Source organism: Lucilia sericata, unplaced genomic scaffold (genome assembly GCF_015586225.1).
Source record: "Lucilia sericata isolate MDLA Ls3-8-SP2 unplaced genomic scaffold, ASM1558622v1 Contig002173F_arrow, whole genome shotgun sequence".
Lineage (NCBI taxonomy): Eukaryota > Metazoa > Arthropoda > Insecta > Diptera > Calliphoridae > Lucilia > Lucilia sericata.
In genome coordinates this window covers 1-67,866 of record NW_023996012.1, presented here as the reverse complement: position 1 = coordinate 67,866, position 67,866 = coordinate 1, and the positions used below count along the sequence as shown (strand labels likewise).

Genomic DNA, 67,866 nt, shown 5'->3' with positions numbered 1-67,866 from the left:
GTTTTGTGTACTTTCAGCTTTACTAAATCCAGCTTTAATAAAATTGTTCCCAATCAAAAAAACCCACTTTAAATGCTGCAGGCTCTCTGTTTACTTACTAAAAAAAAAAACACAAAACTGCAATACGGGAACAGACATAATATCCCAGCAAAAAAAAGAACTTCCAAAAGCGAAAAAGAAGTAGAATTACTCCATGGAAGTACTGAAAAGACCTGAAGAAGTGATGATTTTAACACAGCTTGTCATAGGAGGGATGTCCTTTTTATTTGATTCCAAAATCACTACTTCTGAAGTCATTCTCAAGAAGTACTTTTATGTTCTTTTTTTGGAAGTTATTTGAAAGTGAAATTGTGGTATTATAGAATACAACTAATTTGCTTAAATAATATTAACAAAAATAAAGGAATTACACACATTTAACATAAAACCCCAAATGACATTTTTTAACTAAAAAAAAATCTCGGTACAAAAAAATATAATATTAACAAAAATAAAGGAATTACAACATTTAACATAAAACCCCAAAACATGACATTATTTAACTAAAAAAAATCTCGGTACAAAAATAATCTCAGTTTTGAAAAAATAGAATTATTTTCGCTTGTTGGAAGTCATTAAACATCACTTCGACAGATGCTAAAAAATTCACTTAGTGCTACTTTTGAAGTGGTGATAAATGTAAATCTTTTGGAAGTACTTCGATTTTTTTTTTGCTGGGATGTTTTCTCATTTTAATTTTTATTTTTATTTCATTTAATATCCTCCATTAAATAACACATGGTGAAAAATGCGCATTATAACAACCCTGTTTTTGCAATTTTGCAAGATTTTAGCAAAATATTACGAACATATGGCAACGCTACAACATAAATAAGAGCAAGGCGAATTCACATAAGGTGGTGTATTCATCAGCTGATTATTTTTCTTCACTTGACTGGTACGCACTGATGTCAGAGTTTGTTATGTTTCACATTTTTAATTTAAAATTTCCGTTGAAACGGAGAAAAACTTCGTTAGTATTTTGAATAATTTAGTACAAAAATCTGAAAATACCAAGCATTTGTAATAATATTTTTATATATAAATAATGAATAATTGATACGATGTACCAACTTAATATAACAATAATATTTTTTCTATTAAATGTTAACAAATAAACAATATGTAAAGCGATTAATAAAAAAAAATCTGTTCCGGAACACTTTATATAAAAAAACCCACATGAAGTATTTACCCGACGGCGGCAGCTGTCTTTTACGTTATTTTTTTATATTTACAACCGTATATATGTGAATAACTAACAAATTCTATTCCGGAACACCCGTCCGGCGGCAGCTGACTACACACGTGTAAATCTTAAAAATTACTCCGCCGGAGTAAAATTTTCCATTTACAACAAAGATCTTCATGCAGTATATAATTTTTCCATAAATTTTTACATTTTATGTTTATTTTTCACAAAAAAATTTTTTACTAATTTAGGCACAACTTACGTTTTGCAAATTAATCTGCCGGAGTAGATTTTCATTGGAACAAACATTATTCCATTCAGGGTATATTATCTTCACAAATTTTAATATTTTTATGTGTATTTTTTATAAAATATAAAAATTCCACAAAATATTTTTCATTAAATGAATTCGCGCAAATTATTGTTTTTGACATCAGTGCGTACCAAATGCAAAAACAAATTACATGGAAAATTTTGTTGTTGCCGAACTGTCACCACCTTATCTGAATTCGCCTTGAATAAGAGAATCGATGAGAGGATCGCCAGAGAGCGCAATAAAAATAGAATAGAATCTATCTCAACCACAATGTCGCCAACCACAGGACGATATTTTGCTCTCCATTGTTACGAGACTCTTTCGTTATTTGGGGGTGTTTCGATGCCGCCTCGACCAGCTCTACAATCGGCGTGGGAACCCAACCCGCATCCACACCACCAAGAGACTGTACCAACAAAAAAAATATATATATAAAAAAAAAAACTACACCAACACAGAACATCGTATCGTGGATCAGGTGTTGAATCCATGTGCGTTGCCCACCCTACCATAGTCATTTGGTTCTTAATGACCCCTACACATTATCAATCCATCAACTCACCATATCATCACTCTCTCTCCTTTCGGCCCACTGTACCTGGAACTTTTAGACACAATTAGTCACACATATTCTTCAACATTTTAATTTCAAGTCATATTTATTTTCTAAAACACTTAAACTACACAATAATTAAATTAAAACTAAAATTTATTTCTGATTGTTAATCTGTTGTTTTCTTATAGTATAGCAAAAAGGTTTCAATAATTTTTTTAAATTTCTTATAAACGTTATTTTATTCTATTCACAAATCTTGTTTATTGCTACTTTTATTATATTTTCATATAAACAAAATTGTTTTTATCCTTAAGATATAATCGAACGGTTTCTCAACCAATTTGTCAAACTTTAAATCTTTCTATTTGATATTCTCATGACTTTTAAAATTTTAGATTCTTTTTCTTTTCTCACTTATCTTTCAAGATAGTGAAAATTCCAACACAATAAATATTTGGCTATCCAGAAACAACTATAATAATATTGTGGGTTTTCATTAAAATTTTTCTCTTCCGTATATATAAAAACTAAGCTATTACGCAAACTATACATATTCTAAATTATATAAACAAAAAAAAAAAAAAAAAAAAAAAAACAAATATACTTAACTAATACAATTAACACATATTCCTATCTAAGGATCAACTAAAAAAAAAAAACAAAAGAGTTCCAAATCACTACTCGCAATTAAATCGTTTTTTCTTTTCTTCAGTCCCTAAAGAAGCTCCCTGAAGGATGTAGTTTGAGGTTCTATATTTTCTAATTCTTGCCTTCTTTTCCGGTAAAATACTAAATTTCTTTAGTCTGATCCCTTTACAAATTCAAGAAAACTAGTTATACATAAATTTCTTAAGAACTAATGAACTAACTTATCCTAAAAAAAATGTAATAACTTAGCCTACCCTATACAGAACTACCCTAATGCCTTTTTGCTATAAAATGAAATTTCACCTTTTCTTTCGGTTTTGATCCTGAATAAAGGTTCTGGTCTTTGGGGGACTAATATCAATTTTCACTTTTTCACAAGTAGGTGGCGTACTTTTTCTTTATATTATGACAAAGTTTAATGTGAACCGTATTACCTTCTGTTTATTTTAAATTTTGTTGGATATATTTTTCCAAATATTTATATGTCCTAAAGGATAGTTTTACAGGAATCGCCGCAGTCTGTGAATTTTCCACTTCAACGTGAGGCTTCCTACTCCTCTGGCACAATATCTATTTCATTGAAAACAATAGCAAAATGTTCTAATTGAATACATTTTTCCTTTGAAAGCATTTTCACTTTAATACTCACAGGTTTTCTTTTATATTCAAACTAAACAATTTCAAAGAGTTTTCAAACTTTCTTTACTAAAGTCACTGTTCACTTGTAAGTATTATTTCTTATTTATTAACCTCCGATTATAACTTTTTAACGCTCTTTTAAGATGTTTATTTAAAAGCTTCAGATTGTAGACTGTGCATTATTACATACTTCTGATGTCCAACTACTGACATTTTTTTTATTTCACATAAGAAAAGTAACTGAAAAAAACATACCAACAAATAATTTAACAAAAAAAATATAACGTATAGTCATAACATAGTGGACATCAGCACCGTTTGGTTCAATGTACTTTTAGCCTTGGCCGTGAAAATTGTCTTTATTTAAGAGAAAATTTTTGTTGCTTTTTTATACTGTTCATATTTCTCTTCCTTCTCTTTTCTATCACTTGGTAACCCTATTGTCGTAGTAATAATCTATTATCCGAATCACCCTGTAAACATTTTGACATTTACCTTTTTTAACAATAGTAAACATTTATAACAATCAAAATAAACAAAAAGGAAAACAACATTTTAAAAGAAAAATCAACATAGTGCCAAATAAACCAAACACAAAAAAATTTAAAACCCACTCCACTACAAGACACACAACCATCACAAAGAAAATCAAACAAGAAAACAAGGACACACAATTGAGAAACCACTATACAAACACTATCAACATCAAACGCCGGCGAAACCACGAAATATTCGGCCACATGGACACCAATTATGGATACAGCCTGCTACCTCAACAAAACTCTGGCGTATCTAGACAGGGTCGCCGAGACGACAGTGTGAGGTAAAACTTTAAAACCTTTCCTCGACAGATTCCATCTACAGCGCCCAACGTAGGCTACACCCACGACACTACATTCAAAGAGTTAGCCGGCAACCACACAAAAGAACACGGACAAAAGTTATTCTTAGGGAAGGGTTCCATTTCATTTTTACATTATAAAGAGTACTTTGCTTAAGTTTCCTAATATTTGCAGGTATCATGGGCTTCACTTAAGATACTAAACACTGGACGAGCAATACTATTTGTATAATTAAGGAGGGAATAATCAACACATCAAGGACAACAACACGAATCTTAACCTAGGATTGCACGTAAAAATATTGCACTTGTAAGTTTTTTTTTTTTTTTTTCATTTTAGTTATTATTTATTGAATCTTTCTTACATAGAAATTTACAATAAGTATTGAAATCTTAACCTAAACTATAACTAAACGTCGTTATTGCCACTGCAATTTCAAACAAAAGTTCTCGATAATTTGATTATCTGGCAAAATCCAATGTTTCCGTTCTTCTCAGTCGTCTGTGACCCTCAAATGACAGCAACTCCCTGGCAAGGGGATTTGGTGATCCATTAGTTTCGACAGGTAAGTTAAACAAGAGAGTTTGATCTCCTCGCGTATTATGGGGACATTGAGATCCCTATGAATATTACTATTGCGAATGTACCACGGGGCACCTGTTATTGACCTTAACAGTGCTGACTGCTTTCTTTGTAATTTTTCAACATTTGATGAGGAGGCTGTTCCCACAGTTGAATGCCGTATAGCCATATCGGTTTTATAACTGTTTTGTACAAAAGCACTTTGTACTCCAAGTCTAGAGCAGACCGTGGTCCAATTAGCCAGTACAATTGAGCTGACTTTAATTTTATTTGTGTAACCTTGGCTTCAATGTGGTGAGTCCATGTTAAGCGGCGATCAAGGTGGATACCAAGATATCTCACATGGCTTTGTACAGGAATTTTTATATTGTTTATCTGCACGGGAGGACAATCTTCCCTTCTTAAAGTAAATGTAACGTGAGTACATTTTGTAGCATTGACTTTTATTTTCCATTTGTCCAGCCATTTTTCCAATTCGCCGATGTGAAACTGGAGTTGTTCAGAAGCTATTGAAGGGTTTGCATGCATGCTTACAAAAGCGGTATCATCCGCAAATGTAGATGTGTGAGTCAGTGCGCTCGTTGGCATATCTGCAGTATATAAAATATATAGGAGCGGACCTAGAATACTCCCCTGGGGTACTCCAGCAGATATTTTTCGACGTGAAGAGATCACAATCTTTAGATCTTGATTTGAAAAGATCTTTCATATATGTAATTTTTAAGCAGTTTGTGAACATTCGCAGGTAGTAATGTGATAATTTTGTGTATAAGTCCATCGTGCCAGACTTTATCAAAGCTTGAGAAATATCTATGAATAATGCAGAGCAATATTGCTTGCTCTCGAAGGCCTTCCGAATAAGAGTTGTTATTCGATGTACCTGTTCGATAGTGCTGTGCTTTCTTCTGAAAACCAAACTGATGGCCAGGAATAATGCAATTATCGTTAAAGTGTACTAAAAGGCTTTCAAAGCAATAACTTTTCAAAAAGTTTTGAGAATAAAGACAACAGGCTAATGGGACGGTATGATGTCACTTGAGTGACATCTTTCCCCGGTTTTGGTATCATAACAATCTCGGATACTTTCCATGAGTTAGGGAAGTATCCAATACGTAGCATCGAGTTAAAGATGAACAAAATAATTCTCAGTGCTGAATTGGGCAGGTTACTTATCATCGTGGTAGTAATTTTATCTATACCAGGTGATTTTCCTGCCTTTAGACCTTTGATTGTCATCTTCACGGTAGAGAACCGGAATTTTATTGGGTGTGGAACCACATTATTTATAATGTTAGCACTAATAGAAGAATCTGTATCATTTTGAGTAAACACATTCTCCAAGTGATTGGCGAATGCTTCAATTTTTTCTGACGTATTTCTTGCCCATTGACCATTCTGAAGGCGTATAGGTGACTCATATGCAATAGGGCACTGCATATTTTTAACAGCTTTCCAGAGACTATATTCTGTTTTCTTAGTAGGGTCTAAGTTTTTGAGATAATTTCTCAGATTAGATTCCTTATTATCCTTTAAAGCGATGTGAAGTCTTCTTTGGCACTGATTAAGTTTAACCTTTATGTTTGGAGATCGTGATTGTTGCCATTGACGTCTGAGTGCTCTCTTTTCTTTAATAAGAGACTCAATGTTCCTAGGACATTTCGATTTTTTGAAGTCTCCCAAGGTGACTGGGGGTGTAGACACTTTGACAGCATCTTGTAAGATATCCGTAAATATATCGACAGCGAATTGTATTTCATGGTCATTCTTCAATGAAATGTTTTGTGGCAGGTGTGAGCTAACATACATTTTATACTTTAACCAGTTCGTTTTTCTTGTTAGGGAAACAAGAACAATAGTTTTCCAATTTATTTGGGGTTTCTAATAACGTTAAAATTGTAGGGCGAGTGGTCTGACGAGAGGTCCAATGAAGGGATCACTGAAATAAATTCTCGTTTTATATTTTTTGATTACAGCAAAGTCAATTAGATCGGGAATCTTATTGAGGTCTGTAGGCCAATAGGTAGGTTGGCCACTAGATATGGCATCTAGTCTGTTGTACGATATTGCTTCTAGCAATTTGTCTGCCTTTGGGAGTAATGAGGCGAGAGCCCCAAAATGTATGTTTTGCATTATAATCACCAGCTGCTATGAATCTTGGGCCAAGAGTTTTAAAGTATTCGAGAAACTGCTCTCGATTAACATTATACCTAGGAGGACAATATATTGAAGATATTGTAACTCGACTATCAGGTATATTTATAGAGGTGGCCTGGATATGGTCCTTTTTGTATTCTGCATTGGGAAATGTCTAATATTTTTTCTCACTAAAATGGCTGTTCCACCACAGGCTCTGCCACTTGGATGTTTTGTATCGTAAGTGTAGTATCCATTAATTCTGAAACAATTCTTTAGGGTAAAGTGTGTTTCAGAGACGAGTAGTACGTCAATTTCCTGAAGTAGCAGGAATTGTTCTACTTCATTCTTGTGTTGGCTAAGGCCGTTAGCATTCCAAAACAAATTCTTAGAGAATTCATTTTTTATTTAGCAGGATCTGCATGAGCATGCTTTGATTCTGCATTAATTGTTGAAACATATTTTGCATATTTGCCATGAAACTGTTCATGGTTTGAATTAGATTCTCAATAGAGCTTTGAGAATTTGTTTCGGGTGCAGCACACCCTCTGTTTAATGCATGTGCATATGAAAAATAATGGGGCATTATTTTCATTGTTGATTGCAAATTCTCATTATTCTTATTTGTAAGACTTCTATATTGGGCACTAGAAGTTTGATTTGCATTCATTTGGGTAACGGAACCCTCTTTTGTCGTATGGGCATACGATTTATTCTGATTGCTTTTATTTGTGATACTTCTATATTGAGCACTAGAAATATTAGGAAGGCTTGGGAAGTTAGAAGCTTTATATTGAGCATATAAAGGTCTTCTGGCCTTAGTTGATTGTTGGATGTGTAGATATACTGGACATCCGCGATAGTTAGCAGTGTGATTTTGACCACAGTTACTGCATTTTCTTTTATTGTTATCTGTTTTTGGGGTAAGGACATCTTGACTCTTATGGATGTCTCCGCATCTCACACAAACAGATGGTAATTTGCAGAAAGTTCTGGTGTGACCGAACTCTTGGCAATTTAGGCATTGAGGAGGACCTCTGCGCTTAATGGGTTCCTCTACAGTTATTTTACGATTGAGAAGATATCTTAAACTGTATATTGGATGAGTATCACCCTTTTTTTTCAATTGTGAAGAGTTAAAAGTAATTTCAACTCTAAACATTGGTTGGGGAATTTTGTCCTTGTTAAATATATTGTGAATGGACTTCACTTCATAACCTTCAGACTCTAGCGCCTTTTTAATGTCATCAGTTGGTACAGAGCTGTCTACACCTTTGATAACTACTGTCAAACCCTTTGCACTTTTTAGTTGATACGTGTAATAATTTCTTTTCTCAGAATCAAAACTATCAACTATTGTTCTAAAAGACTTTTCTGAATAAGTCTGTATTTTTGTTTCCTGAATATTTCCTTTCCGTAGAGAGACTACATGGAAATTTTCTTTGCCTACAAGTTGGGACAACTTATTTACCAATAGATTGGTGGTAGGTTCGCGCAAATAGAGGGGAGGTGGCTTTTGGTCTTTTAAAGTCATAGATGGTACTTTTTCACTTTCTTGGTTATCAAGCAGTGCAAAACGATTTTGACTTACGGAATTTGTTTTCGCTTGTTTTGGATTTGGTTCCAATTTTGAAGTCCTAGGGCTGGACTTACGTTTTGCATAAGTGACATAACGGTCCATTCCCGTTTGGATCTTTTGCGTTTTATGCGAGCTCAATAAATTTGGAGTATTTTTTGGTATGGCACCAGTATTCTTTGACATTGGGCTTGAGTGACCCTCCTTATCATTAATGGTTTTCACAGTGTTAATATTGTTATTGGTACTATTTGTGATATTGTTCACATTAGCATTACTATTTACATCAACCATTGAATCAGTTGTTTGATTATCTATTTTTTCTTTTGCTTTGTCTTCCACACAATTGTCTTGTTTTGGCGCACTTGAGAGAGGAGATCTCTCGTTTGTTGTTGTTTTTGAATCTGTTGTTTGTTTATTTATTTTTTCTTTTGCGCTATTATCTACACAGTTGTTCTGTTTTGGCGCACTTGAGAGAGGAGATCTCTCGTTTGTTGTTGTTCTTACACTTAAATAGTTTTTATGATTTTTTGGATCATAATTATTGTTGTTGTTGCATGGAGAGCTTATAACAAAGTATGCATTTTTTCCATTGCTACTGAGCCTCCTTTCACTTGTTGGAGAGTTAGAGAAACTCATGCACAATAACACACACTACACTCTATTTAAGGTTTTGTTGTTATTTTTTTCTTTTTGTATACTTTTTGCTTTTTTATAAATTGTTTTGTTAATAATTGCATTAACAAAAACGACAATTTATTTAATTTAAATGTATTTTTAATATTAAAAATGAATAAGTATGTATTTAATTAGCGTCCATTCGCTGTTACTTATCTTTTTTTATATTTTTATTAAGAATTTATATTCACAATGTTATTTTCCTGTGAGAGCGATTTAAAACACGTCTATCCACTCTTGTAAGTTAAAATTATATTATTTATCATTGAAAATATTGCACATTCGATCCTTAAAACTATATTGCACATTATTTAATTGTTTAATATTGTTTAAAATTTATTTACCACGCCAAAGATATTGTTTAATATCTTTGGCGTGGTAAATTCCCAACGGTCTGCCAGATAAGCTTTCCAACTCGTACATATTGTTCCCTATGACCCTTAAAATTCTACATTTTGAAATTTTTTTACAAAATTTAGCGTTAATATTATTCTTGAAATCGCTAAGAATAAAATTCCTTTTATATACTTCTTGTCCTGGGACAAATTTTACTATTCTTGCTCCGCGATTATATCTCAAAGCACTCTTTTCATACGCGTTACTCAAATTTTCCTTAATTCTATCCCTTATCAGTTTTATTCTATCCGAATTTTCGATCATGATTTCATTATCATCCAGAGCTTTTAATTGTCTGGCTAACTTGTAGTCCGAGCCGCAGGTAAACATATTTTGTCCAAATAACGCGAAAAAAGGACTACATCCTGTCGCAGAATGCCAAGAAGTTCGCAAGGATAATTCAATGTTTGATAAATTCATATCCCATTCTCTATGATCATTTTGAAGATATGCTCTGATGGCAGAAAGAACACTTTGGTTCACTCTCCTCCGATGCATTTGACTGCGGAGAGTGAACAGCTGTTTTCATGTGTGTGATCTGGAAAGTTTCGATCATTTTCTCAAACTCTTTTGAAGTGAACTGTTTTCATTGTCTGAATGGATAATTTCCGGGACACCAAACACATAAAAAACTTGTTCTTTTAAAAACTTCACTACATTCGCAGTCGTAGCTTCTTTCATGGCTTTTAGAAAGTCGAATTTGGTCATATGATCTACTACTATAAAAATGTATGCATTCCCAGTTTTCGATCTTGGGTATTTGCCCAGAAAATCAATATAAAGTTTCTGAAAAGGTCTTTCTGTTATTACCCGTTTTCCTATTTCCGGTTTTAATATCATATTTGTTGGTTTAGTTTCCTTGCATATCGTACAATTTCTTACAAAGTTTCTGATTTGAGATACCATATTAGGCCAATAGCATTTAGTTCGTACTCGTTGTAACGTTTTGTTAATACCCCCATGTGCTTTATCTTCTGGTTCATGAGCTTCCCTAATCAACACGTGCGTTAACGAACTTGGAATCCATAACTTCCATCTGAATTCTTCCTGTATTTCCGAATCACTTATATTCCTCTTAAAAACTAAACCGTTTACGACTTTAATATCTGGCAATTTGCTATTATTCATCCTAACTACTTCTACTAAATCTTTATATTCTTCTGACTCGAATTCCAAAGTTTCAAAACCTAGTATTTTCTCTTTATCTATTTCTATTGCTTCTATTAATGTAGATAATGTGTCCGCTACAATGTTTTCTGCGCCTTTGCAGTGTTCTATTTGAAAATCGTAACTTTGTAACTGCAAAGCCCATCTAGCTAACCTTCCATACAAATCTTTGAGAGACATCAGCCACTTCAAACTCGCATGATCTGTTATAACTGTGAACGGCATAAGTTCTATGTATGGTCTGAATCTTTTAATTGCTAAGACTGCAGCCAAACATTCCTTTTCTGTTACACTATAGTTTTTTTGTGCTTCAATTAGCTTTTGAGAAAAGAATGAAATAGGTTTTTCATTTCCTAATTCATCTTTTTGGAACAATACAGCTCCAACAGCATAATCTGAAGCATCGCATTGAACAAAAAATCGTTCTCGAAAGTTTGGGTGTGCCAAAACCGGTGCCGTCGTCAATGCTTTTTTCAGTTCATTAAAACTTTCCATGGCCTTTTCCGTCATTTTAAATTTTTCTCCTTTCTTTATCAGGTCTGACAGTGGTGCAGTTAATGAGGAGAAATTGCGTATAAAACGGCGGTACCAGCCCGCTGTACCCAAAAAACTGCGAACTTCTCTAACAGACTTAGGCAAAGGTATATTACGAATTGCCTCTATCTTTTTGGGATCTGTTTTCATGACACCACCTCCAACAATAAACCCTAAGTAGTTAAGCTCTTTAAAACAAAATTTTGATTTTTTTAAGCCTATAGTTAAGTTTGCCTTGTTTAAACAATCTGCAACTTTTCTTAACAGTTTTAAGTGTTGATTGAAATCGGCGGATATGATCAATAGATCGTCTAGATAAGTAAATACATTTTGTTTTAACTCCTGCGGAATTACCTTATCCATCAACCTACACAGTCTCTGCGCCGCGTTGCATAATCCAAACGGCATAACAACGTATTGGTAAAGAGGTCTGCCTGGAATAGTAAAAGCCGTATACGATCTAAATTTCTTTTCCAGCTCGATTTGCCAGAAGGCATATTTCAAATCGACGCTGCTAATATAATATGTTTCGTCCAGTCGACTGAGAATTCCCTCTATATTTTGCATTGGATACGCGTCCTTTATTGTTCTATCATTTAATTTTCTCGCATCTAGACATAGTCGATTTTTTTCAGGCTTTCGTACTAGCGTGCATCTGTTGCTCCAAGGACTGTTAGTTTCCTCTATAATCCCTAACTTTAACATGTTGTCCACCACGGCATATATTAGATTCTGGACTGCAGGTGACACTGGATAATATCTATCCTTAACTGGTGTTGTGTTTTCTAACAATTCAATGGTATGAACTTCTAAATTAGTTCTTCCCAAACCATTCCTTTCAAACGTACGAAATTTATCTATAACTTTTCCTAATTCGTTTTTTTGCTGTTCATTTAAATCATGTTGTTCTATATTTTCTAACTCAAGAGGATAATTATCCGCCAAGTTTTCGGGTTTTATTTCAGATATATCGAATAATCCTGGAGCAATATCGAATTTCTTCCAAAAATCGATTCCTAAATATGCTTCCTGAATCAGATTCGGACATAAATAAAATTCAATATTATGCTTTTGTCCTTTATAATGCACCATCACATCAATCTTTCTAAAATTTGATAATGCTTTCCCCCTGCCGTTTGAATATCAGAAAAAAACTGGTTTTATTTCACTGTTTAAAATGTCTACTATCTTTTCGCAATCTTTTCCTAGTAGACTTATTGATGCTCCACTGTCCAGAAGACCTTTTACTTTTATATTATCCAGTCTTACCTCTATAAAATCTCTGGGATCTATCCTGGTGTTATCAATTTCATCACATTTTCGGACAAATTTACCTATCTCTTGAGCCATCAACTTTTTTCTCCGAAATCTGTTTCTAGTTCTCTTAATCTTTTCCAGTTTCGTATTATTATCCTCATTAAATATCCTATTTCTAGTTATCATATATCTTTTTAAACGCTCTTCATAAGACCCTAATACTCTCCTATCGTTGCACTTATCCTGTTCTATTTCAATCTATCTATCATATTTTTTTGCTAAAACTAATTTGCTATCATTGGTTTTGTCTTTTATAGATTCATCATAAACATATTGAATGCCTACATCTCTTGTTGTTAGGCAGTTGTTTGCGTGGAGCGTGATTCCGCCGTTTTTATCACACCCCTTCTCTTGTTTCCCGAACAATTGGGACAAACCGGAGTAACAACACCTATGAGTCCACATCTATAACAGAACAAATTTCTCTGAATACTCGGGCAATCAGTAAATAAGTGACCTGGCAATCTGCAGTTCCAGCAAAGAATTCTCTCTGTAGTCACCGTATTTGATTTCTTGTAAGTATTGTCCGCTTTATACTTTATTTCCTCAACTACTTCCATTTCCTTTTCCCTATCAATCTCTACTTCGACATCCTCCACTTGTCTTCTAGGTGGTACATATCGGGTTTGTGGGATATTGAAAGATTGTTTACGGAAATAATTCCTTTCTACTTCCTTACAAGTATCTCGCAAATGTTCCACAGAAAACACTTGCACAGAGTAAACTATTTGCGAAATATTTTGCCGTAAGTTTCGTTTTATTATCCTTATTATCTCATATTCTGGTAAAGGATTTCTTAACCTGGCCCTTAATCTTCGCATAGCTAAGAAATAGTCATCGATAGATTCCCCCTGTTGTTGTCTTCGTTCCTCAAAATCTCTTAATAGTTCATATTACGACCTTATTGAACCATATTGAACCCTAAGTGATCTTTTCAGCTCATCCCAAGATTCGATGGGTCTTTGCTGGACTAGTAACCAATACCAATCATTTGCATCTCCCTTTAAAAGTTTGTGAAATTCTCCCTTCAAATCTTGCCATGAATAACTATGATACTTTAACATATATTCGATGCGAAATATGAAATCATCAATATATAATTTTTCTATATTTCCATCGAAACTAATATCCCATTTGTCCACGCTGATGGGGTTTTTAATTGGTCTACTAGTTGGGTAAAAACTCTGAGGTGATCCGTTTTCAAGTGGGGTATTAGAATTCGATTCCCTAAAATCTAACCTTCTTTGTGGAAATGGTTGGTTTTCCGCTTCCTCTTTGTAGGTGCCATTTGAGTTGGTTTTTCAACCTCCTCACTATCTAACGATTCTATACCATCACTTATTTTGCTAGTTACACTCATTTTTTGAATTTCGCTGATCATTTTTGCAAAACCTTCCTCTAAACTTTCCTGAATTTTCTTGTCTAACTTTCTTCCAATTCTGATCTATATCCTTTTACATTTTCAGCTATAAGCTCGCGGATAAGACCAGCATAAGCCCTAGGGCTATTGCCCGATGAAAAACCCTTTTGATCGTGTGGGATCTTTGGAGGTGGAAAATTAAAGGTTTTAGGAGGAGCAAAAGTTTTTGGAATTGCTCCGGTTGGTTCACTTGGGAGTACCGTCGGTGTTTCTGACAGTGGATTACTAGTATGGTGAGTATCCGGTGTTATAATACTCCCTGACATGTCTATAAATGTCCCTGTTTCCCTATCGGCATTCATCGGAGTTCTCCCTACTGGCATTTTTTTAAAATCTTAATTTATGGAATTTAATATATCTATATTGGCAAATTATATTTTTGATGTTGTTAAAAAAAAACAGCCTTAAACATAAAATAAACAAATACGCTACTATTACATAAAATACACACATACAACATTTTTTTTTACTATTACAGATTTAAACATAAATAAACGTTACAAATTTTGAATTTACTTGAATTACAAACATACAATAAGGTTTTCTAAAACAATATTTCACCACATAAAAACACAAAATATAACATAAAATTTGTCAAGACAAAATGTTTATAACATATAGGATACAATAATCTTTAATTAAAAACAATTCACTTAAAAAGTTACAGGAACAGTGGTATTCCGTCTGAACAAGAGAGTAATGATGGTTGTTGATATTCTAACGCTTTCCTTTTACGACGCGATATTCTGATATATACCTGGTCGTTTTCCTTCTACATAATTCACAAATCTGCAAACTAAACTTTTCTAAATTATATTTTAGGACAGTTTATGATTTATGTTTCCGGTTTACTCAAATGAATATCCGCAAACTAGGTTTGTTACTTTACAACCTAGGACATATATTATTGTATTATTAATATTATTTCCAGTACTCGCAAGCTCAACTATTCTCTTGAGGACGATTCTGAATATATATATTTTTACTTTTCTACTAATTTTAACTGATAAGAATCCATACTAATTTGAAAATGCGCAAACTAACCTATTCTTTCTGTTAGGACGATTTCAATTTAGTACTCGAATCCTATTCCTAATTCTATTCCACACGTTTAGCTGTTGTACGCGGCCTACTTTTCCACACTAGAGTACATATTCGCGGATGTGAAAATGCATTCTAGGTTGTCTCTTTTCTACATTGGGCGCCATTTATTGTTACGAGACTCTTTCGTTATTTTGGGGTGTTTCGATGCCGCCTCGACCAGCTCTACAATCGGCGTGTGAACCCAACCCGCATCCACACCACCAAGAGACTGTACCAACAAAAAAAAATATATATAAAAAAAAAAACTACACCAACACAGAACATCGTATCGTGGATCAGGTGTTGAATCTATGTGCGTTGCCCACCCTACCATAGTCATTTGGTATCTTAATGACCCCTACACATTATCAATCCATCAACTCACCATATCATCACTCTCTCTCCTTTTCGGCCCACTGTACCTGGAACTTTTAGACACAATTAGTCACACATATTCTTCAACATTTTAATTTCAAGTCATATTTATTTTCTAAAACACTTAAACTACACAATAATTAAATTAAAACTAAAATTTATTTCTGATTGTTAATCTGTTGTTTTCTTATCGTATAGCAAAAAGGTTTCAATAATTTTTTTAAATTTCTTATAAACGTTATTATATTCTATTCACAAATCTTGTTTATTGCTACTTTCATTATATTTTCATATAAACAAAATTGTTTTTATCCTTAAGATTTAATCGAACGGTTTCTCAACCAATTTGTCAAACTTTAAATCTTTTCTATTTGATATTCTCAATGACTTTTTAAAATTTTAGATTCTTTTTCTTTTCTCACTTATCTTTCAAGATAGTGAAAATTCCAACACAATAAATATTTGGCTATCCAGAAACAACTATAATAATATTGTGGGTTTTCATTAAAATTTTTCTCTTCCGTATATATAAAACTAAGCTATTACGCAAACTATACTTATTCTAAATTTATATAAACAAAAAAAAAAAACAAATATACTTAACTAATACAATTAACACATATTCCTATCTAAGGATCAACTAAAAAAAAAACAAAAGAGTTCCAAATCACTACTCGCAATTAAATCGTTTTTTCTTTTCTTCAGTCCCTAAAGGAGCTCCCTGAAGGATGTAGTTTGAGGTTCTATATTTTCTAATTCTTGCCTTCTTTTCCGGTAAAATACTAAATTTCTTTAGTCTGATCCCTTTACAAATTCATAAATTTCTTAAGAACTAATGAACTAACTTATCCTAAAAAAAATGTAATAACTTAGCCTACTTTTTCTTTTGTTGTTCAATTACGGGGTCAACCATATATTATGACAAAGTTTAATGTGAACCGTATTACCTTCTGTTTATTTTAAATTTTGTTGAATATATTTTTCCAAATATTTATATGTCCTAAAGGATAGTTTTACAAGAATCGCCGCAGTCTGTGAATTTTTCACTTCAACGTGAGGCTTCCTACTCCTCTGGCACAATATCTATTTCATTGAAAACAATAGCAAAATGTTCTAATTGAATACATTTTTCCTTTGAAAGCATTTTCACTTTAATACTCACAGGTTTTCTTTTATATTCAATCTAAACAATTTCAAAGAGTTTTCAAACTTTCTTTACTAAAGTCACTGTTCACTATGTATTATTTCTTATTTATTAAACTCCGATTATAACTTTTTAACGCTCTTTTAAGATGTTTATTTAAAAGCTTCAGATTGTAGACTGTGCATTATTACATACTTCTGATGTCCAACTACTGACATTTTTTTTTTATTTCACATAAGAAAAGTAACTGAAAAAAACATACCAACAAATAACTTAACAAAAAAAATATAACGTATAGTCATAACATAGTGGACATCAGCACCGTTTGGTTCAATGTACTTTTAGCCTTGGCCTTGAAAATTGTCTCTTATTTAAGAGAAAATTTTTGTTGCTTTTTTATACTGTTCATATTTCTCTTCCTTCTCTTTTCTATCACTTGGTAACCCTATTGTCGTAGTAATAAATCTATTATCCGAATCACCCTGTAAACATTTTGACATTTACCTTTTTTAACAATAGTAAACATTTATAACAATCAAAATAAACAAAAAGGAAAACAACATTTTAAAAGAAAAATCAACATAGGGCCAAATAAAACCAAACACAAAAAAAATTTAAACCCACTCCACTACCCAGCTAGCATTTTCTTTCAAAAAAGGATCTTCCGCGATTGGAGGTGGCGATTAAATTAATCTTCCACGATATCGTATTCCAATTACGAAAGTTCAACGCAACGGGAGTAACTGTGTCACAGCCGCGACTCTTCTCTATGAATCGTCTACGATGTGTTAAAAAGAGTCTTGACACAATCGTCTTAATGAATCTTCTACGATGCGATAAACAGAATCTTTACACAATCGTCTTAATGAATCTTCTACGATGCGATAAACAGAATCTTTACAAAATCGTCTTAATGAATCTTCTACGATGCGATAAAAAGAATTATAGAAGAGTCTTGGAACGATCGTAAAGAAGATTTTAATTGATCCTAAAATGCCTAAAAATATGCTAAAAATAAAAAGTATTGATATTCGTTTTATACTGTTTATTGCATTGGCATTTTTTGTCAACTTTAAATAAAAAAAAAAAAATTAAATATAAATTTGAATTCAATTATGAAAATAAATACATACATATGAATAATGGAAATAATTATGCAATAGAAAAATTATTAAAAAATAAAGTTATTTTTATAAATTTGAATTCAATTATGAAAATAAATACATACATATGAATAATGGAAATAATTATGCAATAGAAAAATTATTAAAAAATAAAGTTATTTTTCAGCCAAATCGTCAATTTTCTTGGCTTCATCAATCTTTTTGGTTCGGTCACTCTTTCTGAGACGGTCACCAGCATGAACAAAATGTTGTTGTAATACCTTATTTATACCTGCATCATCAGCTTTCGGAAATTTTGAATGGCAGACACCTTTAAAAAGAAAATAATTAGAATTCAGTAAAATCATGTTATAAAAAATACTTACTTGTTATAATTTTCGTTATATTGAATTCCTGAATACTGGGCTTACTGTTCGTTCCACGCCAACTCAATTTTGCAGCCACATCATCGCTCAGCATTTTTTTAATTGCATTCCTGACAAACGAGTTGGAGCTGTCGCCACCCACTTTACCAATAACGTATTTCTGTAAAAATTTTGATATGAATATATGTATATATGTATGTTTATATTAAAAAATATGTATATAGACCAGTGGTGGCCAGCGAGAGAGTGCTTAAAACGCATATGTTGTAGTGAAAACATAAAAGAGTACACAAATGAAAATACGTGTGATTTGCACTGAAACAAATTATTTGTTTGTATTTATTTTGTGTTATTCATATAACATATTTGTATTTTAATGAATAACGGAAGGTATGTATTTATGCGATGATTAAGTATTATTGAATGTCTTGATGCATGCGTTCATGTATTTATGTATGTATGTGTTAATATATTGATGTCCATATGTGTTTATGTATGTAATGATGTATTTGTTGATGTAAGTACGTACTGAGGTATATATGTATTGAGGTATGAGTTCATGTAAGTATGTATGATGTATGTATGTATGTATGTATGTATGTATGTATGATGTATGTATGTATGTATGTATGTATGTATGTATGTATGTATGTATGTATGTATGTAGTATGTATGTATGTATGTATGTATGTATGTATGTATGTATGTATGTTATGTATGTATGTATGTATGTATGTATGTATGTATGTATGTATCGTATGTATGTATGTAGTATGTATGTATGTATGTATGTATGTATGTATGTATGTATGTATGTATGTATGTATGTATGTATGTATGTATGTATGTATTGTATGTATGTATGTATGTATGTATGTATGTATCTGTCATGTACTGTCTGTATGTATGTATGTATGTATGGATTGATGTATGGCTGCATTGATGTACGGACTTGATGTCAGTATGTGTTGATGTATGTATGGCATTGATGTATGGATTGATGTCAGTATGTATGCATGTTATAGTATGTATTGATAATGTTTGATGTAAAATATGTACCGATATATGTGGATGAAGTAAGTGTGTATTGAAGTAATGTGTTGAATGTAAATATGTACATAAATGTAAGTGTTGATGTAATATGTACCAGATGTATGTGATGAATGTAAGTGTGTATTGAAGTATGTGTATTGATGTAAGTATGTATTAATGTATGTGTTGATGTAAATATGTACCGATGTATGTATTGGTGTATGTATTGATATATGTGTTGATATTAAAATTGAATTGAAAAAAGTCGTTCATTATACTAATTGCTTAATAATTCCATTGTACTTTGCTTCGAAATCAGATTTTAATTTTGAAATCAATTGATTTCTCGCAATTCCGACTACTTCATGTAAATTGGAATGACAACTGTCATAATGACGCTTAAGTGTACTTGGATGGGTTTTTTTTAACTTTTGACCACATACAATTCACTCAGCTTCCTTAAATATATTTAAACAGAATAAAAAATCCTTCTCCCACTCAATATTCCACATATTTAGTTTTTTATAATATAGTAAAACCTGAAATAAACATTTATTTGTAACGGCTACTGAAAAATATTCGCCGTGTATCATAACATCAAGCGACATAGACCTTCTTTGTTGAATGCAGACAAGCAACTGAATAAACTTGTTTTTGTTTTGTGTTTACTTTGTGTTTTTACTCACAGTATTCGTATTGCGTATGTATTAGTGAGAATAACATAACTACCCCGGGGTAGTGTTTGGCCACCAACGCTATAAAGTATATATATTCTTATAGATAGCGGAGTCGATTTAGCCATGTCCGTCTGTCTGTCCGTCTGTCTGTCCGTCTGTCTGTCTGTTGAAATCAGTTTTTAGAGGACCCCAGATATCGGCGAGATCCGAATCTTCAATAATTCTATTAGACATGCTTTCGAGAAGATCGCTATTTAAAATCAGCAAAATCGATCCATAAATGACGGAGATATAAGCAAAAATCCGAGACAACCTGAAAATTTCATTAAAAAGACAACACTGCTTATTCATTGAGTATTTCGTTTCACATGTTTGGATGGCTGTGTGTTTCATTGGCATGTGTATATTGTTTTTGTTTCTTGGTGTATTCAGTTTCGTATGTTTGGATGTCTGTTGGTTCGATTGCGTTGTGTATTTTGTTTTTTTTTTCTAGTATTTCGTTTCGTATGTTTGGATGGGTGTGTGTTTCAGTGCCTTGTGTATATTGTTTTTGTTTCTTGGTGTATTCAGTTTTGTATGTTTGGATGGCTGTGTGTTTCATTGCCTTGTGTATATTGTTTTTGTTTGTTGGTGTACAGTTTCGTATGTTTGATGTCTGTTGGTTTTACTGCCTTGTGTATTTTGTTTTTTGAGTGTTTATTTCGTTTAGCGTTGTTGTTGTTCCTCTTGTTTTGCTATTGCTATAATAATGATATAATCGGGAAAATTAAATAGGTACATAAATTTAAATTTTATAAAATTTATATTTTTTAAATACACCATGGTGAAGGGTATATAAGATTCGGCACAGCCGAATATAGCACTCTTACTTGTTTTTACATAAATTCAGTATGTTGTGTAACAGTGGGTTAGGTGTTACATTTCATAGCATACTTTAAGGCATTATTAAAATGTATTGAATTGTAAGAAAATTTTAATATTAACGAGTTTTTAAATTTGAATTAATCTACATTTTTAATTTGATAATTTATACAATTATTTAAAGGTGGAGGTTATTTAAGATTCGGCAAAGATGATATAGCATTCTAACTTGTCATTTAACAAGTTACACACTGTAGTTTGTAACGCGTCTGCCGCGAAATGTTCAGCAACTATTGACGCGTCGGCAGCTGTCCAGGGTTGTATTTTATTTTGTGTAGAATAAAAATAAATTAAAATAAAATATATATTGCCAACAAAGAAAGAAAAATATATCAAAAAAAAAAAAATACAAAAACTTAAAATTTTGATCTTTAAAACAGTAGTACGCCTCAAAAACATTGAAAATAAAAACGAAATGACGCGTGGTGTGTAACTTGCAACTTATAGGCGCGAAAAGTTTGAAAAGCGTGAAACGCGTTGTCGTCTTACCGCGTTTTGTGTACTTTCAGCTTTACTAAATCCAGCTTTAATAAAATTGTTCCCAATCAAAAAACCCACTTTAAATGCTGCAGGCATCTCTGTTTACTTACTAAAAAAAACAACAAAACTGCAAATACGGGAACAGACATAATATCCCAGCAAAAAAAAGAACTTCCAAAGAAGCGAAAAAGAAGTAGAATTTACTCCATGGAAGTACTGAAAAAGACCTGAAGAAGTGATGATTTTAACACAGGCTTGTCATAGGAGGGATGTCCTTTTTATTTGATTCCAAAATCACTACTTCTGAAGTCATTCTCAAGAAGTACTATTTATGTTCTTTTTTTGGAAGTTATTTGAAAGTGAAATTGTGGTATTATAGAATACAACTAATTTGACTTAAATAATATTAACAAAAATAAAGGAATTACACACATTTAACATAAAACCCCAAAATGACATTTTTTAACTAAAAAAAATCTCGGTACAAAAAAATATAATATTAACAAAAATAAAGGAATTACACACATTTAACATAAAACCCCAAAATGACATTATTTAACTAAAAAAAATCTCGGTACAAAAAATATATCTTCAGTTTTGAAAAAATAGAATTATTTTCGCTTCGTTGGAAGTCATTAAACATCACTTCGACAGATGCTAAAAAAAATTCACTTAGTGCTACTTTTGAAGTGGTGATAAATGTAAATCTTTTGGAAGTACTTCGATTTTTTTTGCTGGGATGTTTTCTCATTTTAATTTTTTTTTATTTCATTTAATATCCTCCATTAATAATAACACATGGTGAAAAATGCGCATTATAACAACCCTGTTTTTGCAATTTTGCAAGATTTTTAGCAAAATATTACGAACATATGGCAACGCTACAACATAAAAATAAGAGCAAGGCGAATTCACATAAGGTGGTGTTATTCAATCAGCTGATTATTTTTTTCTTCACTTGACTGGTACGCACTGATGTCAGAGTTTGTTATTGTTTACATTTTTATATTTAAAAATTTCCGTTGAAACGGAGAAAAACTTCGTTAGTATTTTGAATAATTTATGTAAAAAATCTGAAAATACCAAGCATTTTGTAAATAAATTTTTTATTTATATAAATAATGAATAATTGATACGCATGTACCAACTTAATATAACAATAATATTTTTTCTATTAAATGTTAACAAATTAAACAATATGTAAAGCGATTAACTAAAAAAAATCTGTTCCGGAACACTTTATATAAAAAACCCACATGAAGTATTTACCCGACCGGCGGCAGCTGTCTTTTACGTTATGAATTTTGAGATCTAAAAAAATTAATAAATTGTTTTATATTTACACCGTATATATAATGTGAATAACTAACAAAATTCTATTCCGGAACACCCGTCCGGCGGCAGCTGACTACAACGTGTAAATCTTAAAAATTACTCCGCCGGAGTAAAATTTTCCATTTACAACAAAGATTCTTTCATTCAGTATATAATTTTTCCATAAATTTTTACATTTTTATGTTTATTTTTCACAAAAATTTTGCATAATTTTAGGCACAAACTTACGTTTTGCAAATTAATCTGCCGGAGTAGATTTTTTCATTTGGAACAAACATTATTCCATTCAGGGTATATTATCTTCACAAATTTTAATATTTTTATGTGTATTTTTTATAAAATATAAAAATTCCACAAAATATTTTCATTAAATGAATTCGCAGCAATTATTGTTTTTGACATCAGTGCGTACCAAATGCAAAAACAAATTACATGGAAAATTTTGTTGTTGCCGAACTGTCACCACCTTATCTGAATTCGCCTTGAATAAGAGAATCAATGAGAGGATCGCCAGAGAGCGCAATAAAAATAGAATAGAATCTATCTCAACCACAATATCGCCAACCACAGGACGATATTTTGCTCTCCATTGTTACGAGACTCTTTCGTTATTTTGGGGTGTTTCGATGCCGCCTCGACCAGCTCTACAATCGGCGTGGGAACCCAACCCGCATCCACACCACCAAGAGACTGCACCAACAAAAAAAAAAATATATATATAAAAAAAAAACTACACCAACATATCGTGGATCATGTGTTGAATCCATGTGCGTTGCCCACCCTACCATAGTCATTTGGTATCTTAATGACCCCTACACATTATCAATCCATCAACTCACCATATCATCACTCTCTTCCTCCTTTTCGGCCCACTGTACCTGGAACTTTTAGACACAATTAGTCACACATATTCTTCAACATTTTAATTTCAAGTCATATTTATTTTCTAAAACACTTAAACTACACAATAATTAAATTAAAACTAAAATTTATTTCTGATTGTTAATCTGTTGTTTTCTATTCACAAATTTGGTTTATTGCTACTTTTATTATATTTTCATATAAACAAAATTGTTTTTATCCTTAAGATTTAATCGAACGCTTTCTCAACCAATTTGTCAAACTTTAAAACTTTTCTATTTGATATTCTCAATGACTTTTTAAAATTTTAGATTCTTTTTCTTTTCTCACTTATCTTTCAAGATAGTGAAAATTCCAACACAATAAATATTTGGCTATCCAGAAACAACTATAATAATATTGTGGGTTTTCATTAAAAATGTTCTCTTCTGTATATATAAAACTAAGCTATAACGCAAACTATACTTATTCTAAATTTATATAAACAAAAAAAGTATCCTTAACTAATACAATTAACACATATTCCTATCTAAGGATCAACTAAAAAAAAAACAAAAGAGTTCCAAATCACTACTCGCAATTAAATCGTTTTTTCTTTTCTTCAGTCCCTAAAGGAGCTCCCTGAAGGATGTAGTTTGAGGTTCTATATTTTCTAATTCTTGCCTTCTTTTCCGGTAAAATATTAAATTTCTTTAGTCTGATCCCTTTACAAATTCAAGAAACTAGTTATACATAAATTTCTTAAGAACTAATGAACTAACTTATCCTAAAAAAAATGTAATAACTTTCCTCCCCTATACAGAACTACCCTAATGCCTTTTTGCTATAAAATCAAATTTCACCTTTTCTTTCGGTTTTGATCCTGAATAAATGTTCTGGTCTTTGGGGGACTAATATCAATTCTCACTTTTTCACAAGTAGGTGGCGTACTTTTTCTCTTGTTGTTCAATTACGGGGTCAACCATATATTATAACAAAGTTTAAAGTGAACCGTATTACCTTCTGTTTATTTTAAATTTGTTGAATATATTTTTCCAAATATTTATATGTCCTAAAGGATAGTTTTACAGGAATCGCCGCAGTCTGTGAATTTTCCACTTCAACGTGAGGCTTCCTACTCCTCTGGCACAATATCTATTTCATTGAAAACAATAGCAAAATGTTCTAATTGAATACATTTTTCCTTTGAAAGCATTTTCACTTTAATACTCACAGGTTTTCTTTTATATTCAAACTAAACAATTTCAAAGAGTTTTCAAACTTTCTTTACTAAAGTCACTGTTCACTATGTAAGTATTATTTCTTATTTATTAACCTCCGATTATAACTTTTTAACGCTCTTTTAAGATGTTTATTTAAAAGCTTCAGATTGTAGACTGTGCATTATTACATACTTCTGATGTCCAACTACTGACATTTTTTTTTTATTTCACATAAGAAAAGTAACTGAAAAAAACATACCAACAAATAACTTAACAAAAAAAATATAACGTATAGTCATAACATAGTGGACATCAGCACCGTTTGGTTCAATGTACTTTTAGCCTTGGCCTTGAAAATTGTCTTTTATTTAAGAGAAAATTTTTGTTGCTTTTTTATACTGTTCATATTTCTCTTCCTTCTCTGTTCTATCTCTTGTCGTAGTAATAAATGTATTATCCGAATCACCCTGTAAACATTTTGACATTTACCTTTTTTAACAATAGTAAACATTTATAACAATCATGACAATCAAATAAACAAAAAGGAAAACAACATTTTAAAAGAAAAATCAACATAGTGCCAAATAAAACCAAACAAAAAAAATTTCAAACCACTCCACTACAAGACACACAACCATCACAAAGAAAACCAAACAAGAAAACAAGGACACACAATTGAGAAACCACTATACAAACACTATCAACATCAAACGCCGGCGAAACAACGAAATATTCGGCCACATGGACACTGAATTATGGATACAGCCTGCTACCTCAACAAAACTCTGGCTTATCTAGACAGGTCGCAGAGACGACAGTGTGAGGTAAAAATTTAAAACCTTTCGTCGAAAGATTCCAACTACAGCGCCCAACGTAGGCTACACCCACGACACTACATGCCCGGCTAAGGGCAACCACACAAAAGAACAAGGACAAAAGTTATTCTTAGGGAAGGGTTCCATTTCATTTTTACATTATAAAGGGTACTTTGCTTAAGTTTCCTAATGTTTGCAGGTATCATGGGCTTCACTTAAGATACTAAACAGTGGACGAGCAATACTATTTGTATAATTAAGGAGGGAATAATCAACACATCAAGGACAACAACACGAATCTTAACCTAGGATTGCACGTAAAAATATTGCACTTGTAAGTTAAAATTGTATTATTTATCATTGAAAATATTGCACATTCGATCCTTAAAACTATATTGCACATTATCGGTTTTATTGTTTAATATCTTTGGCGTGGTAAATTCCCAACGGTCTGCCAGATAAGCTTTCCAACTCGTACATATTGTTCCCTATGACCCTTAAAATTCTACATTTTGAAATTTTTTACAAAATTTAGCGTAATTATTGTTCTTGAAATCGCTAAGGATAATTACTTTATATACTTCTTGTCCTGGGACAAATTTTACTATTCTTGCTCCGCGATTATATCTCAAAGCACTCTTTTCATACGCGTTACTCAAATTTTCCTTAATTCTATCCCTTATCAGTTTTATTCTATCCGAATTTTCGATCATGATTTCATTATCATCCAGAGCTTTTAATTGTCTGGCTAACTTGTAGTCCGAGCCGCAGGTAAACATATTTTGTCCAAATAACGCGAAAAAAGGACTACATCCTGTCGCAGAATGCCAAGAAGTTCGCAAGGATAATTCAATGTTTGATAAATTCATATCCCATTCTCTATGATCATTTTGAAGATATGCTCTGATGGCAGAAAGAACACTTTGGTTCACTCTCTCCGATGCATTTGACTGCGGAGAGTGAACAGCTGTTTTCATGTGTGTGATCTGGAAAGTTTCGATCATTTTCTCAAACTCTTTTGAAGTGAACTGTTTTCATTGTCTGAATGGATAATTTCCGGGACACCAAACACATAAAAAACTTGTTCTTTTAAAAACTTCACTACATTCGCAGTCGTAGCTTCTTTCATGGCTTTTAGAAAGACGAATTTGGTCATATGATCTACTACTATAAAAATGTATGCATTCCCAGTTTTCGATCTTGGGTATTTGCCCAGAAAATCAATATAAAGTTTTCTGAAAAGGTCTTTCTGTTATTACCCGTTTTCCTATTTCCGGTTTTAATATCATATTTGTTGGTTTAGTTTCCTTGCATATCGTACAATTTCTTACAAAGTTTCTGATTTGAGATACCATATTAGGCCAATAGTATTTAGTTCGTACTCGTTGTAACGTTTTGTTAATACCCCCATGTGCTTTATCTTCTGGTTCATGAGCTTCCCTAATCAACACGTGCGTTAACGAACTTGGAATCCATAATTTCCATCTGAATTCTTCCTGTATTTCCGAATCACTTATATTCCTCTTAAAAACTAAACCGTTTACGACTTTAATATCCGGCAATTTGCTATTATTCATCCTAACTACTTCTACTAAATCTTTATATTCTTCTGACTTGAATTCCAAAGTTTCAAAACCTAGTATTTTCTCTTTATCTATTTCTATTGCTTCTATTAATCTAGATAATGTGTCTGCTACAATGTTTTCTGCGCCTTTGCAGTGTTCTATTTGAAAATCGTAACTTTGTAACTGCAAAGCCCATCTAGCTAACCTTCCATTCAAATCTTTGAGAGACATCAGCCACTTCAAACTCGCATGATCTGTTATAACTGTGAACGGCATAAGTTCTATGTATGGTCTGAATCTTTTAATTGCTAAGACAGCAGCCAAACATTCCTTTTCTGTTACACTATAGTTTTTTGTGCTTCAATTAGCTTTTGAGAAAAGAATGAAATAGGTTTTTCATTTCCTAATTCATCTTTTTGGAACAATACAGCTCCAACAGCATAATCTGAAGCATCGCATTGAACAAAAAATCGTTCTCGAAAGTTTGGGTGTGCCAAAACCGGTGCCGTCGTCAATGCTTTTTTCAGTTCATTAAAACTTTCCATGGCCTTTTCCGTCATTTTAAATTTTTCTCCTTTCTTTATCAGGTCTGACAGTGGTGCAGTTAATGAGGAGAAATTGCGTATAAAACGGCGGTACCAGCCCGCTGTACCCAAAAAACTGCGAACTTCTCTAACAGACTTAGGCAAAGGTATATTACGAATTGCCTCTATCTTTTTGGGATCTGTTTTCATGACACCACCTCCAACAATAAACCCTAAGTAGTTAAGCTCTTTAAAACAAAATTTTGATTTTTTTAAGCCTATAGTTAAGTTTGCCTTGTTTAAACAATCTGCAACTTTTCCTAACAGTTTTAAGTGATGATTGAAATCGGCGGATATGATCAATAGATCGTCTAGATAAGTAAATACATTTTGTTTTAACTCCTGCGGAATTACCTTATCCATCAACCTACACAGTCTCTGCGCCGCGTTGCATAATCCAAACGGCATAACAACGTATTGGTAAAGAGGTCTGCCTGGAATAGTAAAAGCCGTATACGATCTAGATTTCTTTTCCAGCTCGATTTGCCAGAAGGCATATTTCAAATCGACGCTGCTAATATAATATGTTTCGTCCAGTCGACTGAGAATTCCCTCTATATTTTGTATTGGATACGCGTCCTTTATTGTTCTATCATTTAATTTTCTCGCATCTAGACATAGTCGATTTTTTTCAGGCTTTCGTACTAGCGTGCATCTGTTGCTCCAAGGACTGTTAGTTTCCTCTATAATCCCTAACTTTAACATGTTGTCCACCTCGGCATATATTAGATTCTGGACTGCAGGTGACACTGGATAATATCTATCCTTAACTGGTGTTGTGTTTTCTAACAATTCAATGGTATGAACTTCTAAATTAGTTCTTCCCAAACCATTCCTTTCAAACGTACGAAATTTATCTATAACTTTTCCTAATTCGTTTTTTTGCTGTTCATTTAAATCATGTTGTTCTATATTTTCTAACTCAAGAGGATAATTATCCGCCAAGTTTTCGGGTTTTATTTCAGATATATCGAATAATCCTGGAGCAATATCGAATTTCATTCCAAAAATCGATTCCTAAATATGCTTCCTGAATCAGATTCGGACATAAATAAAATTCAATATTATGCTTTTGTCCTTTATAATGCACCATCACATCAATCTTTCCTAAAATTTGATAATGCTTTCCCCCTGCCGTTTGAATATCAGAAAAAACTGGTTTTATTTCACTGTTTAAAATGTCTACTATCTTTTCGCAATCTTTTCCTAGTAGACTTATTGATGCTCCACTGTCCAGAAGACCTTTTACTTTTATATTATCCAGTCTTACCTCTATAAAATCTCTGGGATCTATCCTGGTGTTATCAATTTCATCACATTTTCGGACAAATTTACCTATCTCTTGAGCTATCAACTTTTTTCTCCGAAATCTGTTTCTAGTTCTCATAATCTTTTCCAGTTTCGTATTATTATCCTCATTAAATATCCTATTTCTAGTTATCATATATCTTTTTAAACGCTCTTCATAAGACCCTAATACTCTCCTATCGTTGCACTTATCCTGTTCTATTTCAATCTTTCTATCATATTTTTTTGCTAAAACTAATTTGCTATCATTGGTTTTGTCTTTTATAGATTCATCATAAACATATTGAATGCCTACATCTCTTGTTGTTAGGCAGTTGTTTGCGTGGAGCGTGATTCCGCCGTTTTTATCACACCCCTTCTCTTGTTTCCCGAACAATTGGGACAAACCGGAGTAACAACACCTATGAGTCCACATCTATAACAGAACAAATTTCTCTGAATACTCGGGCAATCAGTAAATAAGTGACCTGGCAATCTGCAGTTCCAGCAAAGAATTCTCTCTGTAGTCACCGTATTTGATTTCTTGTAAGTATTGTCCGCTTTATACTTTATTTCCTCAACTACTTCCATTTCCTTTTCCCTATCAATCTCTACTTCGACTTCCTCCACTTGTCTTCTAGGTGGTACATATCGGGTTTGTGGGATATTGAAAGATTGTTTACGGAAATAATTCCTTTCTACTTCCTTACAAGTATCTCGCAATGTTCCACAGAAAACACTTGCACAGAGTAAACTATTTGCGAAATATTTTGCCGTAAGTTTCGTTTTATTATCCTTATTATCTCATATTCTGGTAAAGGATTTCTTAATCCTGGCCCTTAATCTTCGCATAGCTAAGAAATAGTCATCGATAGACTTCCCCCTGTTGTTGTCTTCGTTCCTCAAAATCTCTTAATAGTTCATATTACGACCTTATTGAACCATATTGAACCCTAAGTGATCTTTTCAGCTCATCCCAAGATTCGATGGGTCTTTGCTGGACTAGTAACCAATACCAATCCTTTGCATCTCCCTTTAAAAGTTTGTGAAATTCTCCCTTCAAATCTTGCCATGAATAACTATGATACTTTAACATATATTCGATGCGAAATATGAAATCATCAATATATAATTTTTCTATATTTCCATCGAAACTAATATCCCATTTGTCCACGCTGATGGGGTTTTTAATTGGTCTACTAGTTGGGTAAAAACTCTGAGGTGATCCGTTTTCAAGTGGAGTATTAGAATTCGATTCCCTAAAATCTAACCTTCTTTGTGGAAATGGTTGGTTTTCCGGCTTCCTCTTTGTAGGTGCCTATTTGAGTTGGTTTTTCAACCTCCTCACTATCTAACGATTCTATACCATAACTTATTTTGCTAGTTACACTCATTTTTTGAATTTCGCTGATCATTTTTGCAAAACCTTCCTCTAAACTTTCCTGAATTTTCTTGTCTAACTTTCTTCCAATTCTGATCTATATCCTTTTACATTTTCAGCTATAAGCTCGCGTATAAGACCAGCATAAGCCCTAGGGCTATTGCCCGATGAAAAACCCTTTTGATCGTGTGGGACCTTTGGAGGTGGAAAATTAAAGGTTTTAGGAGGAGCAAAAGTTTTCGGAATTGCTCCGGTTGGTTCACTTGGGAGTACCGTCGGTGTTTCTGACAGTGGATTACTAGTATGGTGAGTATCCGGTGTTATAATACTCCCTGACATGTCTATAAATGTCCCTGTTTCCCTAGCTTCCCTATCGGCATTCATCGGAGTTCTCCCTACTGGCATTTTTTTTAAAATCTTAATATATATCTATATTGGCAAATTATATTTTTGATGTTGTTAAAAAAAAACAGCCTTAAACATAAAATAAACAAATACGCTACTATTACATAAAATACACACATACAAAATTTTTTTTACTATTACAGATTTAAACATAAATAAACGTTACAAATTTTGAATTTACTTGAATTACAAACATACAATAAGGTTTTCTAAAACAATATTTCACCACATAAAAACACAAAATATAACATAAAATTTGTCAAGACAAAATGTTTATAACATATAGGATACAATAATCTTTAATTAAAAACAATTCACTTAAAAAGTTACAGGAACAGTGGTATTCCGTCTGAACAAGAGAGTAATGATGGTTGTTGATATTCTAACGCTTTCCTTTTACGACGCGATATTCTGATATATACCTGATCGTTTTCCTTCTACATAATTCACAAATCTGCAAACTAAACTTTTCTAAATTATATTTTAGGACAGTTTATGATTTATGTTTCCGGTTTACTCAAATGAATATCCGCAAACTAGGTTTGTTACTTTACAACCTAGGACATATATTATTGTATTATTAATATTATTTCCAGTACTCGCAAGCTCAACTATTCTCTTGAGGACGATTCTGAATATATATATTTTTACTTTTCTACTAATTTTAACTGATAAGAATCCATACTAATTTGAAAATGCGCAAACTAACCTATTTTTTCTGTTAGGACGATTTCAATTTAGTACTCGAATCCTATTCCTAATTCTATTCCACACGTTTAGCTGTTGTACGCGGCCTACTTTTCCACACTAGAGTACATATTCGCGGATGTGAAAATGCATTCTAGGTTGTCTCTTTTCTACATTGGGCGCCATTTATTGTTACGAGACTCTTTCGTTATTTTGGGGTGTTTCGATGCCGCCTCGACCAGCTCTACAATCGGCGTGGGAACCCAACCCGCATCCACACCACCAAGAGACTGTACCAACAAAAAAATATATATATAAAAAAAAAAAACTACACCAACACAGAACATCGTATCGTGGATCAGGTGTTGAATCTATGTGCGTTGCCCACCCTACCATAGTCATTTGGTATCTTAATGACCCCTACACATTATCAATCCATCAACTCACCATATCATCACTCTCTTCTCCTTTTCGGCCCACTGTACCTGGAACTTTTAGACACAATTAGTCACACATATTCTTCAACATTTTAATTTCAAGTCATATTTATTTTCTAAAACACTTAAACTACACAATAATTAAATTAAAACTAAAATTTATTTCTGATTGTTAATCTGTTGTTTTCTTATCGTATAGCAAAAAGGTTTCAATAATTTTTTTAAATTTCTTATAAACGTTATTTTATTCTATTCACAAATCTTGTTTATTGCTACTTTTATTATATTTTCATATAAACAAAATTGTTTTTATCCTTAAGATTTAATCGAACGGTTTCTCAACCAATTTGTCAAACTTTAAATCTTTTCTATTTGATATTCTCAATGACTTTTTAAAATTTTAGATTCTTTTTCTTATCTCACTTATCTTTCAAGATAGTGAAAATTCCAACACAATAAATATTTGGCTATCCAGAAACAACTATAATAATATTGTGGGTTTTCATTAAAATTTTTCTCTTCCGTATATATAAAAACTAAGCTATTACGCAAACTATACTTATTCTAAATTTATATAAACAAAAAAAAAACAAATATACTTAACTAATACAATTAACACATATTCCTATCTAAGGATCAACTAAAAAAAAAACAAAAGAGTTCCAAATCACTACTCGCAATTAAATCGTTTTTTCTTTTCTTCAGTCCCTAAAGGAGCTCCCTGAAGGATGTAGTTTGAGGTTCTATATTTTCTAATTCTTGCCTTCTTTTCCGGTAAAATACTAAATTTCTTTAGTCTGATCCCTTTACAAATTCATAAATTTCTTAAGAACTAATGAACTAACTTATCCTAAAAAAAATGTAATAACTTAGCCTACTTTTTCTTTTGTTGTTCAATTACGGGGTCAACCATATATTATGACAAAGTTTAATGTGAACCGTATTACCTTCTGTTTATTTTAAATTTTGTTGAATATATTTTTCCAAATATTTATATGTCCTAAAGGATAGTTTTACAAGAATCGCCGCAGTCTGTGAATTTTTCACTTCAACGTGAGGCTTCCTACTCCTCTGGCACAATATCTATTTCATTGAAAACAATAGCAAAATGTTCTAATTGAATACATTTTTCCTTTGAAAGCATTTTCACTTTAATACTCACAGGTTTTCTTTTATATTCAATCTAAACAATTTCAAAGAGTTTTCAAACTTTCTTTACTAAAGTCACTGTTCACTATGTAAGTATTATTTCTTATTTATTAAACTCCGATTATAACTTTTTAACGCTCTTTTAAGATGTTTATTTAAAAGCTTCAGATTGTAGACTGTGCATTATTACATACTTCTGATGTCCAACTACTGACATTTTTTTTTATTTCACATAAGAAAAGTAACTGAAAAAAACATACCAACAAATAATTTAACAAAAAAAATATAACGTATAGTCATAACATAGTGGACATCAGCACAGTTTTGTTCAATGTACTTTTAGCCTTGGCCGTGAAAATTGTCTTTTATTTAAGAGAAAATTTTTGTTGCTTTTTTATACTGTTCATATTTCTCTTCCTTCTCTTTTCTATCACTTGGTAACCCTATTGTCGTAGTAATAAATCTATTATCCGAATCACCCTGTAAACATTTTGACATTTACCTTTTTTAACAATAGTAAACATTTATAACAATCAAAATAAACAAAAAGGAAAACAACATTTTAAAAGAAAAATCAACATAGTGCCAAATAAAACCAAACACAAAAAAATTTAAACCCACTCCACTACAAGACACACAACCATCACAAAGAAAACCAAACAAGAAAACAAGGACACACAATTGAGAAACCACTATACAAACACTATCAAATATTCGGCCACATGGACACCAATTATGGATACAGCCTGCTACCTCAACACCATACAAAATGTATGAAAACTCATTGTCGAAAGCGGTTGTGGTTCCAATTGTAATCAAGCTGTAAAATGTTAAATTCATAAAGTTTATTACAAATACAAATTAAACTAATCTTAATTTTGTTATTAAACATTTTAAAGCAGGTCAACTTTTTGTGAAAACAAATGTAAGTGCAAACCTAAGCAATTTTTTATTTAAAAAAATTAAAACAGTGTTAAATTTTTTAGATTGTCAAATAAAATATTGTACGAAAAGTGGCAACAAGAAAACACAAATACAATTTCAAGACAGAATCAAACAAGTACCGTAAGTTTTACAGTTATTTTGTAAAAAAACTAAAATTTTATATAATTTGCGAAGACAACAAAACGAAACTATTTTTTTAAGTTTTTTTTTATTTTTATTTTAAATAAGTCGTAGTTAAAAAAATTTTTTTCTCTTTATAATGAAGAGTTTGTTTATTTTAATACGGGATCGATCGTTCGCTTTTATTTGTAAAGAAATTAAGTTTTATATAGACACATGTCTAGAAGTTTTGGGGTCTTTACCCATGTTTGAACGTCAATAAATAAATACCTACCTTAAAACATGGAATATAAAGTTAGTCTTAGAATAATTTCCTCTTGCTGAAAAAAAGTTCTTTTGAGGATCGAAAATAAAATCATTTCGTTTGGTAATGATGCGGAAAGGATATCTCATGGTATGATGCCTTATTAAACAATAGATGAAAACAGTTATGTTTCCATAATGTAGATTTCAACTAGGCAATGACTCCAAGAACTTATCAAATATATTGCTTGGTGTCAAGTGCAGAACTTGATTCTTTTTTAATAGCAAGGTCAATTCTTCGACCTAAATTCCATATAAAAACTATGAGTTCAATTCTGTTTCACCATTTTTTGGTCGCTTGCCATTGATTTCCTTTTGTACGAATGAGAAAAAATGGAATTTCGGAATACGAGCAAGTTTATGTTTCCCTTGTTATTCCCTTTATCTAACTCTCCCGCAAACTCAGAATTGCTACAAGAAAACGTAAACATGTGGCTGCTCTAGTATTAGGTCTTCAAATTGATATATGTACATATTAATAAAACTTCTCATAACCTCAAATATGTATAATGAAAGCAAGATCATGTTTTGTAATCACAATTTGAGGTTATGTTCATGCATGTATTTGCTATAAAGACTTGAGACAAAAAATTTGTATATGCAGAAAAGCTATCTTGTGTTCGATACACTTCAGTGGATAAAGTTCCTGCCCGATATTGTCCATTTTCAATTCGAAACAAACCTTATCAATAGAGATTATTTGTGGAAAATGTCAGCCCTTTAAGCTTCTCCCATTGGGACCTTATCGTGTTTTCAACAGACAATCGGACATAGTTGTTGCTAGTCGGCAACACTTTAAAGAAACCTTTTTGGCTACATCTATAACGATCGGCCGGTCAGTGGTTAATTATGCTGCTCCATTGTGGTCAATGCTGTCCTAAGGACTGTAACGGACTGTTCGCAAATTACCTTAGAACATCGCGTACATGAGAAAACGAAGGTTTTCCGAGTCAAGAAACACAATGTCCTGTTGACTAAACAATTTCTCCTAGGATGTCACCAGAGGAGTCATCCAACTATAACATCACACAGTTGGAAGCCGGTCAGTGGTTAATTATGCTGATCGATTCTGGTCAATGCTGTCCTAAGGACTGTAACTGACTGGATTGTTCGCAAATTACCTCAGAACTTCGCCTACATGAGAAAACGAAGGTTTTCCAAGTCAAGAAACATAACATCCTGTTGACTAAACAATTCCTACTAGGATATCATCTGAGGAATTATACCAACTTTAACATCACACAACTGGCTGCTCCTCCGGAGCATGTCAGAAAGGTCCTTCGTGTATACGAGGAAAACATAAGTAGTTATGTGCAGGATCGATTCTCGTATACGTCAGCTTTGAACGACATTCATAGAGACGCCATCAATACCGTGGTCGCAGGATACCGTATGAATGTCGTACATGGAGGACCTCTACCGTCTATAGCAGACCAGAGTAGTTCTGGCACTACTTAGATCGGGATGTGGCAACAGGCTTAATGCCTACTGGTCCCGCATAGACCGTGCCGTACCTAATGAATGCCCAGCATGTGGACTGGGTCGCCACGATACTCACCTAATATTCAACTGTTCAGACAACCCCCTCATTGAATTGTTGTATAGTTTTAGCTGTTATAACAACAACAACAACGGACGGACATGGCTTAACAAATTTCATCCCAAAATCAGTTTTCCACTAAAAGATATTAAAAAAAGTAATTTTACGCTAAAAACTGGCCAAAATTTCATTTTTTTACTGAAAATCTTGACTTAAAATTTAAATTTTTCACAATAATTAAAATTTTCACTAAAAATTAAAATTTTCACTATAAATTTAAATTTTTTACAAAAATTAAATATAACATTTCACCTAGCGTTTAAAATATTTTCATAAAAAAATTTTCAAAATACAAAAACAATTTATATGAAAATAATACTAAATAACCTCTTAAATTTTCATCAAAAATTTAAATTTCCACTAAAAAATCCATATTTTTACTAAAAATTTTAATTTTTCACTAAAAATCAATTTTCACTAAAAATTCAAATTTTTTCCCAAAGAATATAAAGAAATTGGGGCTTGTCAGTTGGTACCTAAAGGAGTTGTCATTCGGTACTTAACTCTAAGAATGTATTGGTAGAATTTTTGTATAAGTATTAGAGCTTCAGCCACTTTCACCACTGTTTCCAAACCTACATAGTTGCATAAAAACGTACTTAAAAATTTTAGAAAAAATATAAAACATTTAAAATTTAATAAATACATTTTAAAATTTTTTTATTAGCTTTTTTGCAAAATATTATGTTTATTTTAAATTTATTTCTCATTTTCAATACTCAAATTTACAACTTGTTTTTTTAGTTTTATTTATAAATAATGTATACATTCCTCAAAAATTAATTGTCAAAAAATTAAAAAAATATATTTCTCGTTTACAAAAAATAAAACTATTCAGCCTATTCAAAGGTGTAAAAATCTGCAAAAAAAAAAAAAAAAAAATGCGTTGTGTGTGTGAGAAAATATGTAAGAAGTGAAATTATTTTCATATTTTCGCGAAAAAGTTTTGTGAGAGAGTCAAACTTTCACCAGAGTGTTGAATTCACACAGAACTCGTCAAAGAGAAAATGTTATTGTTGTAAAACAATGTCATAGTCCAATTTCTTATTATTCTTTTCCTACAAAATTCTAATTATTCTCTAAAAATTCTTATCTTTGCTAAAAATTAAATTTCTTTAAAAACGACTTTTCATCAAAAAGCGACTTTAACTCGATTTATCGATAATCTGTTTCGAGTAAAGGGGTTTTCTCTGATTTTCTTCTTCACCAAAGAAGGAAAAGGAAAAAAATTATTTTTTACCCAAAATGTCTTTTCAGTACTAAAAAATCAATCGCTTCTATCGTAAATTATGGCGAGAATTCCGTAAACTATTTGTTGGGGTGAGGAATCAGCCTCGCTAATGATTTCCACTGGATTTTGAATAAAGAGACACTGGTTTAAATCTTAACACAAATTTATTAATCCAATGTTTCTTATATTAAAATTCCTATAAAAATACATATTAATTCATGAGGAAATTTATAAACATAATTTTAACTTCAAATTAACAACTCACTTTTTGGTATGGAAACCACTAGAGTTAATACAATTAATAATTTTAAAATAATCTTTCGCACTGAAGACTTATCACCACGCTAGCCAACTAAGTACAAATTAAATATATTGAAATAAAATCGAGTTATAACTGGCGCGGGAACCATTTACTCCGAAAATATAGAAAATTACATTTACAATTGTAAAAGATTACATAGCAAATACGTAGTTTACACAATCAAAAAATAATATTTTTAGCAATTTTTGCCAGTGGCGGCAACACTATTCTTTCACAATAGTCACACACTATTTAATAAAAACCCCTTTATCCTATAGATACAAGTTTCATCATTGGAACCGGTTCTAAGCAATCATTCGTTATTTTATTAAAAACGGTTAAAAAAATAAATTTTCCACGATTCAGTTTAAAAATTTTCAGTTATAATTCAAAAAACAAAACAAATTGGATGATATCCTTAAAAAACTGTTTCATTTTGTTGCTTTTCTAAATAAAAGAAAAACTAACAGCATTCTATTACAGGCTCTCAAAATAAACAAATTTTTAAAGAACTTAAATGCCTTGGATACCTACAACCGACTTCGAAGAAGAGGTGGTAAATTTACAACCACATCATGACTTCATATACGGGGTCCTCTCCGAACCTCAACACAGTAGTTATCCAAGACCCAAAAACCATACAGAATATGCTGCCAACAAAAAGGTGGAAAGTAAAGAACACAAAAAACCCACCACGAAAATAAATGGAAAGTTGCATGCAATACAACAAGTACAACGTATGGCTAGCACCAAACCGGTGGGTGAACAACCCACTATTGATGATTGGGAAAATAATAAGAAAATTGAACAGGAAACATTTGGTATGATGCGTTACTGTGGCATGGGTGTAAGTGTTGAACAACCTCTAAATCAAAAAGTAACTATGGCAACATTTCCAGTGGAAAATAAAATCAAACTAGTGCAGAATGGTCGTAGAAAAGTGGCTTTGTTTTTTGATGATAATGTTTTTAAATTAAAGGAAAAGGTGTCGGATACCTCATCGGGTTTTGATAGCTGCAATAATAGTATTTCCAGCGAATTTAAAAATGATCACAATGATTCTTTAGCTTCTGTAGCGGAAAATAGCTGTAATACATCTTTTGTTAGCACTACTTCATCTTTAAATTCATTTAGTACTGCCCGAGATAATAGTGAGTCTTTTTCCATTATTTCGGCTAACAAAACATCAAATTCGCTTCAACTTAAAGATCAACGTTTACAGCAGTATCATACATTACTAGAGGACACGGCTTTGTTATCCTTGAATAGTTCTAATAGCAGTGAGAAACCATGCACTGATTCTTTTGAAACTGCCGAAGATATACCACGTTGGAAACCAATTTCAGATAATGAAGAAAATATCTTTGATAAGGCGGAAAATTGGCCGATTTTAAGTAATAATAAATATAACAGTCCTGATCCTGATAATTCATTAAATATAACTCAAAGCGATTTAGCGGATGATGTTTCTAGTGTCACCACCAACACCAGTAGCAGCACCAACAGCAATAGTAGTAATCAAGCTAAAAGAATCAACTTTTTAGATCGTTTTATTACATCGGAAAATTCGGATGATTTAAATACCACTAGATCCCTCAACCTATGCAGCTATAACTAAAACTTCGAAACCTTCAAAACAATCAACACCAAAGCATAAGGACAAAATATACAACTCTTCCAATGATATAATAGATTTTCTATACAACACAATGAATGTATGCTCTTAAACGTCATGTTAAATAGTTATCTTTTTTTTAAACATTTTAAACCAAATACTGCCAAATGGTTAGAGAGTAGATAATTTAAGTAAGAATTTTTTTAAACAAAACTTCATTGCATTACGTTTTTAAGTTTGTTCATTTCATTAATATTGTTAAACACTGAACACTTTTTTAAAATTAGTTTTAAGAATTTATAATATGAGACTTTTGGTTACTTTTTCGATCTTTTACTGGTATTAATTAAACGTTTAATGAGAATATACAACATGGAACGATAAAGTATTGAACGTAGAAACATGAAATTGAACATGAAGGGTCCACAGTGTGTGAGTATCTAAATACGATCTTTTAGTATTTTTTCGTTCTTCAACGAATACCTTTTATGTTTTCTATAATATAAGAGGACTTTTTGGGTACTTTGTAGTTTTTCAAAAGGTGTTCTTTTTAGCTTTTCAATAATATTGGTCAGAAACATAAAATTAAACACGCAGGGTTCTGTTCATGGAAATCTGTATGAATGTTCTTCAGCTGGTACTTTTTGAGTTTTCTATAATATTGAAATATAAATTAAAAAATAAGTGTTTTTTGGTTCTTTTTTGTTTCGTTTTCGTAGAAACATAAAATATGGAGTGAATGGAAATCTATAAGAAGGGACTTTTGGTACTTTTTCGCTCTACTTTCTGATTTTTCTATATAATTGGACTTAGAGGCATAAAATTAAACACACAGGGTTCCAGTTGAATGGAAATCTGCACAAAGGGAATATTTTTTACTTTTTCGTTCTTCAGCCGGTAATTTTGGAGATTTCTAAAGTAATTATTCCCAAAAATATTAAATAAACATTAAAAGTCCTTTTTGGATTATCGATAATATTGGTCTTAGAAACATCAAATTTAGCATGCAGGGTTCTGAATGAAAGGAAATGTGTATGAAGGTACTTTGGTACTTTTTATTCTTTAACTGGTACTTTCTGAATTTTCTATAATATCTCTTTTTGAGATTTCTACAATATAATAAACAGTCCTACGTGAATTAAAACCTATATGAAAGTACTTTTTTCTCAATGGTACTCTTTAAATTTTCTTTTACATTAAATCTAGAAACAAAAAACGAAAGATCTATAAGTAAAAATCCATAAGGAACTCAATGGTACATTTTGAATTTTCTATAAAAATAATTATATGTAATGTAGTGATTAAAGTATTTTTTTGTTAAAAACATTTTGGATCTTTAATTTAAATATTATTTATTGTTATGCTGTTAAATAGAGCTTTAAAAAAAACAATTTGTTTAGACCAAAAATTTATTAAAAAATTTACCTTTTTTAGTCTATATTATCAATGAGAACGAAATTTTGTAGGTGTCAAAATACGTCCACAATTTAATTACAAAAGTTTTTAATAAAATTTTCCAAAAACGGTTCCCGAGGCAAGGTATATTTATTTGGCTCCGTACTCAAAAAAAGTGGTCTCAGTAATAAAAAACTAGCAAATATTTTTACACAAAAAATTTCAATTTCAATATACATATTTTGTTCAATAATACAGTCAAATATAGAAATCATTCACTATACAAAAATAATAATTTAGTTAGTTATATGATAGAAACAATATAATTAGTTTTTATACATATATCGTCACATAAAACGCAAAAATCCCTATTTAACATTTTTTAAATTCTACAGAAGAAGCAAAAAACTATTTAAAATGGAAAGTTTAGTTTCAACGGTAAATCTCTCAGTTATTTTGACAATTTACAATTTGTATTTACAAATGATTAGTTACGTTTTTAGCCTTTATATAAAACTGCTTTTGAAGATAGGGCCCTTTGTTTTTCGTCAATAAAATCGCTAATTTTGACCAGCGGAGTCTAAATTTGTTTTGAACATTTGGTTTGATGCAATACATCAGAAAATAAAACTGTAGATTTTGAATTTTTTTTAGTTAGGGCCGTTTTAGTTTTAGGTATGTATTTTTTACGGAGGCAATGCCACAAAGTTGCACGTAGCTCTGTCCTGTTAATCCAAAATCTCGGATGTTGATGAAAATTAATTTATTTAAATTACATTAAAAAGGTGATATGAAGTGATAACAATAAGTTTAATCAATTGTATGATATTTTGAGAATTAAAATTTGCTAAAAACCTACATATGTGAAAATTATTTACATAGGTATGTATATCCCATATTAATTAAAAAATCGTTTAAAGTGTTGTTTTCAAAATTTAATTAATGCCAAAAATTTATCGCTAACGAAGTAGCGGGCAGCAAGCTAGTTCCTTATAATTTCGATTTCGATAAAAATAAGTTTATGAATTTTTAACTTTTTGACATTTTTTTTAAACTGATTATAAGAAGTTGTTTCGGAACTAGTATACGTTTCATGGAACTAGTGTATAATGCCTTTAGGAAGGCCTCTTTACTGCCACTTTTCCCGCTGCGAACTGCTGGCTGCCATGTTACCGCCAACTGCTATTGAAAATAAATTAACTTTTGTCATCTCGTATTCATTTAATCCGGATTATCTACATGGCCTTGCTCTTGCGGAATGGGCTAAAGGACTGTTAAAGTTGCATTTTTTGCTTTAAATGTGACATATGTAGATCTTCTTGATATTCTGTAAGTAATAATCATATGTATTTTCAAAAACCTTTTATTTGGGAAAATATACTAGAGATCAGGATGCACTAAGTTATTACATCATGCTAGAGATGTTTAGTTTTATTTTAAATGATTGTGTTAAATGTAAACATTAGAGGATAAATACTTGTTGACTTCCAAAATATTCCTTGTTATTTACCTATCTTTGGGGGTATAGCGATGGCTTTTTGTTATTGTTTTGAAAACGACCGCTAAAGTTGAAAAAACAAACTGGACAAATTATTTTGCCATGAAATAATCTATAATAGAAAAAAATTGACGCCCATCGGTAGTGGCTAGTCGAAATTCGTATTCTATCAAGCAAAGGTTCCGGTACTAACCATTGTGGGCTTTATGTCGTCTATAGATCCCTTCGAGTTGTCACACTATATGAATCATTTAAATGAACCCTTCAAAGATTTATTGCGTCATAATATAAAAGAAGAAAAACAACGTTTATTTGAAGGTATTCCTTCCGATCACTTGATATTCTTGCGTCTGTATCAAGAATGGAAAAATAACTTTAGAACTGAGGAATTGGTTTTTGATTTTAATATAATTTCATTTTGAATGGCCTGTTGGAACAGGACTGCAATATCCGTACTCAATTGGTTGGATCCTTAAGATCATCACAATTAATATATAGCAAAGTTGATCTAAGTATGCATTATATAAATCTCAAATCGAATTGTTCTGTCATTAAAGCCGCCCTTGTTGGTGGGATGTAACCTAATATATGCGTATTGGATTCTAAGGTTAATCGTATTAAATCGCCCTGCAGAAGAGAAATGGTTTTACATCCAAATTCTGTTTTGCGACATAGGATTTATGTGTTCGTCGAATTCTGGTTCACCGTGGATAGTGTACGGAAAAGAAAAAAATGGTTCCAGTTGTAATGGTGTCGAATGTAATACTGTTGTGACGCCCATTACTACAGTTGATTTGTTTGCAGGTAAGTTTAGTAGACTAATAATAATATCCGAGGAAAATTTTAATTAGTTAAACAACTATGTACGTAAAATTCATAATTATTCTGACTCACCTTTAATCTGTTAAAATATTTTTGTATGTAGGTATAAAACCAGCAGCTAACTATCCATTCTCCTTCTCTCAATCTATATATAAAAGGCTTGCGTAACTGACTGATTCATCATCGCCCAGCCCAAACCGTTAAAGCTAGAATCATGAAATTTTGGTTATAAGAAGGGATTACGTTTAGGGGAAGAAATGGGTAAAAAAGGATAAAATTAGTATCCTTTATATCTCCTAAAGAAGCAAAGATATAAATAAAATTCCAAATGTATCCTCTATTATACAAAAAAATAATTGATAGGTGTCTGGTACTTTTTTACAAATCTAGACTTTATAGATCTAAAAGGGTAAAAACTGTCCCCATAAACCTTCTCTTAACCTATTTATCTTCGAAAGAAATGACCATACAAATAAAACTTTAAATTTATCCTATTCTAATTAAAGTCTATTAGAAATCCTTGCGGTACTTTTTAGAAATTCGGGTAATGTGGGGATGAAAACGGTGTCTAAAATTGATACTTTTTTAAAAAAATATTTTCTCATTAGAATTATGATATGTATAATAATACAATTTATATCACATTCGTAACTTATCAAAAAATAACAAATACAAATTTAGTACTCTTTAGAAATTTGAACATTTAAGGGGTAAAATCGTACCCATTTTCAGTACAATTTTAATTAAACATTGTTTCCTATTTATCAACATACATATATGTATATTTATATACACTGACTCAAATAAGTCTCCGTACAGTATGTAGTTAAAACCATAATTTGTAATATTTTCTAAAATATTTGTCCGATTTACAAAAAATTTTTATTTTATCATAAGTGATAATGTCCTAATAAATTTTCTAATTGCAAAAATTTTAAATAATACTCTATGTTTTTGTAAATTACTTCTTAAATGCAACACCCCTATAATCAAACTCAAAAAGTCTCCGTACAACATAATGCTTAAAACTTAAACGTGTCTTAAATTTGGTAAGCATCGTTTTAATAGGGAGTTCAAAGAAAGTCGACTTGGGATAACATATCAAAAACTATTTTTCGCTGATTGTGACCGATTTACTATCGATTTCGGTGTAACAATTCCGCCATTCCGCATAAATTGCATTTTTTGAACATTGATTTGTTATAAATTGTATATTAACAAATTTTTTTCTCCAAAATTCCTCATATGTGTTCTATGGGATTATGATCTGCACTTGAGAAGTGTAGGAAGAACTTCTTTTACGTTGTGGCGTAATCATTCACTTCAAATCTTCGATGAGCGGTTTGGGTTGTTATCATAAACGTACTGAAAATCAACTCCAATTACAAATTTTATTGCATTGGCATCCAAATGCTGTTTTAAAATATTTAATTTATTATATTTTCCTTCCACGAATATGACATTTCCGAAACATTCTGCAGACATTATACCCCCCACTATCACTCTACCACCAAGGGGTTTCACACTTGCTTTATGATTTTTTTAATTCACAAGCGGTATTTTGTTCACGCCATACAAATCATCAACTTTCTGATCCGAAAATGTTGTAATTACTTTTATCTGTCAAAACATATAGTTTTCCAGTTGTATTCCGTTTTGTTTGTGTAATTTTGGGATACTCCAAGCGTTACTTTACATTATTTACTGAAATAAACAATTTCTTAGGTGGAACACATGCCTTATATTGATTCAGATGATGAAAATTTTGTCTAGTTCGTGCATTTGCATGTACATTTTCACTTCTTGTACAACTTTTGGCTATTTCCATGACACTAATTTCTGAATCATGTCTCATATCCGTTCAAATTTTCGCTCCAACTGAAAATCAATAAATTTTCCGCGGCATCTATATTTAGACGTTTATAAATTTGCCGGCTATTTTGTACTTTTCTACAATATATTAAACAGAAGACAGTGGCATAGATACAGTTTGAGAACATTTTGCAAAAAATGTTCCTTCATTACTCATTTTAATTGTTAATTCTTTGATTTCAATAGGCTTTTTAGTACCGACATTATTCCTACACTTATTTTAAATGTAAATAAAGAAAAAATTTAATGAAAAGACTTTAAAGCAGTCCTGACAACATTATAAATTTGAATACACCTTATTTTAATGCACCGTTATATTTTAGAGCTGTATCCTTTTAATGTTTTTCTTCTGTATGGAGACTTTTTTGAGTTTGATTATAGAAATAATTTACAAAAACATAGAGTATTATTTAAAATTTTTACAATTAGAAAATTTATTAGGACATTATTACCGATGATAAAAAACGATTTTTTTGTAAATCGGACAAATATTTTAGAAAATATTACAAATTATGTTTTTAAATACATTCTGTAGGGAGACTTATTTGATTCAGTGTAATTACGGGCTCTCACTACAATTTTTGGAATACAATTTCTTTTACTTAAACATTTCCTTTTCTTAAATATGTACCAAAAAAATGGAAAAATCGGAAAACTTATTTTTATCCATACTTATTGAGCCAGTTGTGATAAATTTTGTAAAATTAATTAATTTAGTCACTCGAAATAAGATAATGGCATTTTATAACAAGGCCTATATAAGTCCAAATTCTAAAAATAGTTTAATACTTTTTGAAACATATTTTTTTGAGAAATTAAAAGCAGATTTTAGACATTTTTCATTTATATCTATGATCTAAAAATTTAAGCACTTTATATTTAAAAAGTTTTAATATTAGACCTAGAAACATAAAATTAAACATCCAGCCCTGAGTGAATGAGAATTTATAATATGAGACTTTTGGTTACTTTTTCGATCTTAATGAGAATATACAACATGGAACGATAAAGTGTTCTTCAAAAGGTACTTTTTGAATTTTCTATAATATTGAACCTAGAAACATGAAATTGAACATGAAGGGTCCACAGTGTGTGAGTATCTAAATGCGATCTTTTAGTACTTTTTCGTTCTTCAGCGAATACCTTTTATGTTTTCTATAATATAAGAGGACTTTTTGGGTACTTTGTAGTTTTTCAAAAGGTGTTTTTTTAGCTTTTCAATAATATGGGTCAGAAACATAAAATTAAACACGTAGGGTTCTGTTCATGGAAATCTGTATGAATGTTCTTCAGCTGGTACTTTTTGAGTTTTCTATAATATTGAAATATAAATTAAAAAATAAGTGTTTTTTGGTTCTTTTTTGTTTCGTTTTCTAAATCTATGGGAAGGGACTTTTGGTACTTTTTCGCTCTACTTTCTGATTTTTCCATATAATTGGACTTAGAGGCATAAACTTAAACACGCAGGGTTCCAGTTGAATGGAAATCTGCACAAAGGGAATAATTTTTACCTTTTCGTTCCTCATCCGGTAATTTTGGAGATTTCTAAAGTAGTTGTATGATAGAAACAATATAATTTGTTTTTATACATATATCGTCACATAAAACTCAAAATTTTCTATTTAACATTTTTTAAATTCTACAGGAGAAGCAAAAAACTATTTAAAATGGAAAGTTTAGTTTCAATCAGCGCGATTTGTTTTTCTTCAAAAGACATTTTTAATGGTAAATTTCTGACAATTTACAATTTGTATTTACAAATGATTAGTTACGTCTTTTAGCCTTTATATAAAACTGCTTTTGAAGATAGGGCCCTTTTGAACATTTGGCTTGATGTAATACATCAGAAAATGAAAATGTCCATTTTTAATTTTTTTAGTTAGGCCCGTTTTGGTTTTAGGTATGTATTTTTTACGGAGGCAAAGCCACAAAGTTGCACGTGGCTCTGACCCTGTTAATCCAAAATCTCGGATGGTGATGAAAATGAATTTATTTAAATTAGAGTAAAAAGGTGATATGAAGTGATAAAAATAAGTTTAATAAATTGTATGATATTTTGAGAATACAAAACTTCAGTAATTACATATGTGAAAATTATTTACATATGTATATTCCATATTAATTAAAAAATCGTTTAATGTGTTGTTTTCAAAATTTAATTAATGCCAAAAATTTATCGCTAACGAAGTAGCGGGCAGCAAGCCAATTTTAGACACCGTTTTCATCCCTTCATTACCAGAATTTCTAAAAAGTACCGAAAGGATTTCTAATAGATTTTAATTATAATAGGATAAACTTAAAGTTTTATTTGCATGGTCATTTGTTTCGAACATAAATAGGTTAAGAGAAGGTTCTATGGGGACAGTTTTTACCCTTTTAGCTCTATAAAGTCTAGATTTTTAAAAAAAGTACCAGACACCTATCAATTATTTTTTTGTATAATAGAGGATACATTTGGAATTTTATTTATATCTTTGCTTCTTTAGGAGATATAAAGGATACTAATTTTATCCTTTTTTACCCATTTCTTCCCGTAAACGTAATCCCTTCTTAGTGGATCTATACAATGCCAAAGGAACCTATAACCAAAATTTCATGATTCTAGCTTTAACGGTTTGGGCTGGGCGATGATGAATCTGTCAGTCAATCAGTCACGCAAGCCAATGGATAGTTAGCTGCTAGTTTCATACCTACATCCTGTACAAAAATATTTTAACAGATTAAAGGTGAGTCAGAATAATTATGAATTTTACGTACATAGTTGTTTAACTAATTAAAATTTTCCTCGGATATTATTATTAGTCTACTAAACTCACCTGCAAACAAATCAACTGTAGTAGTGGGCGTCACAACCATTTTTTTCTTTTCCGTACACTATCCACGGTGAACCAGAATTCAACGAACACATAACCTATGTCGCAAAACAGAATTTGGATGTAAAACCATTTCTCTTCTGCAGGGCGATTTAATACGATTAACCTTAGAATCCAATACGCATATATTAGGATACATCCCACCAACAAGGGCGGCTTTAATGACAGAACAATTCGATTTGAGATTTATATAATGCATACTAAGATCAACTTTGCTATATATTAATTGTGATGATCTTAAGGATCCAACCAATTGAGTACGGATATTGCAGTCCTGTTCCAACAGGCCATTCAAAATGAAATTATATTAAAATCAAAAACCAATTCCTCATTTCTAAAGTTATTTTTCCATTCTTGATACAGACGCAAGAATATCAAGTGATCGGAAGGAATACCTTCAAATAAACGTTGTTTTTCTTCTTTTATATTATGACGCAATAAATCTTTGAAGGGTTCATTTAAATGATTCATATAGTGTGACAACTCTAAGGGATCTATAGTCGACATAAAGCCCACAATGGTTAGTACCGGAACCAAACATTGCAACAAAGTAGCAATCACCATATTTTGACTCTTTGCTTGATAGAATACGAATTTCGACTAGCCACTACCGATGGGCGTCAACTTTTTTCTATTATGGATTATTTGATGGCAAAATAATTTGTCCAGTTTGTTTTTTCAACTTTAGCAGTCGTTTTCAAAAACATAACAAAAAGCCATCACTATACCCCCAAAGGTAGGTAAATAACAAGGAATATTTTGGAAGTCAACAAGTATTTATCCTCTAATGTTTACATTTAACACAATCATTTAAAATAAAACTAAACATCTCTACCATGATGTAATAACTTAGTGCATCCTGATCTCTAGTATATTTTCCCAAATAAAAGGTTTTTGAAAATACATATGATTATTACTTACAGAATATCAAGAAGATCTACGTATGTCACATTTAAAGCAAAAAATGCAACTTTAACAGTCCATTAGCCCATTCCGCAAGAGCAACGCCATGTAGATAATCCGGATTAAATGAATACGAGATGACAAAAGTTAATTTATGTATTTTCAATAGCAGTTGGCGGTAACATGGCAGCCAGCAGTTCGCAGCGGGAAAAATTGGCAGTAAAGAGGCCTTCCTAAAGGCATTACACACTATAATATGAGACTTTTGGTTACTTTTTCGATATTTTACTGGTATTAATTAAACGTTTAATGAGAATATACAACATGGAACGATAAAGTGTTCTTCAAAAGGTACTTTTTGAATTTTCTATAATATTGAACCTAGAAACATGAAATTGAACATGAAGGGTCCACAGTGTGTGAGTATCTAAATGCGATCTTTTAGTACTTTTTTGTTCTTCAACGAATACCTTTTATGTTTTCTTTAATATAAGAGGACTTTTTGGGTACTTTGTAGTTTTTCAAAGGGTGTTTTTTAGCTTTTCAATAATATTGGTTAGAAACATAAAATTTAACACGCAGGGTTCTGTTCATGGAAATCTGTATGAATGTTCTTCAGCTGGTACTTTTTGAGTTTTCTATAATATTGAAATATAAATTAAAAAATAAGTGTTTTTTGGTTCTTTTTTGTTTCGTTTTCGTAGAAACATAAAATATGGAGTGAATGGAAATCTATAGGAAGGGACTTTTGGTACTTTTTCGCTCTACTTTCTGATTTTTCTATATAATTGGACTTAGAGGCATAAAATTAAACACGCAGGGTTCCAGTTGAATGGAAATCTGCACAAAGGGAATAATTTTTACCTTTTCGTTCCTCATCCGTTAATTTTGGAGATTTCTAAAGTAGTTGTATGATAGAAACAATATAATTTGTTTTTATACCTATATCGTCACATAAAACGCAAAAATCCCTATTTAACATTTTTTAAATTCTACAGGAGAAGCAAAATACTATTTAAAATGGAAAGTTTAGTTTCAATCAGCGCGATTTGTTTTTCTTCAAAAGACATTTTTTAACGGTAAATTTCTCAGTTGTTTTGACAATTTACAATTTGTATTTACAAATGATTAGTTACTTCTTTTAGCCTTTATATAAAACTGCTTTTGAAGATAGGGCCCTTTTGAACATTTGGCTTGATGTAATACATCAGAAAATGAAAATGTCGATTTTGATTTTTTTTTAGTTAGACCCGTTTTAGTTTTAGGTATGTATTTTTTACGGAGGCAAAGCCACAAAGTTGTCCTGTTAATCCAAAATCTCGGATGTTGATGAAAATTAATTTATTTAAATTAGAGTAAAAAGGTGATATGAAGTGATAAAAATAAGTTTAATAAATTGTATGATATTTTGAGAATACAAAACTTCAGTAATTACATATGTGAAAATTATTTACATATGTATATTCCATATTAATTAAAAAATCGTTTAATGTGTTGTTTTCAAAATTTAATTAATGCAAAAAATTTATCGCTAACGAAGTAGCGGGCAGCAAGCCAATTTTAGACACCGTTTTCATCCCTTCATTACCCGAATTTCTAAAAAGTACCGAAAGGATTTCTAATAAACTTTAATTATAATAGGATAAATTTAAAGTTTTATTTGCATGGTCGTTTGTTTCGAACATAAATAGGTTAAGAGAAGGTTCTATGGGGACAGTTTTTACCCTTTTAGCTCTATAAAGTCTAGATTTTTAAAAAAAGTACCAGACACCTATCAATTATTTTTTTGTATAATAAAGGATACATTTGGAATTTTATTTATATCTTTGCTTTTTTAGGAGATATAAAGGATACTAATTTTATCCTTTTTTACCCATTTCTTCCCCTAAACGTAATCCCTTCTTAGTGGATCTATACAATGCCAAAGGAACCTATAACCAAAATTTCATGATTCTAGCTTTAACGGTTTGGGCTGGGCGATGATGAATCAGTCAGTCAATCAGTCACGCAAGCCTTTTATATATAGATTGAGAGAAGGAGAATGGATAGTTAGCTGCTGGTTTCATACCTACATCCTGTACAAAAATATTTTAACAGATTAAAGGTGAGTCAGAATAATTATGAATTTTACGTACATAGTTGTTTAACTAATTAAAATTTTCCTCGGATATTATTATTAGTCTACTAAACTCACCTGCAAACAAATCAACTGTAGTAGTGGGCGTCACAACAGTATTACATTCGACACCATTACAACTGGAACCATTTTTTTCTTTTCCGTACACTATCCACGGTGAACCAGAATTCAACGAACACATAACCTATGTCGCAAAACAGAATTTGGATGTAAAACCATTTCTCTTCTGCAGGGCGATTTAATACGATTAACCTTAGAATCCAATACGCATATATTAGGATACATCCCACCAACAAGGGCGGCTTTAATGACAGAACAATTCGATTTGAGATTTATATAATGCATACTGAGATCAATTTTTCTATATATTAATTGTGATGATCTTAAGGATCCAACCAATTGATGATTGAATTCAAAATGAAATTATATTAAAATCAAAAACCAATTCCTCATTTCTAAAGTTATTTTTCCATTCTTGATACAGACGCAAGAATATCAAGTGATCGGAAGGAATACCTTCAAATAAACGTTGTTTTTCTTCTTTTATATTATGACGCAATAAATCATTGAAGGGTTCATTTACATGATTCATATAGTGTGACAACTCTGAGGGATCTATAGTCGACATAAAGCCCACAATGGTTAGTACCGGAACCAAACATAGCAACAAAGTAGCAATCAACATATTTTGGCTCTTTGCTTGATAGAATACGAATATCGACTAGCCACTACCGATGGGCGTCAACTTTTTTCTATTATGGATTATTTCATGGCAGAATAATTTGTCCAGTTGGTTTTTTCAACTTTAGCAGTCGTTTTCAAAACAATAACAAAAAGCCATCACTATACCCCCAAAGGTTGGTAAATAACAAGGAATATTTTGGAAGTCAACAAGTATTTATCCTCTAATGTTTACATTTAACACAATCATTTAAAATAAAACTAAACATCTCTAGCATGATGTAATAACTTAGTGCATCCTGATTTCTAGTATATTTTCCCAAATAAAAGGTTTTTGAAAATACATATGATTATTACTTACAGAATATCAAGAAGATCTACATATGTCACATTTAAAGCAAAAAACTTTAACAGTCCATTAGCCCATTCCGCAAGAGCAACGCCATGTAGATAATCCGGATTAAATGAATACGAGATGACAAAAGTTAATTTATTTTCAATAGCAGTTGGCGGTAACATGGCAGCCAGCAGTTCGCAGCGGGAAAAAGTGGCATTATACACTATAATATGAGACTTTTGGTTACTTTTTCGATCTTTTACTGGTATTAATTAAACGTTTAATGAGAATATACAACATGGAACGATAAAGTGTTCTTCAAAAGGTACTTTTTGAATTTTCTATAATATTGAACCTAGAAACATGAAATTGAACATGAAGGGTCCACAGTGTGTGAGTATCTAAATGTGATCTTTTAGTACTTTTTCGTTCTTCAACGAATACCTTTTATGTTTTCTTTAATATAAGAGGACTTTTTGGGTACTTTGTAGTTTTTCAAAGGGTGCTTTTTAGCTTTTCAATAATATTGGTCAGAAACATAAAATTAAACACGCAGGGTTCTGTTCATTGTGACGGCTAGACAACAATATTTATTTATTTGACCGTAATTTGGTTTAAATAATTTATTTTTGACAATAGTTTCTACCAATTTTATGTTCACATTATTATGAAAAAAAAGAAGAAAAAACGGAAAAACAAAATATAAATATATGCTCATATCTTAACAAATACAAAATATGTAAATAATTATTAAATATCGGTTAAGATATGAATAAAATATTTTAATACATGTAAAATAATCTTGGCGTAAACACCATATTTAAGATCATTGTATATTTAAAAGCTATTCCTAATTTTTTTATGTATAATTATTGTTAGATATTTGTAACTTCTATTATTAATTATTCAGTTTTATTGTAAAGTATAATTATTCAATTATGATTTTTCTGATTATTCTGTATTTTTGGGAGTAAAACTAAATTGTTAGTATTTTAAAAACTTGATTTATAAATAAATGTAATGAACTTTGTATAAAAATTCTTTGAAGATGTGGTAAACAATATTCAAATAGGTTGATATGTAGCAGGATTGAAGAAAACTAATAGTCCAATATTTTATTAGGGACATTATTTAATTTTTTTTTGAATTTTTTTTAACAGGCAAGAATGATGTCACGGATGACTGATATCAGTCATAGTGGGAGGGTAGCCTGTACAGGAACTTTCCATCTAATCCTGGAGACTTAAGTCCACTGAAGTAAAGTGTGTCATCTTTGTCCGATCGTCCAAAGTCAGTCCGCTAAATACACCAGGTGATACGAACAAGAATACTTTTTTTTTAATTTATATGGCACGAATTTGTTAATTGTGAAAACCTGCGGAAAAACAACCCCCCCAATCCGGCGAGCTACAGCCGCGGCGAAGACCAGTGTGCCATATCCTCTCAACCACAAGGAGGTTTATCACAATTGGCGCCCAACGCAAAGCATTAAAAAAAAATGCATATACCCAGTACGAGGTTCCTTTCAATGATACGATATGTCCTGGAAGGTACATAAAAGTACCAGGCCTAAGTCGCGATCGATCCGTGAAAGTAGCTGATTACTGAGGAGAGTCAATGGAATCCAATTCAATTCCAAGTTTGAACAGAAAGCATGATCCGAAAACCTAGTTAGTTAGAGTTCATTTGTTTTAGTTTTAAATGAGATAAGATGAAATTCTATGATTCTCAAAATTATTTTATGAAGTAAATTGTTCACGATTAAACATTTTGGACGAAAGTTCAAGAATGAAGTTAACACACAAACTTAACAGTAATTAAATTTATTGGATTTTTCTTTAGAATTGAAAAACAATTATAAATTTTATAGTACAAATATCGAATAATATATTCAATTCTCTAAATCTATTTAGAGTAATTAGAACACTCTTTATTCAAGTGATTATTGTACATCTGGATTAAGTACTCTGAACACTATTAGTTTTTTATTATATCCATGCTACGAAATGCCAACCGAACTATACATATATTGATTTTAATCTGAAAAGAAAATTGTATTTATTAATATTTACTCACTACAATTAATACTAATATTAATATTTATACGTATACCATTAATGTTATACTAATTTATTTCCTATTTACTTTAAACCAATAACAATCATACGCCAACTGGACAGACAAAACATTAGTATATTTTCTTAGAAAGACAAATCACAAAAATTATATATAGACAAACTAATATTCTCAAATTTAGAACATATTTCAACTGCTATTAACTAATAATATATATATATATATATATATATATATATATATATATATATATATATATATATATATATATATATATATATATATATATATATATATATATATATATATATATATATATATATATATATATATATATTTAATAATTATTATACCCTTCACCTTCGTGAGAAAGGTATATATAAGTTTGTCATTCCGTTTGTAATTTCTATAATATAATTTTCCGACCCCAACCCGTCTGTCTGTCTGTCCGTCCATCTGTGTGTTTGTTAAAATCAGTTTTTAGAGGACCCCAGATATCGGCGAGATCCGAATCTTCAATAATTCTGTTAGACATGCTTTCGAGAAGATCGCTATTTAAATTCAGTTTCGAATATTTGGATGTCTGTTGGTTTCGTTTCGTTGCGTTGTGTATTTTGTTTTTTTTTTTTTTGAGTATTTCGTTTTGTATGTTTGGATGGCTGTGTGTTTCATTGCCTTCTGTATCAGGGATGGCAATTTTGATGTTCAAAAGTACCGTGATACTCCCGAGTCTTATATGATACTCTCAGGGCCAATATCTCAACCTCCGGATATACTGCCGGTTAAAATAATTTTTGTATGTAAAATGTCAATTTATCGTTATGATAAAACATAATCACACAATGAGAAAATGGGGGTCACAGTATCTTTAAAAGTTAAAATTTGAAATTCTAAGAATGTTTTGAAATCTAGTTTTAAAAGCCACTTTTTAGAAGTATGTTTTGCAAATAACCAATGCAGCTCATTTCGAATTTTTATCTTGATTGGCATTATATGAATATTAATCTAATTAAATTCCATTGGGCCAATATCTCAACCTCCGGATATACTGCCGGTTAAAATAATTTTTGTATGTAAAATGTCAATTTATCGTTATGATAAAACATAATCACACAATGAGAAAATGGGGGTCACAGTATCTTTAAAAGTTAAAATTTGAAATTCTAAGAATGTTTTGAAATCTAGTTTTAAAAGCCACTTTTTAGAAGTATGTTTTGCAAATAACCAATGCAGCTCATTTCGAATTTTTATCTTGATTGGCATTATATGAATATTAATCTAATTAAATTCCATTGTTAATATTATATGAGAAAATTACCAAAAATTTCAATTTTGAAAAAATATTCGACTTTAAAACTAATTATTTCCAAATGATAGAAGCTCGAAGGACTCAATTTCTATCTAATATAAAACGATATGTTTTGAAATTAAGAATTCAACCATAGATAATAAGAGAAATTTTGGTGAAAATTATTTGGACTTTAAAGCAAATTATTGTTTCATGTCATGGATGGTCTTATGTATTGTCTCATGTGTAGAATTCGATATGACTATTGATTTTTTAACAAATGAAGACCTATGTACATCGAATTTTAATTTAATAACACATATGTATATTAGGGTGGCCCCAAAATGGAAATTGCTGATGTTCCCACCGAAAATGAAAATTTAGTTCATTCTAAGATACCATTTCTCAAAATTTTTGTCCTGACGTCAATATTTGGTGAGCTGGATCAAAGGATAAAAAGGTCCTTTTTAGGGTTTTTATGTTATTTTTTTCACATTTTTGACAAATAAACCATATGCAAATTTAGTATCATATGAAAGGTCCTTGGGAGACGATTTCAATGACATACACAAATTTGTATACAACACCAAAATGATTACAAATGTCGTAATTTTTCGGAAAAATTTTAAGTTTTTCATATTTTTACATAGAAATATATATATATATGGGCAATTCCATACGCTTGTATGTGACATTCACACGTCTTCAGAGTGGTATAGGTTTTGTAAAATTAGGAGTACTTGGAAAACAATTTTGTCATTCTATTCCATTAAAAGACTACTATATTTGCAAAAGGAATCATCCTATTCGGAACCTTGTTTTCCAAAATATGGATTAAAATATGGCGATATCATACGTGACAAAAAACGGAAGTGTTTTTAAAGAACATGTAAATTTTTACGAAAATCTGCGAATTCTGTAAGTGTATCTTTTTTGTTTTAATTTCTTACACTATGGGACATATTGTTCATTAGTAATCCATAATTTTTAAATAAAAAAAAATAATTTAATTTTATAATGAACATTTTTAAATATCGTACGTGACACATCGTATGTGACATATTTTTCTCCTGATTTTTTTTAAGGTTATAAAATATATATTTTGGAAATATATACATACACACACTTCAATAAAGCAAAAGGAGTAGGAAAGTGCAGTCGGACATGGCGGACCTATATACATGTTTAAGCAATTTATAGATAAAAATAAAAAACTGGAGTTATATGGCGACTAGGGTCAAATATGGACCGATCCTCATAAAATTCTAGGGTGTGATTTTAATTCATATAAAACTTATTTGTGCCAAATTTTATCATAATACTAGTGATTAGAGGTGAGTTTAAGTGTTTTTCTGAAATTAAACTTTGAATGGAACTAGGGTCAAATGAGGTCCAATCGTTATGAAAATCGCCATAAAGGTTTAGGCTTATAAACATTTTAGACCTGCCGATTTTTGAAGGGATAGTATTATAATTAACAGAATTATGAGCTAAAAAGTGATATTTTCGGGTCCGTTTGTATGGCGGCGAGGTGTAAAAATAGACCAATTTCAAAAATTTTCAACAGTCTTCGTCTTTGGTGCTACAAAAGATCATATACCAAATTTTGTTGAATTATCTTCAAAAATGCAGAAGTTATAAAGGTTATATTTTTTCAGTCGTGGTTTACCTTTTTATGGAATTGCCCATATGTAATTAATTGAAATTATTATATTATAAACCTCACCTAAATTTCACCGAAATGTTTTTTTCTGTTTTTCGAAATTCTTTATGTTTTGTATTTTATCTTAATATTTTAAACTCTATTTTGTCCCAGGTATTCTGTTAGCTATATTTATCTAACATACTTAATATGTACATCAGCATACGCGTTTTACAATGGTATATAACACATTATGGTTTAATTCTATTATCAATCAAATTTTCCAGTATAACTAACATAGTAACACAATTTAACCAAAATATCTACTTGTTTGTTACGCTTGCTTTGTAAATATAAAATAAATATATTTAAATATAAATAAATAAGTTGAATTTCTAAATTCATCCTTGAGTAGGGCCAAATGTGGCCTGAATTTCTTTAAGACAGGATTTATTAAAATATAACAAATTGTATCATGACTGATTTTAATATACATATTTACGAAGTACAATATCGGGGTAATATTTTTATGGTAGCTATATGATACCATGGACATTGAAGTTCATCAAATTATATCTAAAAGGTTAAAATTGAGGGACGAACAAAGATTCATTATATCAATATATGTATATTAGGGTGATCGATTCAGTTTTTCAATCGGTCTTAAAACCGGTTTTTTCTGATTTACCAGTGTCGGTTTTTTCTAGATGTTGATTTTTTCGAATATCGAATAACCCGGTTTTTTAACTTTTTAAAAGCCGGTTTCGAATACTTTTATTTGCTTTGTATTCAAAGATTACTTCAATTAAATTTTGAAATAAATAATAATACAGCCTGTCCAAATTTTAAAATATTCGAGTCAAGAAACTAGAGTATATTTTTCTAAAGCACCTTTGGTTAAACTTTTTTGATTTTCCTAATTAATTAAAAAAAAATTTATTTGTAAAATTGATTGGAATAACTGTTGGATAAAATTTTATCAATCTTAAGATTATATTCCAATTACAATAATTAATTTGTCGCTGAAATATTATAGCAGTGTTGGAATGCCTATGAAAATTTACTAAACAGGGACTTTAGAATAAACTAGGATTATGATTCTTCCCAATTTTTTACATTAAAGAAATAATGTTTATTTTAAAAAATCAGTTCGGGTCATAATTTTTTTTCAAATTAAACTAGATGTTTTTATTTATAATAAAAAACCGTCTTCTATGAATTTGAAATATATCAACCGGTTTTTTTCAAATGTCAACTATTCGAACTACTCGAAAACCGGTTTTGGAAAATTTCGAATAATCGATCACCCTACGGTATATATAATACCTTTTCTACTTCTGTTGTTATTTAAAAATGTCTAAATATGTGAAGGTGTATTTAAAAAATGAACAACTTTCCGCAAAAAAAAAATATTTTAGTACTCTAAGATCCAAAAAAGTACCCTCTGAAATATTTTTTGATACTGAAACAAAATCTCATTTTCCATCCCTGTTCTGTATATTGTTTTTGTTTCTTGGTGCATTCAGTTTCGTATGTTTGGATGTCAGTTGGTTTCATTGCGTTGTGTATTTTGTTTTTGTTTGTTTTTTAATATCTCGTTTTGTATGTTTGAATGGCTGTGTGTTTCATTGCCTTGTGTATATTGTTTTTGTTTCTTGGTGTATTCAGTTTCGTATGTTTGGATGTCTGTTGGTTTCATTGCATTGTGTATTTTGTTTTTGTTTTTTTATGTACTTCGTTTCTTATGTTTGGATGCTGTTGGTTTTACTGCCTTGTGTATTTTGTTTTTCGTGTGGTTATTACGTTTAGCATTGTTGTTGTTCATTTTGTTTTGCTATTGCTATAATAATGATATAGTCGGGAAAATGAAATACCTTTAAATTTTATGAAATTGAAATGTATTAAATACACTATGGTGAAGGGTATATAAGATTCGGCAAAGCCGAATATAGCACTCTTACTTATTTTTAATTCACATTTTTCACTTATTTTACGTTCTTTCGAAAAAGAAATACAAGTACAGAATTATTTCAGTTTAATACATAATAAAATAGAAATAGTAGTTTTTGCCTAAATACTCTCGCATTTAGTAGTGGAATTTAGACTCCTGATTTTGTTTCGATTATGAGTCGAAGGAATCTCAGGTCTGGTAGAAATCCGGTAAATAAAAATATCAACGTTTGGGAAACTACTGCAACACCGACAACTTCGTCTGGTACAGTACACGCGCAGGTTTCAACAAATAGTATTACCCCACTATTAGGTTTTTCGCAAGGAACTGGACCGCGAACATATTCATCACCAGAAAGCGAGAATAACATTACGACCCCTACATACAGTAGTTTAACAGCCAGGGAAATAAGCGGTCAAGGCCATAGTACAGTAAGACGTAATTCGGGGAATATGAGTCAGGCAAATCAGAATTTACCCACAGTTAACGAGGAAGGAAACTCAAACGTGGTCGTTAACGAAGAGGTTAGACAATATGTGTGCGCCTCAATAGAGTCCGCTCAAGCATCTATCATGCATGAAATGCAAAATATGCAGTTGATGTTACCTCGGCTAATTATGGAGTCATTACGTTCTGAACGTTGTAATTCGTTCGACTACCAAAATGCCGGACAAAATAGGCCTTACGTTCAAAACAACTCTCAACAGACTCCATTTAATATTAATAATAGAGAACAACAACAATTTCAAAATCCTCAAACAACACAACCACGTTTTGTTCCCCAACAGCTTTTTAACAATGTTTCGCAGAACTTGTCCAATCCAGAATTTTACCATCAACAGTACCCTTATAAACCCATTACCCCAAACCAGTTGGAAAAATGGGGTATAAAGTTTGACGGTACAAGCAAATCGTTGACGGTCGAAGACTTTGTTTTCAGAATAGAAACACTTCGAAACGACTACAATTGTACTTGGGACATCTTGATGAAAGGTTTTCACCATTTAATGACCGGTACAGCCAGCACTTGGTTCTGGTCGTTTCGCATGAAACATCCCACGTGTGACTGGCACACATTTAAATACCACCTTATCAAAAAGTTCCGCAATTTCGAGAGTGATTTTGAAATTCAGAGGAAGATCATGGAGCGTAGGCAAACTTCAAACGAGACGTCAGATTCTTTCATATCGGACATAGTAAGATTAAAAAATCAAATGCGTGTCCATATGGATGAAAGTGAGTTAGTAAAAATAGTTTGAGACAACTTAAAAGAAGGCCTTTCACAATTACTCTTTCCTATCAGAATACAAAATTTAGACCATCTCTTAGAAGAATGCAAGAGGGCTGAGAGAAATATTGCCAAGAGATCCTCTCACCGGATGTCCTTGCCGAATCATAGAAAGATCTATGAATTAGAGGTAGATGAAGAGAAAGAGCAAGCTAATCAGGTAGAAGCACTACAAAGGGAAAAATTCTCTACCAATCAGGTTATTTGTTGGAATTGCAGGGCTCCTGGTCACTCGTTCATAGAATGTACAGTGGCTCAACGCAGCATATTTTGTTATAGGTGTGGGTTCGTTCAGGCCAGAACCTCACCCAGTAAATTGCCAAGTCGTACAATCCAATTTGACCGGTGACAACTTCAAGCGGGATAGAACAAATAATAAAGAGACAACTAACGAAGACAACAACAAGATAACTGTTATAGTAGATAAGGAATTTGTGAAGGATAAGATTGGTGTAGAAAACGGGTGTCCAGAGGTAGATTTTGTGGAACACAGGATGGGAATTAATCCAAATCTTTCATACGAACAACGTTTAGAAAACTACAGAAAAAAGCGAACAGAAATCTTTGCAGAGTATAAACCCATTGTTAGCAAGAAAATAGTCAAAACTAGGGAAAGATATGCTGCAAGAAAGACAGAAAGAAAAGAGATCGCGTCAACCCGGCTAGGTAGTGAGGATGACATAAGGCCCTATATGGAGGTTGAAATTGAAGGGTTCAAGTACCGAGGCCTCTTAGACAGTGGAGCTTCTGTAAGCTGTATCGGGAGAAATTGCTTAGAGAATGTGAGGAAGATGGACGTACGAATAATGGACTTTAAATCTTCTATAAGTACCGCTGATGGTCGACAACACTTAATTGTAGGAAAAATTCTAACTAATATTAATTATGGAAATAAATCAGTAGGAACAATCTTATATCTGGTTCCAAATTTGAATCAAGAGCTTATTTTAGGATTTGATTTATGGAGGAAAATAGGACTTAGAGTGTGTTTTGACAATAAAATATTAAATGAAATTTCAATCCCAGAATCGAAAGACTTGAAAATGCATAACCTCAGTTCTTATCAGCGCAGAGTTTTAGACAATGTAAAACAGTCTTTTCAATGCTATACGCAATATGGCCTAGGTAGAACTATATTGGAAACGCACACAATCGACACAAGTAATGCACCGGCCAAGAAGATGAGGCATTATCCTGTTAGCCCAGCAGTCCAAAAATTAATATACGCCGAACTTGACAGGATGCTAGAATTAGACGTGATAGAAGTTACTACCGGATCTGAGTGGAACAACCGCACAACTTTGGTCATAAAACCCAATAAAAACAGGCTATATCTCGACGCTAGGGAGCTGAATAAAGTAACCAAAAAGGATACTTATCCCCTCCCTAACATCGATGGCTTATTAGCTAGGCTAGGTAACACTCATTTTATCTCAGCAATCGACCTGAAAGATGCCTTTTGGCAGATCCCTCTGGATGAGGCCATTAGACCGAAGACAGCGTTTACAGTACCCGGCAGGCCACAGTATCAATTTAAGGTGATGCCTTTCGGGCTGTGTAACGCTGCCCAGAGACTGTGTCGGTTGATGGATAAAGTGGTGCCATCGGAGCTGAAGGACCGGGTATTTATATACTTAGATGACTTATTGGTAGTATCTTCTAATTTGACGACCACATGGACATGCTCAGAATTGTAGGCCAAAAGTTGACTAGGGCAGGATTGACAATCAACATGCAGAAATCCAAGTTTTGCTACAAAGAGCTTAAGAGTAGGTTATATTGTCGGTGGAGATGAAGATGAAGGAAAAGTAACGGCGATATTGGATATAAAACCACCGAAGAACACAAAGGATGTTCGCAAATTTTTGGGAACAGTAGGGTGGTATATCCGTTTCATCCACGACTTTTCCACTCTGACAGCACCTCTCACCGACACCCTTAAGAAATCGCCTAAGTTCCATTTTGAAGAACTTAAACGCAGATTAGCATCTAGCCCCATCTTATCTAGCCCAGATTTTGAAAAGCCATTTTTCGTCCAATGTGACGCTTCAAATGTTGGAATAGGCGCAGTCCTATTCCAAAAAGACGATGAAGAGGGGGAACATCCCATAGAATACTTTTCCAAAAAACTTAATAGCAAAAAACTACTCTACAACCGAGAAAGAATGTCTCGCTGTAATGTTAGCAATTGAAAAGTTCAGACAGTACATCGAACTGATGGACTTCACAGTTATAACGGACGGAAGACTAGCTCGATGGAGTTTAAAACTTCAAGGTTACAAGTTCAATATCGAGCACAGGAAAGGTACCAAAAATGTTGTCCCCGACATGTTGTCGAGACTAGATATGGAGGAAATAACCGTTAGCACTAATTCCATAATTGATTTTAATTCTGAATATTTTAAAAACAGAGAATACCTTGCTATAATTGATACGGTAGAGGAAAATAAAGACAGACTCCCAGATGTTAAGGTTGTCGAGGGTATATTATACAAAAAGGTCAAATTTAATAGAAATGATATGGACAATGAAGATGAGTGTTGGAAAGTATGGGTACCATCAGATTTGACCGAAGGTATTATAAAACGGTTTCATATTGAGAATACTTCGCACGGGGGAATTACAAAGACTCTATTCAATATTCGTGAGTACTTTTATTGGCCTTCCATGGTGAAGCAGATTCGAAACTACATTAGAGCATGCGAAACATGTAAGGAAAGTAAACACCCGAAACAAATATTAAGACCACCTATGGGTAAAGAAGTGCAAACGCAAAGACCTTTTCAAAAAATATATATAGATTTTTTAGGACCTAGATCTAAGAATGGCAATACCTCTATTTTGATAGTTTTAGATCATAAAACTAAATTGGTTCTACTAAAAGCATTAGCAAAAACAACTACAAAATCAACTATAAAGTTCTTGAGAGATTGTAACGAATCTGACCTATGGCTCTAACTGAAAAGGGCTATGCTACCTAAATGTACCGGCCGTGCTCAGGGAAATTGGGATGGTGTTCTTGTCCCTTCCCAGAAAGACTTAGTTTCACCACATTAATCTAAAAGTTAGGTAGCTACTTTAAATATCGACCAAAACAAAAAAAATTATTAAACAAAATGAAATTAAAAGCCGAAGAAATGGTTGAAGCAGCTTGGCCGAAGAGGTTAAGATGTTATCCCCTCTTCAAATTTCTTCACCCACCCAATACCTTGCTATCTATGTTTAAAATAATTCCCAGATAGCCCAAAAATTCACCTACCTACTACTGACCTTAACCTTTCATAAAATTAAAAATTCAAAAATTTAGCAATTCATTTTCTCATATAAAGTTATATTCACCTCATATTCAAAATTCGAAATAAATTTATTAAACATTATATGTTCTTATTAAATATGTATTAAACAAAATTTTAAGTATATAGTTTAGTATTAGTTAATCATGTATGTAAAAAAATTTAAATTTTAATTTAACATAGAACTGTAAAAAAAAATGTATTGTTTACATGTTATTTTTCAATATTTTTGTTTTGTTTACATGTTAATAACCTAAAAGATACACATAAACACTCAAGGTCGTTATGTTAAATTCAAATATTACATATAATCAAAAGTAAGTAATGTTATTAACAGAAAACAATAAACCAGTTGAATAAATTCAAAATAATGTCAATGAAAATAAATGTTATTAACAATTAACAGAGTTTACCAAGAAAAATCAATTAATTTCTGTACGTAAATGTTAATAACATAAAATTCTAAATTTTATAAAAGCTAACTTGAACAAAATATGTTAATTGCAAATGAAAAGTTATTATTTAGTTAACATGTTACTAACATAAGCTATGTTGTTAACATACATTATAAATGTTCACTGTTAACATATCAATTTATGTTAGTATTTAAATATGGAAAATGTTTACCAACAAATGTGTTATGTGGAGTGAAAATTCATTAATAAAATATATATTTATACAAACTCACCAAATTATCATCCCTCGAAGACTTACAGGCCTGTTGTCCTCCGGAATCTTGAGCTGTTGTTATTAAATTTTAATGTAAATTTTCACTCAATAAATTTGTATAAAATTGTGTGTTTTTTCGATATAAAATATTCTAACATTAACTGGATTAACAGAAAGCTCAAATCATGTTGTTAACATAAATATATAACAAAACAAATAAAAATGTAAATAAAGTTAATAAAAAACAATATTTTAACAGAAAAATTGAAAAAAAAAAAAATCCTTCATTACTTTATGTCAAATTCAGGTTAAAATAATAAAATTACGTTATGTAATCAAACGACAATTCAGGGTATATTATATAATTCCGGTTATGCTGGCATACTTTTAGGCAGTAATAATAAATCTCGGCCAGAAACAAATTAATTATTTCCTTATGCAGAAAAGCAAAGATGTTTTGATTTGGTTGTTAAAATTTGTAATAAACTACACGAAGAATGCTTTCAAAATAATTTAAATATAGAAAAGATAAAAATTTATAAAAAAAAACTGCCAAAAGTCCCTATGATTCCAAAATTTAAGGTGTAATGTGCTGGTTTGATGAAAGTCTGGATAATTTATATCAACTAGATATTTCAAATTTTAAATATCTTTTAAATATGACAGGCATTTAAAAGTTATCCAGGTCCTTGTACTGTTTAATGACATAGGACCTGGTGTAACAAAGAGAGTCTCTATAAAAACGAAAAATGAAAAAAATCTATTAACAAAAAAAAAAAAAACTAGATATTCATTAATTTGCTTAATCTTACCAAAGCTTCTAATCTTCTCGAGGATTAAGTAATACAATATAGTAAATTTACTTTCTCCTTGAAACTATTTTCGATGAAATTTCAAACAATTAAAAATATTTAAATTTAAATTTTCAACACACAAAATAAAAAGAAAACTTTATCCACACAGAAAAATGAAATTTTACAAATGATATTAAATTCAAAATTACTGATAAAATTTTTAAAACGAAATTTCATGGCCAATTTGTTGGAAATAATTTTGAATTTGGAAAATGGTAAAAGTCAGTTGTAAATTTGTTCCTGTTTATCCAATATCTGTTCTAATAGCCTCACAAAACAGGTACAGTTTTGAAGTAATGCCTTCAAAAAACTGGAGCTGTAAAAGGCTAATAAAATAATATCTTCGAAAAGAGTCACATACATACATATATTATATGATCAAAGCCATATATCCTTGGCATGGTATATACCCTTGCCATTAGTGTCAATGTCCTGTAATTCATAATATACATTGCCCACTCTGCGCAAAACTTTTGATTTTACACCAATTGGTGCTAGCTTAGCATTGAAGTGATCGTTTTTAGAGCTCTGATTAAAAGTCCGTCTGTACACGTCTTGTCCGACATAAAAATCTTTTGTCCGAGATCGTAAATTATAAGTCCGCACGTTTTTGTCGTATGCTTTACGCATATATTCTTTAATTTGTCGCGTATTAAAACAAATTCGTCTTGTCGTTCCAAAAATGCGTCCGTTTCCGCCAAAAGTTTGCGTAAAATTTCGTAGTCTTTCCCATTTGTAATCATATTTTGTCCGAAAACAATTTGATAAGGCGTTCTGCCTACCGATTGGTGTATACTGTTACGGAGAGAACAATTGATGCTAGGTATATACAAGTCCCATTCTCGTTGGTCGTCTCTGACGTAACTTCGCAATGCCTCATTAATTGAACGATTTACTCTTTCACTGGCATTGGATTGAGGACTGTAAACCGCGGTTTAAAACATGTTCTACACCGTTCTTTTTAAGAAAATTCTCAAAATCTTTGCTCTTGAATTGAGACCCGTTATCAGAGACAATAGTCTCTGGTACACCGTAACAATTAAAAATGTCTGTCCGTAAATACTCAATAATTTGTTTAGAAACTAATTTTTTAAAGGTTTTAGAAAACAAAATTTTGAAAAATGGTCCAAAACTATCAATATCCCTATGTGTCCAGATTTAGTCCGGGGTAAGGGTCCAATTAAGTCTATATATAAACGTTGAAAAGGTCTGTCAGTCGTTACCATCTTACCCAATGGTGGTCTTTGTAGTCCATTGTCGGTGTCTTTGATGTCTTGCACAAGTCACAATTTAGGATATAAGTCTTTACGTCCGTAACAAGTCCTGGCCAATAAAAATAACGTCTATTCGCTCTAAAGTCTTGGCAATGCCACTATGTGCAGATTTTGGTATATCATGAGCAGTATAAATAATGTCATGGCGTAATTCTTCAGGCACAAAAAGTCTCCAACTGTTGGATTCATCTAACTCTCCTGAAGAAAATTGTATCCTTTTATAAATAAATTTGTCAATTACCTTAAAATCTGGTAATTCTGAGGAAGAAAATTCCTCCCGTAGCCTATTATACTCGGCACTATTGAAAGCTTCTGATTCTAAATTAATTGATGGTAAACTATCTAATTCTAAAGTTTCAACAAAAACTTCGCCTTCATGGGCACGAGACAAGGTATCTGGCACTACATTATCCTTGCCACTTCGGTGTTCAATAGAAAAGTTGAATCCTTGCAATTTCAAGGACCATCTTGCTAACCTACCAGATAAATCGCGTTGGTTCATGAGCCATTTAAGGCTCGCGTGATCAGTGACCACCTTAAATTCTTGCCCTTCTATATATGGCCTAAACTTTTTAATTGCCATTACCACGGCAAGGCACTCAAGCTCTGTAATCGTGTAATTTCGCTGTGCTTTGTTAAGTTTCTGCGACATATATGCAATGGGTCTTTCAGTATTATCGTTGTCCTTCTGCGCCAATACTGCCCCTATACCATGTGTACTAGCGTCACATTGTAAAATAAATGGTTTTCCGTAGTCAGGGTGAACAAGTAATGGTGCAGACGTCAGTCTGGTCTTTAATTTATTGAATGCCACTTGGGCTTCTTCAGTCCACTTGAATGTCTTCTTCTTGGTCAGCAGTTCTGTCAGTGGGAAAGTAATTGTAGAGTAGTCCTGTATGAAACGTCGGTACCACCCTGTCATTCCCAAAAATCGTCGTAAGTGTCGAATAGATTGTGGTACCGGAAAGTCCTGTATTGCCCTAACTTTGTCGTCGTCCACCTGTAAAGTCCCGTTCCCTACAACGTATCCAAGATACTTTACTTTGTTAAGAGCAAAATGACTCTTTTTAACATTTATTGTCAATCCTGCTTTCCTCAGTTGGGTAGCAACCTCCATAAGATGTGTCAAATGTTCGTCGAAGTTTGCCGAAACTATTAAAAGGTCATCAAGGTATACGAAAACATGTGTTTTCAACTTATACGGAATGACAATGTCCATTAGTCTGCACAACGTTTGCGGTGCATTACACAGTCCAAACGGCATTCTTGTAAACTGGTACAATGGCCGATTAGGAACTGTAAAAGCTGTCTTAGGTCTTGAGTTTTCCTCCAGTTTAATTTGCCAAAAGGCATCTTTCAAATCAATTTTTGAAATGCAGTAAACTGAAGGAAGTCTCGATAAAAGTCCGTCAATGTTCGGTATCGGGTAAGCGTCCTTTACTGTCACGGAATTAAGTTTTCTGCTGTCCACACACATCCTTACTTTCCCTGGCTTAATGACTACCACTGTTGGTGAAGACCATGGAGAGTTGGGAGATTCCTCAATAACACCTAAAGAGATCATTCTGTCTATTTCGGAACAAAGTTGTCTCTCTACTGCAGGAGATATCGGATAATATCTCTGCTTTATTGGTTTCGCATCTCCGGTGTCTATTCGATGTTCAAGTAATGTTGTACATCCCAAACCCTCGGTCTCTGAATTAGGAAAAGATGCTATTACCTTGTCAAGCTGTAATTTTTGTAACTGAGTTAAAACTAGTTTATCAGGATCGGATTCAACACAGTCTATTTCCCCAACTTCTGGAATAGAAATTTTCACTCCAAATTCAGTCCAGAAATCGAATCCACATATAATGTCTTGTTTGATTGTAGGTACTACCAAAAAGTCTATTAGTTTCGTCAATTTTTGAAAGGTCACGGTCAATGTCACTGTCCCTAAAATGTTCTGTCTTTG

General features: G+C 31.7%; 1 protein-coding gene and 2 long non-coding RNA genes across 3 annotated transcripts; all 3 read left to right on the top strand.

The window, feature by feature from the left end:
* Positions 1-25,671: 25,671 nt before the first annotated feature.
* On the top strand, positions 25,672-30,760 carry LOC119613542. Its single transcript, XR_005232239.1, has 4 exons — positions 25,672-25,783; positions 29,174-29,431; positions 30,386-30,572; positions 30,632-30,760. It is a non-coding gene; the product is annotated as an uncharacterized LOC119613542 (long non-coding RNA).
* A 2,733-nt stretch (positions 30,761-33,493) lies between these two features.
* On the top strand, positions 33,494-39,062 carry LOC119613541 (putative uncharacterized protein DDB_G0281733). Its single transcript, XM_037969561.1, has 3 exons — positions 33,494-33,869; positions 33,931-34,009; positions 37,928-39,062. Exon 3 carries the CDS (start codon positions 37,962-37,964, stop codon positions 39,060-39,062), a length of 1,101 nt encoding a protein of 366 aa, XP_037825489.1. The 5' UTR covers positions 33,494-33,869; positions 33,931-34,009; positions 37,928-37,961.
* Positions 39,063-48,706: 9,644 nt separating this feature from the next.
* On the top strand, positions 48,707-50,901 carry LOC119613540. Its single transcript, XR_005232238.1, has 3 exons — positions 48,707-48,773; positions 50,261-50,526; positions 50,603-50,901. It is a non-coding gene; the product is annotated as an uncharacterized LOC119613540 (long non-coding RNA).
* Positions 50,902-67,866: the final 16,965 nt, after the last annotated feature.

What these genes read in the sequence shown, in the direction of transcription:
- LOC119613541 (XM_037969561.1), top strand. Translation starts at nt 37,962, where the DNA reads ATGCCTTGGATACCTACAACCGACTTCGAAGAAGAGGTGGTAAATTTA.